This window comes from Nannobrachium achirus, assembly GCF_963921795.1.
Source record: "Nannobrachium achirus genome assembly, chromosome: 2".
Classification (NCBI taxonomy): domain Eukaryota; kingdom Metazoa; phylum Chordata; class Actinopteri; order Myctophiformes; family Myctophidae; genus Nannobrachium; species Nannobrachium achirus.
In genome coordinates this window covers 19,090,285-19,162,373 of record NC_137811.1, presented here as the reverse complement: position 1 = coordinate 19,162,373, position 72,089 = coordinate 19,090,285, and the positions used below count along the sequence as shown (strand labels likewise).

General features: G+C 41.8%; 1 protein-coding gene across 1 annotated transcript; it reads right to left on the bottom strand.

The window, feature by feature from the left end:
• Positions 1 to 44,970: 44,970 nt before the first annotated feature.
• Positions 44,971 to 51,083, bottom strand: LOC308296962 (uromodulin-like; the record flags this gene model as incomplete). Its single annotated transcript, XM_080740328.1, has 8 exons — positions 44,971 to 44,990; positions 45,122 to 45,203; positions 45,306 to 45,465; positions 46,622 to 46,864; positions 47,199 to 47,344; positions 47,698 to 47,897; positions 48,633 to 49,190; positions 51,011 to 51,083. The coding sequence occupies 8 exons, from the start codon at positions 51,081 to 51,083 to the stop codon at positions 44,971 to 44,973; spliced, it is 1,482 nt and encodes a 493-aa protein (XP_080596454.1).
• Positions 51,084 to 72,089: the final 21,006 nt, after the last annotated feature.

Sequence of the window (72,089 nt, the reverse complement as noted above, 5' to 3'; positions counted from 1 at the left end):
AGGTCAGTTTACTGTAATGAAATATACCATTTTGATGTGGCAGAAAGCATTGACATTCTCCCATCCGAGCAATTTGAGCTTTCACATCATAATATGGCACTGCATGGCTCTCAAACATTGTGTTGCAGTAGGCCTACTGTATACCCGAATATAGTGATTTTTGAAGCCAAGTACCCCCTTCCCCTGACTACAGCATTTTGCTTATACATTTTACATCAAAAGTCCAGTTCCAATGCCAATATGTTCAAAATAAAACAGCATAATGGCAAATAAACATTGCTTTCTATTCAATTGTAGGCCTACTACTCAAGGTTATTGATGTAATTTAGTTAAACAAATTATAGAAGGTTCACACAAAGACTGTCAATGTTTTGTCATTACCAATAACATTAAAATACATATTCCCATTTTCTCCAGTACCCCCTGCAGTACCCCGCGTACCCCTAGGGTTACACATACCCCATTGGAGAAACACTGATCTATAGTATGAAGTAAAAGATTGCAGTACAGGGTAAAACAAATGAAAGAATTAAAGAAATCTAGGCATAGGAACTGAGAACACTGAAGGCCCTTTTCCCAAACTCAATGTCTGTTCATGTATTAGGAATACCAAGCAGGACACACTAATTGCGACCGTCAGGTCGCACTTACTATCAAAACCTCCACAAACTGTGAGTCAGTCAGTCAGTCCGTCAGTCTGTCTGTCACACCTCACACGTCACACTATTGCCCTGGTCATATCTCCGCAACCGTTGCCCCGATCCATGCCAAATTTTGCACACATACTCCTTGCCTGCCAAATCACAACCTCCAACAATTCACACATGACCCTCTTCTAGCGCCACCCTGAGGCCGATTCTTGCAAAACACATCTTTGGACACAGCTCCTACAATTTTAGCCCTAAAATCACGCAAATCGGTACACAGTATGTCTACACTCATGTCATCAACATGGATCTGTCCCATATAGCGCCACCTTCAGGCCCATTTTTTACAACACATTTTTGGACAATACTCCTACAGATTTTGCCCTAAAATCACGCAAATCGGTACACAGTATGTCTACACTCATGTCATCAACATGGATCTGTCTCATATAGCGCCACCTTCAGGCCGATTTTTTAAAACACATTTTTGGACACTACTCCTACAAATTTTGGCCTAAAATCACGCAAATCGCTACACAGTATGTCTACACTCATCTAATCAACATGGATCTGTCCCATATAGCGCCACCTTCAGGCCCATTTTTTAAAACACATTTTTGGACACTGCTCCTACAGATTTAGCCCTAAAATCACGCAAATCGGTACACAGTATGTCTACACTCATCTCATCAATATGGATGTCCCATATAGCGCCACCATCAGGCCGATTTTTTTAACCACATTTTTGGACACTGCTCCTACACATTTTGCCCTAAAATCACGCTGCGACCTGACGGTCGCTTATCTCCCGTTTCGGGAGTCTTACTGGTATTAATGTTAAGCATTGTATCTATACCAATGAGAGGACATTAGAGGCAGCTTACCTGTTTCCACTAACATTCTGTATGAACTATAATGTAAATGGTGCATTTATATAGCGCTTTTATCCAAGGCGCTTTACATAGATTGTGCATTACATTCACCCATTCACACACACATTCATACACCGGTGGCGGAGGAAACCATGCAAGGCACCAACCTGCTCACCGGGAGCAACTAGGGGTTCAGAGTCTTGCTCAAGGACTCTTCGACATTAACTCAGGGGGAGCCCGGATTCGACCTGGGAACCCTTCGGGCACCCTTCGCGCTCTAAGGCCTAATCTACACCAACACGAATTCCACTTCCCCGGGTTGACCCCCGTGTAGAAAAAAATGTCTGCCCACATGAAAACGCAATTAAATCCCTGTCTGCGCATCACCGAAGCGGGTGGCCTGCTCTCATGCAATCATTGCAGCGCAGCTATTTATATGCTATGCATCGTCCAAGTTTCACAATCTTCACACTTTAACATGCACAATTGCTATTTAAACATTCATTTAATATAAATTTGCGAACTATTTCTAGAGCAGGAGAGGGGAGAGGAATCGAAGCAGTAAACAAGTACCTTTAGGTCGTGCTTCTATTGTGCGCTATTCCTCCATTCCATTCAACTCATTCCATTGCAATCATCGATTGCAATGATATAGCCTATCATTCCAAATCATCAGTAAAATCTATAGGATAGTCATGTCTGTCAAATATAGTTTTAGTTCAAGCCAAGGCAATTAAAAAGCTATACTAAGCAACATCGGTATGGTTCATTTTGGTCACCTCCTCCTATAGCTGCCCACACAATAAAAAGTCATAGGCTACATGCGTTAGTAGACTCAATAAATAAATTGACATTTATCAAGCGAAAATCACACAAGGCGCACTGGCGCGCCATCAAGAAAAGTGGATTCGATGCTTGTGAGCTTCTATGCTTGCAGATCTATTTTCAGACAGCCTAATAAGTATAAAATAGGGCTTAAAGTTGGTTAATGTATGTTTTATAATATTATAATTATGACAACTGCTTGTGCTGATCGTGAAAATAATTTAAAAGGCAGCACATGCCGTGAATAGTGCCTGCATGCGTGCGTATGTCTCCATTATGCTTGAAATAATTTGATATTGGCATTTGATATCCAAAATTTGCCCAAGAGAAGAGGCAGCTAGGCGCGTCGTGTCAGATATGCTCCGTTACTTAACAAGACTAGGGCTGTAACTCGTTATTGATAATGAGCACCTTATCGATCCTGCTTATTGAGCCGGTGGAAAGATACGTGAGACAACAAATTCAGAACATAACTGGTATCTTTTGCGACTGTGAGTTTGTGGCTGACCACCATCTATGAAGATGACAATTGACAAGAGTAACCCAAATATCATTAAAACAATCATTCATTAGGGCTCCATCCCTAAACAAGACAGCTCTCTGAATGCGCTCAAAATATGGATATTCTACAGAGACCACCACGGGATTCTCTCATTGCAAGGAGGAGGAGGCGAAGAGCACAAGGTGACGCAAGCAAAGAACTTCTCCGTTTATGCTGTCCACACAGCAAAAGAAATACGCCCGGGTAACAAAAATGTACTGCAGCCGGAGTTTTGGAAACTATTCGTGTAGTCCTCCGTTTTCATGCGTTTGCATGTGGAATCCCATAATCGTGGCTCTACCTCCCCGGTTAACTAAAATCCGGCGTCGTATGGACGGCCCCTAATAACGGTTTCTCTACCCCTGAGCTATGCCTATGAACAGAACCATCTTATACAGTATATATTTTTCCTTTCGGCTGTTCCCTTCAGGGGTCCCGACAGCGAATCATCTGCCTCCATCTCACCCTATCCTCTGCCTCCTCTTCCTTCACACCGACTAACTTCATGTCCTCTTTCACATCATCCATAAATATCCTCTAGGCCTCCTGCCTGGAAGTTCCAACCTCAGCATCCTTCTACCGATATCCTCACTATCCCTCCTCTGTACATGTCCAAACCATCTCAGTCTGGCCTCTCTGGTTTTATAATTAGACATTAGAGGCAGCTTACCTGGACTGTTTCCACTAACACTCTGTATGAACAGAACCACCAACAGAACAGCTGATGCTCTCCCCATGGTCAGCAGACTACAACACCATGCACAAAGAAGGGGAAAAAATATAGAACATTTACAATTATGTTATTATGCAGAAATCTTTGGGTGCCAGAATTAAGTTATGTGCCTCTCCTCTTACCTTGTAGAGGTTGTGATTTAGGATTCAACCTGGAGGTGAGAATTTATAAGCATCTAGAGCTCAACAACGACTGCCCATTTTTTGTCTCCATTTCCGGAAGTTACGTTGGGAAGATAAAAAAATACATGAAAAACGTCTTAACCCTACAAGGCCCAGCGTTGCTTTTTGGCAACATTTTTTAAATCATTTTAAAAAAAATGTTATAATTAGTTTTTCTGTTCTTTTTTCACATTAACATCACCATTAAATCCTATTGTTTAGTATTACAATGCCATTGGCCACGATATTTACATATAAATACCCCCCACAGAGACTGACATTCACACTCGGCATAGCTCAGGGGTAGAGAAACCGTTATTAGAGCACGAAGGGTTCCCGGAAGGGTTCCCAGTTCGAATCCGGGCTCCCCCTGAGTTAATGTCGAAGGGTCCTTGGGCAAGACTCTGAACCCCACATTGCTCCCGGTGAGCTGGTTGGTGCCTTGCATGGTTTCCTCCGCCACCGGTGTATGAATGTGTGCGTGAATGGGTGAATGTAATGCACAATCTCTGTAAAGCGCTTTGGATAAAAGTGCTATATAAATGCACCATTTACCATTTACACTGACATCCAGCGTCTGGACGAACAACATCTCACTTTTTAACTGAAGCTATTCCTCACTAATACATAAGTAAAATGCCTGTAATTTTCGTGATCATTAGAATGTCTAGAACACGTGCATATGTTAATATTGTGAAAAATATCCCCAAAATGCAAATTAGAGCATGATTTATGGCTATAAAACCTTACAAAAACATTATTAATTTTTTTAAATTACATTTTCCCGTGATTAGGACTCCTGCAACACCATCTGATTTCTTTTAATTTTTTTTGGCCAGTAGAAATTAATTCAGGTCTTGCAGGGTTAAGTTACGCTGTTGATAAGCCGTAGCTTAAAGCTATAAGCAACTAGGAAACCTCAGACCACGCCTTGAAAAGCTCATAAATTCTACACAGTAACAAAGCCGTTGGTGTCATTTAAGTATGTTAGAAATGTCCTTGTCTAATTAAAAACAGGCACAGAGCTGAGTCATATCTACACGTATCTCATTGCAAGGTGTGGGTCACTAAAGGGTGCTATCATCCATGCAGTAGAGCAGTAAAGTTATGTTGAAGCTCATAGCGATGTGACCTACCGGTATACACATTCCACAGAGTCACTGTTCAACATCTCTCCATTTTTGGCTATTACTGTAATTATGATGATGACTTATTCCTTTGTTAAATAACTATTAAGATAGGAATCATTGTTATAGATAGAGTGTTTGTTCAGTAACAGGAGTCTCCCTGTCCATAAACAGAAAATGCATGTTCAGGTCGGGATACCAATTGTATTCAATCAGGAGAGAGGACTCATATGGGATACAGGATAAACAAGTGAAAATTGAAGTGATGACAAAGCAATGAGCAGAAAATAATTGGAACTGGAACACTATAACATTGAAGCTGATAAATGGGCACTCTCTCCTATATGGTTGAAAATGTACAACCCATCTGAAAATGTATTTTCTGTTCATTAAAGAGCTTGAGAGACGGCGAGAGACCCCTGTTACTGAACAAACACCATGATAATGATCATTTACCCTACCTACTACAAGAAGTCAATGTGGGCACAGGGGAGGGTGATCACTGGCACAGCTGGCAGAAGTGTGAAAGAGAGGATTCCTCTTTTTAAATAAAATATTACAAAAAGGGTAGTCAATTAAATTAAGTCTCCTCACATCTGTATGCAAATTACATCCTGCACACAATTCTACATTCATTCAAACTCCTAACTCTGGCTGCAGGGGTGTCACAAGGGGGGGAGTAACTAGGGCCCAAGGTGGAGGGGGCTTTCATTATTTTATACTTTAGCGATTGAAAAATAGCAGATATACAAGCTCACAGCGCTGCATCGAGTGCCGCGCTGCAAGCTTGTAGATCTGCTGTTTTTGAAAAGTCGTGAAAATGTGTGCAAATCTTTGAATAGGCCTATTTTTATTTATTTTTTAAGCGAACATTTGTAACTAAAATTTTGCTTCCGGGGGGTCCCTGGAACTGAATATTTTGAGATGGGGGTCCGTTGCCATACATCATTTTTGGGGTCCTTCACATGAAAATATCTGAGCACCACTGACAGAAACAAAAAACCTTTGTGAGCTTGTATATCTGCTTGTATATCTGTTATTTTTCAATAGTTAAAGCACATGGGGGGCCCGCAGTGAATAGTTGTACCCAGGGCCCAGAATTTGGTGCGACACCCCTGTATGGCTGATGTGGAGGGAGTCTGGGTCTCAGGGAGATGGTGAGGTTATTGCTCTGATTATAATTAGAATGTCCTCCTTATGTGAAAGAACATAATTATTTCAAAAGAAGGAGGAAAAAAATAAGGTTATGTACAGTATATGGGATATCAATCTGTTGGAAATATATTTATTTTGCTGTGGTGTCATAATTTAATGTAATTTGATAAGGCACATTGTATAAAATAAAAACATAGCATTTTATGTCAATATGTTTTGTTTTGACCCCGAAAAATATAATTACCCTACCTTTAATATCAATCACCAACAGAATCAGTAAACTGTTTAAGAAGGCCAGACACATTGTGGGGGTTTCTGAGAGGAGGATGCTGTCCGTGTGCGTGAATCCATCAAGACAATCATTCATTAACCTACAATGACAGCAGTTGGCGAATGTAACTTTGTTTTTCTTGACATCCAATCTTTTCTTCCTCGTGCCATTGCTACTGTAGGTTTGACTTACCGGTATCAATGCCAGGTTCCTTCTCTTTCACATGAGTTTGTGTGTGTGTGTGTGTGTGTGTGTGTGTGTGTGTGTGTGTGTGTGTGTGTGTGTGTGTGTGCGCGCGCGCGCACGACACACATATTTTACGCACACACACATATTTTACGATATACAGTATTATGATATAATAAGTAATCTGACTGATACATCTTGATCACATGACTTCAGAGATAAATTGTATCAGTTTGTGTGAGTTTTGGACAAAAGTTGTAGAATGTGTGTTTTGAAGAATACTAGTCTAGCACAAATGGCTAGACAAACGGACGGAAGGATGGACGGACGGACGGACGGACAGACAGACGGATGGCCGGACGGACACAAGAAAAAATATAGCCTTTGGCCATCTGGCCTGGCAGAGACACACAATACAGATTGATCTGAATACATATACAAGGTTATTGTTCTGAGTCTGATGATCATTTTAATTACAATGTCCTTCTTATGCGAAAGAACATATTTCAAAAGAAGAAGAAAAAGGTTACGTATTATGAGATATCAAAATCAGTTGGAAACATTTTTATTTTGATGTGATGTCATAATTAAATGTAGGCTAATAAGGCACATTGACTATCAAGAAAATAAAAACATGGCATTTTATGTCAAAAAGTATTTTAACCGTTTAACAAAACAAAACAGGAAAAAAAGTTTTGTTTTGACCCCAAAATACCTTTATTATCAATCACCAACAGATTCAGTAAACTGTTAAAGAAGGCCAGACACATTTTGGGGGTGTCTGAGAGGAGGATGCTGTCCGTATGCATGAACCCATCAAGACAAGCGTTCATTATTAACCTACAATGACAGCAACTGGTGAATGTAACTTTGTTTTTCTTGACATCCAATCTTTTCTTCCTCGTGCCATTGCTACTGTAGGTTCAACTTATTTACCAATGTCAGTGTCCTTCTCGTTTACACCAGTTGTATAACCAGTTACCTTGTGCTGTCATTGCTACTGTAAATCACTCTGGATTAAGAGTGTCTGCTAATAACAACATTAATTGATCAGCCCACAATCTCCATTGTTCTATCATGTTTCGGGAGGTTTCTTCCTCATGCCTCCAATGTTTGTTCCCACGAAGGAACAAAGGAGGACTTACAGTATGTTCTGGTGCAAGCTTCCTGGTCTTATTTCACAGGACAACAGCATGTAGTTCAAAAGGTTAGCCATGTCATTGCATTGTAATCCATAATGTGGTTGGCAAGTTCATTTGAGGTTATTTGACAATGGTGTTCAAAGTGTTGTAACTCATTTATATAAACATTTAACTAATGAGGCCTAATCATCATTATAATTAGCATAAATAACTACCGGTAGTTATATTTGGCTGTGAATCAGCTCAGCTACTTGGGTTCTAGATTGGTGCAGCTTGCTTGCTCATGGACAATATAACACTGTGATGCATCACACAATAAATCTACTACAGGGTATTTGTGTGTGTGTGTGTGTGTGTGTGTGTGTGTGTGTGTGTGTGTGTGTGTGTGTGTGTGTGTGTGTGTGTGTGTGTGTGTGTGTGTGTGTGTGTGCCTTTCTGTCTGTTTAGCTTTTGGAGACTAACCTTGCAAACCACTGGACTGATCTCTAGTGCAAGCTGACAGATGTCCAGGTACAGTTACAAGTGCTTAGTTTTACATTGTAATACATTAGAGAACGGCTAGCTACGTAGCAGCAGGTGTAATGATGTTATCAGTGAGCCATGCTGTTCTGTCTCAACCTGGCAGATACACCCATTCCTCCAGCCATGTCTTTTTCCTGTCACTTTTATTTTCTTTTTGGAGGGGTTTATTATTATTATTATGTATTTAGTTATACATTACATTATAGGGGGATGGTGACCCTCCATGCCTCTGGTGCTCAGCCATCCTACCCCCTCATAACCCAGTACGCAAATACCGCCATGTTGGATATGGCGCAATGCATTCCGGGTATTCGCAAAGGTCTCTGGGATTGTTTGGGTCCATGCGCATCCAACTCTAGGGGGCGCATCTCAGAGCCGCTATTGGGTTTGATGATAGTCTTGGAGGATGACGGACGCAGATGACCAATATAGTAATTTAAATGTTCCTCATCTATGCTATTTATTAGACCGTGACATTGTTGTGTCAAATGCATTAAAGAAGGATTTAGTTGCCTGTTGCCGTGCAGCATGTATTTTAAATCTGCAACCACCAAAACAATATGCTACAGATTACAGAAATAGAGGACCAGAGGAGGTCCAAACTAATTTTAGATGGGGGTATAATTTGTCTTCCCGATCCTGATACCCTCCTAAACGGCTGGGAAGACGTCATATTCTATCCACAGTTTTTACAAAGTGCTATAGAAGTAAGTCTAATAGTCCGTTATTGTCTCCAGGTTGGCAGAGGGAGTGTAGCGCCCAGGATTACATTAGATAATATAATTAATTGACACCGAACATGGGTTACAAAATCGTGGGATAAAAACAAACAAACAAATATATATGAAGTCTATTAATAAGAATCAAATCACGTTTGCGGCAATAAATAGGCATATATGCCATTGACTGTTAAAATATTTAATTGGCTTTTAATTATAAAGACCACCGGCTATGTGGCCGCCTGGGAAAATGCTGTTATTAGGCTATTTTATAATTTAAGCCTATTATTAGTGGCCAAGGCCACGAAGTGGCAAATGGCCACTCATTGATATTGGACTTTCCCATTATTGTGGGCTCGCCTGTAAGGCGAGCACACTTTAGATATTGTCATTATTTCTATACTAGGCAGGCAGTCAGTCATATCAAGTTCTCCTCAAAACTTCGGTTCCTTTCAACTCCTACATACTTAGTGAGAAAATGAAAATAAAAACATCAATGTGTTCAGCTTACTGTGGCGACGTGTGCTATTGCTTTTTACAGCAATCGGCCAAATGGTGGCGCTGTAGGAAGCCTTCGAAAGTGCGAACTTTGAACAGGTATAGCTCATGCTCTGTTTTAGGAACAGCCATGAAACCTATATACACGTATGCGTCTCCTCATGCCGAACAACTTTTACGCTCTGACTTTTGACCTCTGACCTTTAGATCCCCCAGAATTTTGAATTATATGAAAAACAGGAAAAATCTATCTCCTCCTGGGATTTTTGCGTTACGCGCACGAAACTTTTTTCACATGAACTGCCGGATTTCTTTTAAAGTGAAATATAATTTTTTAATAATTCAATCAATATTGCGGTTTTATGCAAATTATTCCTTGGCCTCTAAATCATACATGCAAAGTTACACGTTCATGGCATTTGGCAAAGATGTAGAGGGTTAGTCAAAGTATCACTGAAACCAATTTTATTCCAATCGGCCAAAGGGGCGTTTGAAAATTCAAACTTTAAACGGGCATAAGTCATGCCTCGTTTCGTTTGAAGACATGCAACTTGCTTACACGCGTGCTTTGACTCAAGCGGAAGACATCTGTGTCTTTGTTAAGTAAGCTCCGCCCTTAGATTTTCCGCCATTTTGAGCAGTTTGTAAAACGCTTAAACCCGCTTTTATTCTGGAATTTTCGCGTCACGTCCACAAAACTTTTTTTACATGAACTTTGGACCAATATCTAAAGATCTGTCAGATCGGATTTTTTTTTAAATTGAAACATGCTTTTTTAATAATTCAATGAATATTGCAGTTTTATGCAAATTATTCTTCTGCCTCTAAATCATACATGCAAAGTAACATGTTCATGGCATTTGGCAAAGATGTAGAGTGTTAGTCCAAATATCACTAAAACCAATCTTACTCCAATTGGCCATAGGGGGGCGCTATATCATTTTGAGCAGTTTGTGAAACGCTTAAACCCGTTAGGATTTCTTTTAGCAATTTGCATGAAACATTCTACACACAATCTAAGGACCTTTATCTAATATGCCTATGAAGTGCACACACACAAAAAATAAAATTATAATAAATATAGCTGCAGGCAGCGATAAAGTGGCCAAAGCCAAAAACACCTCAAATCATGAACACAGCTTGCAATATGCGTGAAATCTTGCAAGCACATTCCCAATAGGTCAAGGAACAGATACCACCCTTGTTCTGCCCTCGCTATGCGTGTAGCAATCCTTGCAGAGCTAGACAGACAGTTAACATCAGATAGCCAAAAAAGGACCAGGAGGAGACTGATTTCCATTTGAAGGCAAAGTCTTGTTTTGTGTTTTGATTCTTTTCCTTTCCTTCTTTTAATATCTTTTTTAATTGTAGAACTGAAACGACATGAAATACAAACACCATACATTTGTCACAATGTGTACTGAAATGTGTTCTACTGTAAATACTTTTTAACCATGTTTTTAAATACATGAATTAACTTAATATGAACTGCAGCTAAACATTCCCACAGCTGCATTGAAATGAAACTAGCATGTATAAACCACATGAATTGCCCAGCTAAGAGCAGCTTTAAACATGAACTTGTGCATAAGGAATGTAGTTTTTTGCACAGAATACTGTAATTCCGTTTTTTAAGGGGAACATTAACTCCACTATCCTATGGCATGAACAGAAAATTCGAAAATAATTATATGCAAATTATCCCCAATATTCACAAATAAAAGAAATGTCTGAAAGGGGAATTACATCAAGCTGCCTCGTGATTTTACTGTTAGTTCAGAGTAGAATAGCCTAAGCTAACATGGCAGTGGCACACAGTAGGTTACAGCCTAAATGTACACAGGCTAACAGCCTAAGCTAACATGTTAGGCCACATAACTGGAGCTGAGTAGTAACTAACATGACGTTTTTATCAATACACAATTAGGCTCTCAAAAGGGATGTTGGCAATCATGTTTCATCATAGCTGAGACTAAAACACAAGAACAGTACTTACAGACTTATATTCGACCAGACTTTTCAACTAGAAGAGAGAGAGAGCTGTACATAGCCTGCATGCTAAAACAGGAAGTGATTGTGGAAAAATACCAGAGTAAGCATAATATGAAAGACACCTTTAGGGGGCACTGTTTGCAGGTTACTGTTTAGCAGAGCTCAAAGAGCTGCACAACCCTTCTCACATTGGTCTGTTATAGCGCCACCAGCGGGTCAACTTTTGCACAACAAATTTTTGGAACAAAATGGACCAATCTTTGACGTCAGTAACGTCAAAGAGAGCACTGCCTGCGATCTTGACATTGTGTACTTTTATAGCCATTGTTTTCTGGCTTGAAGCGAGCCCACAATTGTTTCGAAGGAACAATATTTTCTAGTGATTATTATTCTTCCGCCACTTTTTCTCTAGCGGCTAGACCGTGCAGTCGCTTTTTACGAAACTCGGCAGTATGGCAGAGGACTATGCCAAATGGCACAACGCGAAGCTCGCAACAATCGGCCAAAGGGTGGCGCTGTAGGAAGCCTTTGAAAAATGACAACTTTGAACAGATAAAGCTCATGCTCTGTTTCAGATCCAGCTATGAAACCTGTATACACTTATGCGTCTCCTCATGCCGAACAACTTTTACGCTCTGACTTTTGACCTCTGACCTTTACTTCTCCCACAATTTTGAATTTTATGAAAAACAGTAAAAATCTATCTCCTCCTGGGATTTTCGCATCACGTGCGCGAAACTTTTTTTACATGAACTTTGGACCAATACGGTCAGATCTGTCTCGGCGGATTTTTTTTTAAAGTGAAACATTATTTTTTAATAATTCACTGTTTATTCTTCTGCCTCTAAATCATACATGCAAAGTGACACGTTCATGGCATTTGGCAAATATGTAGAAGGTTAGTCCAAATATCACTGAAAGCAATCTTACTCCAATTGGCCAAAGGGGGGCGCTATACGAAGCGTTTGAAAACTCAAACTTTAAAGGGGCATAAGTCATGCCTCGTTTCGTTTGAAGACATGCAACTTGCTTACACGCATGCCTTGACTCAAGCAGAAGACATCTGTGTCTTTGTTAAGTAAGCTCCGCCCTTTGATTTTCCGCCATTTTGAGCAGTTTGTAAAACGCTTAAACCCGCTTTTATTCCGGAATTTTCGCATCACGTGCATGGAACTTTTTTTACATTAACTTTGGACCAATATCTAAAGATCTGTCAGATCGGATTTAAAAAAAAATTGAAACATGCTTTTTTAATAATTCAATCAATATTGCAAGTTTTATGCAAATTATTCTTCTGCCTCTAAAATATACATGCAAAGTAACATTTTCATGATGAACTACTGTAGAGGGTTAGTTCAAACATCACTGAAACCAATCTTACCCCAATTGGCCAAAGGTGGGCGCTATATCATTTTGAAAGAAGGCGTCAAGTACATTACATGAAACTTTTTTTTTTTTTTAATGACAGTTCCATTATTTGTGACTGCCGTAGTGTAGTGGTCAGCGCCTGTGCCTTATATACGGACGGTTGTGAGTTCAAACCCCACGTCGGGTTGAGTTGATGTTAACATCCTGTATGCCCATGGCATGTGCGTATGTCAAACTCTTTAATGTTGACACGTCTGATCTAACTCCAGATCACGTTCATGTTTAAAATGAGCCCTTCTCTACCGGCCGTTATTTTTCTGTTCTGAGTGAAAGAAAATATGATCACTCGAAAATGTCAGAAATACTCAGATTACATTTACTCAGATTGATTTCACCCCAAGCCTCCAAAATATAAAAAATAAATCAATAAAATCAAGGCACTCAGCCTACATAGAACTTTTTTTTTTAAACAAACATGGTTATCAGATCCTGTGGGTGCCTAGTGTAGTGGTCAGGGCATGTGCCTTTCATGCAGAAGGTCGTTGGATCGAATCCCACCTGGGGTTTATATAAGCATAAAACCATGACATTTGGGTAGACTTTACAGTTTGGTTCCTTGAACAATGTCTGATATGGAGCCTTCCTAAAAATGTCCCCCAACCCCCCTTGATGCGTATTTTAATATCCGCCATTACTAAATAATGTATTTTGCATCATAACTCCTGAAACAAGCATTATAATACAAACTGTCATGTCTACACCTATGTTGTGATTTCCAAGGATTGCAATGATATCATGTACCAGCTCCAGTGGCCTAGTGGTTTGAGTGGCTTCCCTGAGACTAGGAGATCCGGGTTCAAACCTGGGTCGTGTCATACCAAAGATTCTAAAAAATGGGGCCCAGTGCCTCCCTGCTTGAAACTCAGCATCAAGGGTTGGATTGGGGGTAACTCCCTGCGACATACTAGCGTCATGTCCAGGGGGTGTACTTGTACATCAAGCTGCCTTACGCTACAGAAACAGGAGATAGGCTCCTGCCCTATGAGATTCATGGCTCGGCCGATTCATATGGTCTTCATAGCTCAGCAAGGCTTACTATGTACATCATCAAACTGTCCAGGTGCATAGTATCACAGTTTTTTATGTCTGTTGCATATAGGCCTACAGTCTTTTGCATACATGTTGTGTAGAGGCCAATTTGTGCTTTTACCTATAACCACCGATTAGTGTAAAACTTTGTATGCACACTTCCCAGAGGCCAAGGAAAAACCTGTGCCCTGCATTTTTCACATCTGCCATTTATAGCGCCACCAGAAGGCCGACTTACAGTATGTAAAACACATTCTTCGATATTACTCCTTCAGATTTTATCCGAAAATCACACAAATCAGTACACAGTATCTCAACAGTGATGTAATCATGACGGATTTGTCAGATATCATATTCTATCTAATTGGCTAACATTGAATTCCAAGGTTTGCAGGATTGCTCCTTTTTGAACAAAATGTCTCAAACGCAGCCTGCTATGTGTGTGAGATTTTGCACACACATTCCCACTAGGCCAAGGAACAGATGCCACCCTTCTCACATTGGCCTGTTATAGCGCCACCAGCGGGTGGCGCTATAACAGGCCAACACATTTTTGGAACAAAATGCTTCAAATCCCGCATGCAGCGTCCGATTGCCGTGAAAGGCCCAAGAACACGTGGCACCCTTTTCACTTTGGCCTATTATAGAGTCACCACTAGGCCAAAAAAAAAAACTACCTGACCTGCCGGAGTCCTGTTCAGAAGAACACTGCTTCTAGTTTTTCTTTGATATTCTTCTTTGCTTTCCCTTGATGCCTTTTTGCTTTCCTGCTTTTTATGCCTTGGACACTTTATCGCTGCTTGCAGCTATATTTGTTATTATTATTACGATAAAGTAGAATAACCATTAAAAATTCATAATCATTTAAAGTTTGTATCGTGCTCGGACTCTGTCCCTGCTTTGGTTCGTGACAGCTTGCTGCTGCTGCTGTTATAGATCAGCCTATTTGTCGTACGATGGTGTTGCGCGCTGATAATATCAGAGCTACAGGCTCACAACACGTCTCAACTCGCCAGGTTGAGAGCTTGTATATCTGCCATTTAGATATGCAGAAACGCCGTCGTACGGCGAAGGCTCGAATCACATTTTCTCCAGCGTATCAGCGCGGTGTACAGGACTTCTTGGTTCGCTTGGAGTCGGGGGTTTAGGTTTACTGTTATGACAAACAGAACCGGGCGTGATCTGAACCAAGCCGGACCCGGTTGAGGATAATAAAACAGGGACACAAACTTCTATGGGTCGTGGAATCACTTGGATACGAGCAAGAACAGCGCTATAACATAAAACAGTTTAATAATCGGCACGTAGAGAGCAAAGACGCGTACACTCAAAGCATATCCCAAGCAGCTGAGACGCTCATGGACCCATTTACTCCCAGATAGCTTTGCGCCTACCCACAATGCAACGCGAAATATCCAAGATGGCGGTATTTGCGAACTGGGTTATGGAGGGGTGGGAGAGGTTGGGCTTGTCCTGGGTTCAATATATCAAATGTGCTCATCATTGATTATTTATGTGTTTCTAAATAACCATGTATGACATTTCATGATATGGCTTTTAGTGGTTTTAGAGCTAACTAGAGACCGTTTAAAACATGTGCACATTTGACCATGTATTTTACTTTATTCAAACAGTGTTTACAGTATGTGGTTTATTGGATACATGAAGATAGAATTCAAAGTATAGGCCTTGTAGGAGCCATACTGGGTTAAATAGTATTTTGGGCACTTGGTTAATTGATTGATTGATTGAGTTAATTAACTGGCTATTTGGTGGAGGCACCCATTGGCACCTCATGCTGGGGGAGTGTCTCTGAAGGAGGCCTCAAGAGGTTACAAGAGACACCTCTCCCATGCTCACCTTCAAGGCTGGTTTTGGTCCATGGAGGTAGGGTGAGCTGGGGGAGTGAAACTTTTGTTGACCGCACTGGAGCACTTTTCATAGCTAGAAATCACTTTTATTGTTGTAATTTGCTCACTGATTATTTAATTTCATACACAGATTTATTGCATTATTTTGATAACTGTAATGATTGGTGTCACTGAAAATTATGAGTAAAGCATTTTAAACTTATGAGCGACTTTGTGGATGTGAGTGTTTTAAGGTGCGCGTCATACAGTATTTTAACCTCCCATACTTAGCCTACCGGCTCTTTTAACTATTGGGGTTATTAGCAGCCGCAACATAGTCAACAAAAATGTTTCTGAAGCGCTGATCTTGACTTGAACTTGACGTTGAACTCCTGGCTTGTCTCGCTTCAAACAAAGGAAACTGGAATGCGCGTGGCCGCGCACCGCAGCGTAAGGTTGCATTCATTGTTGATCGAAACTTTGATTTATTCTCTCACCGATGCACAGCGTTTGCACTCACACACATACACACACGCGCGCTAATAAGCGCTTGCTTGTTACAGGTCTCCCTATTGTTCCCCGTAGGCAAAGCTGCTTTAGCCTACAGCTTCGGCCGTACGTGCTATTGGTTTGTTATTTTCTGTGCATGGATGGGTTTGGCCCGCATTTCAAAGCCCGGTTGGGTTGGCCCGGGAGTGCCGTCTCTGAAAAGAGATATACGTCGTCCCTCTGCTGAAACCATAGGGTTGTTTGGTAGGTTAGTTTCTTTAGGCAGTTTAGTGGGGAATAATAGGCCTACATACATACATTCGATTTAAGCCTTTTGTCTATTGAATTACATTTAATTGTGCCTTTTCTTTACATTAACATTTACACGCACATACTAGGGCTGAGAACTGCTGTAATTGATTAGGTGCGAACTGCTATTGTTCTTTATTCGTTCTTTGAATGCAAATGGATTCACCAATGCCTGGTTTAATGCTGAACAGAAAAGACAACCAAAGCCCACTCCCAAGGCACTAGCAAATAAAATGGAACATCTTCAAAATGAAAGAAAAGCTAAGGTTAACAAAATCAAAGCAAATGTCAAATTAATTAATGATCTTATGCAAAGTTCTGACAATGCTCAAACCATACAGTCCCATCTTCACAATGTGTCTGCACTGTACGATGAAGCAAGTCAGCTTCATGATTCCGTTATTCCATTGCTTCCTCCGGATGAACAAGAGAAGCAAAACATTTGGTTTTCAGAAATACAAAAGCATAAAGATGACTTCATTGAAAGTACAAATAAATGGCTTTCAGATGCAAATGGCCAGCTTCCAAGTACAGTGCAGTTATTTGAAGATGTTACTCCTGCTTTATCTCAGCCACACCCACCTTCTGTTGAAACACCTGATGCAGTGAATAACGATAACATGATTTGTGTTTCAGAACACCCTGAGCCTGAGGTGGGAACAGCTTTTGTAGATGATGTTACCCCTCTTGATAGCATTTCTAATGTTGCAGTTAAAGCATCAAAGAAAAGGAACACTGCTGGCAGTAAAGCAGGGTCCACTGCCTCTACAACTTTGTCTGCACGCGTCCTTGCAGAAGCAGAAATGGCAGCACTCCTTGCTCGTCAGAAACTACTCGATGAGAAGCACGCTTTGGATGAGGAAGAGGCGCAGTTCCGAAAAAAGAGAGAAAAGTTCAATTTGGAAATGGAGATAGCGGCATCAGCAGCTAAAATAAGTGTCTTAAGGGTCTCCGGCACCTCTCGAGTGTCTGGTGCCGCAGCTAGTAAGACAGATGGGATGAATTCCTACCTTGAGAAACAAAAGGTTCTTCACTCATTGGATGCCGAGGCTGAGCCCTTTGTGCCTGTCCCTGTAAGGCAGCCAGTTGGTCAGCCACCGCAACATTCTTTTAGTGAACAGCAGTCGCGTTCACATTTGATTGATTCTTGGCCTAGGCAGCCAAGTCTTTACTCACTGGATGCTGAGCCCTTTGTGCCTGTGTCTGTAAGGCAGTCAGTCGCTCAGCCATCTCAACGTGCTTCTAGTGAACATCAGTCACGTTCACATTTGCTTGATGCTAAGCCTAAGCAGCCACGTCCTCATCAATTGGATGCTCGGGTTAAGGTGAATCATGTGGGGCTGCCGTCGCAGCCAGGGCCTGATACCGTTAGGGTGCGACAAAGTGGAACGCACAACACTCCAGCATGTCCTGAGCCGCAGTTGCAGTCGAACCAACCTGCCCCAAGGCAAGGCAGCTCTGATCATGGTCAGCTGATAGCCATCTTGGAGAAGCAAAACCAGATAACATCTTTGCTTGCTGAACAGCAGTCGTTGTTCTTCCTTCCTAGGCGTGACATTCAGGTCTTTGATGGTGATCCTTTGGAGTACCAAACCTTCATGAGAGCCTTTGAGCATTGCATCGAGGAGAAGACTCGCAGTGCTAAGGATTGTTTGTACTTTCTCGAGCAGTATACTAAAGGGCAGCCTAGAGACATGGTTCGAAGCTGCCAGTTCATGTCACCTGAAAGTGGTTATGCCAGAGCCAAATCCTTGCTGCAAGAGTACTTTGGGGACCCACTGAAGATCACCTCTGCTTATATGGACAAGGTTTTCTTGTGGCCAACGCTGAAGTCGGAGGACGTTAAGGCTCTTCAGTCATATAGCTTCTTGCTGCGAGCTTGTTGTAACGCTCTGGGAGAGTTCGAGGCCACATATGAGCTGGATGTCCCTGGTAACATGCAAACAGTTGTCAGGAAGTTGCCTTATAAGCTCAGGGAGAAGTGGAGAGAGGTTGCCTACAGTTTGCAGGAAAAGTTCCACCGTAGGGCCACCTTTCGTGATATTGTTGAGTTTGTTGAAGGGCAGGTTAAAATTGCAAGCGACCCACTGTTTGGGGATCTTCAGGAGTCTTACCCTGCAGTATCGAGGAAGGAGGTGAGGCCCTCTAAACCTCAGTACTTTTCTGACGCAAAGGGAAGTAGCTTTGCGACAACTGTCGCTACAGTCGACACAGACGTTGACTCTGGATTGAGAAGAGAATATGGCTAATCTGTTGTTGCCACTTGTTTGCTTTGTGGAGCTGGGCATTCCTTGGACACGTGTCGTCTAATGGAGAGGAAGACGCACGCTGAGAAAATGTCCTTCTTGAGAGAGAAAGGGTTGTGCTTTGGCTGTATGTGCATTGGGCACAGAAGCAGAGACTGTCACAAGCGTCTTGGGTGCGAAGTGTGCAGTATGAGACATCCCACCATGTTGCATGTCTACTAGAGACGAGGAAGATTCAGTGCAAGCTCAAAGAGAAGCAGCAGATGAGAACGCTTTAATCATGGTGCAGTCCAGTGGTCTTACTGGGGCCGGAGAGAGTGACTGCACACTTGCCATACTTCCCATTCGGGTGAAGTCGAAGAAAGGTCAGACAACATTGGTCACATACGCTTTCCTTGATCCTGGGAGCTCAGCTTCATTCTGTACAGAAGGGCTCATGAAACGGCTGAACCTCTCAGGAAGACGATCCAACATTCTCCTAAGGACAATGGGTCAGGAGAAGGTGGTCAGTAGACACATGGTGTTGGATCTGGAGGTAGCTGGCCTGGACACAGATGGTTTCTGTGAGCTACCTGTCATGTTCACCCAGAAGTGCATGCCTGTCCACCAAGGTAACATCCCTTGGCAAGAAGATCTGCGGAGATGGCCGCACCTTGAACACCTCAAGATCACAGGGATCGACTCGGGGGTGGATCTTCTTATCGGGACCAATGTTCCCCAGGCTTTGGAGCCGTGGGAGGTGGTGAGAAGTGTGGGTGGCGGTCCTTATGCGGTAAGGACCATGTTGGGTTGGACCGTGAATGGCCCCCTGAGAGGAGACTGTCATGACATCACCGTCAACCGGATATCTGTCACAAGATCTGACCAGCTGTGGGAGCAGCAGAAGAAGTCTGACGTCCCTGGATGTGTTCAGCCTGAACAGCGTGCGCTGACCCTCAAAGGGAGATTCAACAATGACAAACCTCTGACAAGGAGAGGGAACTTTTCCACCGTGAGCTCCATAAACTCTGCCATGGGATTCCTTGCACCTGTGGTGCCTAAAGCAGAGCCGGTTCTACGTTACCTGTACAGAGGTCAGATGGGCTGGGATGATGCCTTACCAGCCAGCGCTGCCCAGGAGTGGGCAGGAGTCTGGCTGCGGGAACTTCATCAGGCCCACTGTGCTTTTGGGATGGGTAAGGGACCGAAACCAATGGAGTTAACAGCTGCAGTGGTGGAGATGTCCTCCATAGGGGCCAGAGTGGAATCTGTATCGAGGTCTGATACTTGGATGTCAGGAACTACGTTCTTTGAGCCCGAGTTGGAGTGGCCAGCACAGCCTGATTTCTCTGGAGCCGTCTCTCCAGAAGATGTGTCTGGGAATGCAGTTCAGGTAGATGAGCAGGCTTACTTGGACATGCCGTTCGTCAGTCACGTCCCTTCTTTGTTCCAGTTGAGAAAGACAGTTGGGTTGTTTCTCAGGTTCAAGAGGTCGCTGGCTTTAGCTTGGAGCAGGAGGCTTCCTGTAAAGTTGGACCTGTTTGGTGAGAGGCTGCACGAGGACATGCAGACCCCTGTAGCATCAAAAAGAAGAAAGGAGATGCAGAATGCCATGGCTTCAGGAGATGGAGGGGCCTTGAAGTCTCACTTGGAGCACCCATGCTCTACAAATCTTTTTTCGCTTGGAGCTCGTGAGCTCTTTGAACTTTTCTCACTCCCTATCGCTCTCTTTGTTTCCCTTTTTTGCAGACAGAGGGGAGAATATGGATGAAGACAATACTATAGAGGAAGATAGTTGTGCGTACGAATGACCTTGCATTGATTGAATTTCTATTTTCTTGAATTATTGAATCGTAATGGTGCTAAGGTTAATGTCTCCTACATATTAATGTATGTGTAATTAATGCACAGGCTTAATTAGGGGCCGGAATGTAGGAGCCATACTGGGTTAAATGGTATTTTGGGCACTTGGTTAATTGATTGATTGATTGGGTTAATTAACTGGCTATTTGGTGGAGGCACCCATTGGCACCTCATGCTGGGGGAGTGCAGCAAGAGCCGCTGATACAAACGACCTACGGCCTGGTCGCGACTTAGGCCACGACTTGGAGGTCGTAGGTCCCGGTTCTGGAGGTTTTGCGCGATCTCGGTCGTAATTCAGCGACCTGGGAAGTCCGCGATCGAAACTCTACGCTTGCTAAGGGAAGGGACGCGAGTTTAGAAACTCTACGCTTGCTAAGGGAAGGAGCGCCGCGATCGAAACTCTACGCTTGCTAAGGGACGAGTTTAGAAACTCTACGCTTGCTAAGGGAAGGAGCGCCGCGATCGAAACTCTACGCTTGCTAAGGGAAGGGACGCGAGTTTAGAAACTCTACGCTTGCTAAGGGAAGGAGCGCTCGTTTTCAACAGCGTCGGCAGGTTAGCTACTCAGTGTCGGCAGGTTAGGGTTAGGGTTAGGGTTAGGGTTAGGGTTAGGGTTAGAGTTGGGGTTAGGGTTAAGGTTAGGGTTAGAGTTAGAGTTGGGGTTAGGGTTAAGGATAGGTTTTGGTGCACCTCGCGCGGTCCAAGTGACTACAATGGAGCGCTTCCTACCTCCGGTTCAGCCAATCACAAGCTTCAAAAGGTTGAATAGCGCTGCTGCTCTAGAATATTCTGCAAAAAGACCTTTTAAATACGACCGCGGACTTCCCAGGTCGCTGAACAACGGCCCGATCGCGCAACAACGGCCCGGGGACGACCGAGGTGGCGCAACCACGGCCGGGGGTCGCGAAACTAGACCGGCCGCGACCTAACAAGTATGTACCGCGAACTACGACCTCCAGAACCGGGACCTACGACCTCCAGGTCGTGGCCTAGGTCGCGACCAGGCCGTAGGTCGTTCGTATCAGCGGCTGTCTCTCGGGGAGTGTCTCTGAAGGAGGCCTCAAGAGGTTACAAGAGACACCTCTCCCATGCTCACCTTCAAGGCTGGTTTTGGTCCATGGAGGTAGGGTGAGCTGGGGGAGTGAAACTTTTGTTGACCGCACTGGAGCACTTTTCATAGCTAGAAATCACTTTTATTGTTGTAATTTGCTCACTGATTATTTAATTTCATACACAGATTTATTGCATTATTTTGATAACTGTAATGATTGGTGTCACTGAAAATTATGAGTAAAGCATTTTAAACTTATGAGCGACTTTGTGGATGTGAGTGTTTTAAGGTGCGCGTCATACAGTATTTTAACCTCCCATGCTTAGCCTACCGGCTCTTTTAACTATTGGGGTTATTAGCAGCGGCAACAGGCCTACTAGGAAAGTGTGCTCCTCAGAGTGCAGTTCTCTGTCAAAAAAACTAGCACAAATGGCCAGATGGACACAAGCAAGAATATAGTCTTTGGTCATCATCAGTGGTGTAAAGTAACTAAGTAGATTTACTTAATTACTGTACTTAAGTACAATTACTGTACTTAAGTACACCCCCTCGTTCGCCTAAAATGAGGGGGTGATTATCTGCCTCTGGCGCAGGAGAAAGGAGAAGAGAAGAGAGGAGAGAGTAGAACGGAGACAGGGTCTAGGAAAACAAATAGTACACGCGCTCCCTATTTGCGAGACAGTGCGCTCTTCGTATTATATCGCCTCTCTCTGAGTCTGCATGCAGTGCATTTGGCCAGAGAGAGAGAGGGGAAAGGGAGCAGAGCGTTCACCGTTCCTCCTCCGCCCGTGTCCCTGCATACTGGCAGGTCCCCGCAGCAGCTGGTGGAAAGTAACTAAAATTACATTTACTTGAGTAGCCTGTACTTGTAGGCGAGTCCAATTTCCAGTAATTTCCTTCTACTCCACTACACTTCGGATCATTTTGTATTTAATACCCAGCGATTTATTTTAAAACATTTCGCTTTCGCTTTTTCGAAATTCGCGTTTGGTGTGGATGCTTCCATTGACTTTATAAGGTTTTTAAAAAAAGGCGAATTATACGCTAATTCGCTATTCGCCAATTCGCCCTCAGTATGTACGGACCTGTACAGTATGTTCCGGTCCAAGCTTCCTGGTCTTAGTTCACAGGATAACAGCATGTAGTAAGTTTACAATTTTTGATAATTAGCATAAAAATCAAATTGGTCTCAAAATAACTAGTTATATTTGTCTGTGATGCAGCTCATCAGTACTTGGGTTCTAGATTGTGTGTGTGTGTGTGTGTGTGTGTGTGTGTGTGTGTGTGTGTGTGTGTGTGTGTGTGTGTGTGTGTGTGTGTGTGTGTGTGTGTGTGCACGTACGTGCTAACCTTGCAAACCACTGGACTGATCTGCACCACATTTCTAGTGCAAGCTGACAGATGCCCAGGTACAGTTACAACTCTGAGTGCTTATAATTTTACATTGTAATACACTAGTGAACTACTATCTACGTACTGTAGCAGCAGGTGTAATGTTGTTATCAGTGAGCCATGCTGTTCTGTCTCAACCTGGCAGATACACCCACTCCTCCAGCCATGTCTTTTTCCTGTCACTTTTCTTTTCTTTTCTTTTTGGAGGGGATTATTATTATTTATTTATTTTAGCATTATAGGGGCTTTTAGTGGTTTAAGAGCTAACTAGAGACCATTTAAAACAGGTGCATATTTTACCATGTATTTTACTTTATATGATTTTTCAGACAAGTGTATTGGTTTATTGATTACATGAAGATATAATTCAAAGTATACTAGGAAAGTGTGCTCCTCAGAGCACAGGTCTCTGCCAAGCCAGGGCCTGGACATTTTATGATATACAGTATTATGATATATTATGAGTAATCTGACTGATACATCTTGATCACATGACTTCAGAGATAATGTGTATCGGTTTGTGTGAGTTTTGGACAAAAGTTGTAGAATGTGTGTTTTGAAGAATACTAGTCTAGCACAAATGGCTAGACAAACGGACGGAAGGATGGACGGATGGACGGAAGGACGGACGGACGGACGGACAGACGGATGGCCGGACGGACACAAGAAAAAATATAGCCTTTGGCCATCTGGCCTGGCAGAGACACACAATACAGATTGATCTGAATACATATACGAGGTTATTGCTCTGAGTCTGATGATCATTTTAATTACAATGTCCTTCTTATGCGAAAGAACATATTTCAAAAGAAGAAGAAAAAGGTTATGTATTATGAGATATCAAAATCAGTTGGAAACATTTTTATTTTGATGTGATGTCATAATTAAATGTAGGCTAATAAGGCACATTGACTATCAAGAAAATAAAAACATGGCATTTTATGTCAAAAAGTATTTTAACCGTTTAACAAAACAAAACAGGAAAAAAAGTTTTGTTTTGACCCCAAAATACCTTTATTATCAATCACCAACAGATTCAGTAAACTGTTAAAGAAGGCCAGACACATTTTGGGGGTGTCTGAGAGGAGGTTGCTGTCCGTATGCATGAACCCATCAAGACAAGCGTTCATTATTAACCTACAATGACAGCAACTGGTGAATGTAACTTTGTTTTTCTTGACATCCAATCTTTTCTTCCTCGTGCCATTGCTACTGTAGGTTCAACTTATTTACCAATGTCAGTGTCCTTCTCGTTTACACCAGTTGTATAACCAGTTACCTTGTGCTGTCATTGCTACTGTAAATCACTCTGGATTAAGAGTGTCTGCTAATAACAACATTAATTGATCAGCCCACAATCTCCATTGTTCTATCATGTTTCGGGAGGTTTCTTCCTCATGCCTCCAATGTTTGTTCCCACGAAGGAACAAAGGAGGACTTACAGTATGTTCTGATGCAAGCTTCCTGGTCTTATTTCACAGGACAACAGCATGTAGTTCAAAAGGTTAGTCATGTCATTGCATTGTAATCCATAATGTGGTTGGCAAGTTCATTTGAGGTTATTTGACAATGGTGTGTACCTGTAAGTGTTGTAACTCATTTATATAAACATTTAACTAATGAGGCCTAATCATCATTATAATTAGCATAAATAACTACCGGTAGTTATATTTGGCTGTGAATCAGCTCAGCTACTTGGGTTCTAGATTGGTGCAGCTTGCTTGCTCATGGACAATATAACACTGTGATGCATCACACAATAAATCTACTACAGGGTATTTGTGTGTGTGTGTGTGTGTGTGTGTGTGTGTGTGTGTGTGTGTGTGTGTGTGTGTGTGTGTGTGTGTGTGTGTGTGTGTGTGTGTGTGTGTGTGTGCCTTTCTGTCTGTTTAGCTTTTGGAGACTAACCTTGCAAACCACTGGACTGATCTCTAGTGCAAGCTGACAGATGTCCAAGTACAGTTACAAGTGCTTAGTTTTACATTGTAATACATTAGAGAACTGCTAGCTACGTAGCAGCAGGTGTAATGATGTTATCAGTGAGCCATGCTGTTCTGTCTCAACCTGGCAGATACACCCATTCCTCCAGCCATGTCTTTTTCCTGTCACTTTTATTTTCTTTTTGGAGGGGTTTATTATTATTATTATGTATTTATTTATACATTACATTATAGGGGGATGGTGACCCTCCATGCCTCTGGTGCTCAGCCATCCTACCCCCTCATAACCCAGTACGCAAATACCGCCATGTTGGATATGGCGCAATGCATTCCGGGTATTCGCAAAGGTCTCTGGGATTGTTTGGGTCCATGCGCATCCAACTCTAGGGGGCGCATCTCAGAGCCGCTATTGGGTTTGATGATAGTCTTGGAGGATGACGGACGCAGATGACCAATATAGTAATTTAAATGTTCCTCATCTACGCTATTTATTAGACCGTGACATTGTTGCGTCAAATGCATTAAAGAAGGATTTAGTTGCCTGTTGCCGTGCAGCATGTATTTTAAATCTGCAACCACCAAAACAATACGCTACAGATTACAGAAATAGAGGACCAGAGGAGGTCCAAACTAATTTTAGATGGGGGTATAATTTGTCTTCCCGATCCTGATACCCTCCTAAACGGCTGGGAAGACGTCATATTCTATCCACAGTTTTTACAAAGTGCTATAGAAGTAAGTCTAATAGTCCGTTATTGTCTCCAGGTTGGCAGAGGGAGTGTAGCGCCCAGGATTACATTAGATAATATAATTAATTGACACCGAACATGGGTTACAAAATCGTGGGATAAAAACAAACAAACAAATATATATGAAGTCTATTAATAAGAATCAAATCACGTTTGCGGCAATAAATAGGCATATATGCCATTGACTGTTAAAATATTTAATTGGCTCTTAATTATAAAGACCACCGGCTATGTGGCCGCCTGGGAAAATGCTGTTATTAGGCTATTTTATAATTTAAGCCTATTATTAGTGGCCAAGGCCACGAAGTGGCAAATGGCCACTCATTGATATTGGACTTTCCCATTATTGTGGGCTCGCCTGTAAGGCGAGCACACTTTAGATATTGTCATTATTTCTATACTAGGCAGGCAGTCAGTCATATCAAGTTCTCCTCAAAACTTCGGTTCCTTTCAACTCCTACATACTTAGTGAGAAAATGAAAATAAAAACATCAATGTGTTCAGCTTACTGTGGCGACGTGTGCTATTACTTTTTACAGCAATCGGCCAAATGGTGGCGCTGTAGGAAGCCTTCGAAAGTGCGAACTTTGAACAGGTATAGCTCATGCTCTGTTTTAGGAACAGCCATGAAACCTGTATACACGTATGCGTCTCCTCATGCCGAACAACTTTTACGCTCTGACTTTTGACCTCTGACCTTTAGATCCCCAGAATTTTGAATTATATGAAAAACAGTAAAAATCTATCTCCTCCTGGGATTTTTGCGTTACGCGCACGAAACTTTTTTCACATGAACTGCCGGATTTCTTTTAAAGTGAAATATAATTTTTTAATAATTCAATCAATATTGCGGTTTTATGCAAATTATTCTTTGGCCTCTAAATCATACATGCAAAGTTACACGTTCATGGCATTTGGCAAAGATGTAGAGGGTTAGTCAAAGTATCACTGAAACCAATTTTATTCCAATCGGCCAAAGGGGGGCGCTATACGAAGCGTTTGAAAATTCAAACTTTAAACGGGCATAAGTCATGCCTCGTTTCGTTTGAAGACATGCAACTTGCTTACACGCGTGCTTTGACTCAAGCGGAAGACATCTGTGTCTTTGTTAAGTAAGCTCCGCCCTTAGATTTTCCGCCATTTTGAGCAGTTTGTAAAACGCTTAAACCCGCTTTTATTCTGGAATTTTCGCGTTGCGTCCACAAAACTTTTTTTTACATGAACTTTGGACCAATATCTAAAGATCTGTCAGATCGGATTTTTTTTAAATTGAAACATGCTTTTTTAATAATTCAATGAATATTGCAGTTTTATGCAAATTATTCTTCTGCCTCTAAATCATACATGCAAAGTAACATGTTCATGGCATTTGGCAAAGATGTAGAGTGTTAGTCCAAATATCACTAAAACCAATCTTACTCCAATTGGCCATAGGGGGGCGCTATATCATTTTGAGCAGTTTGTGAAACGCTTAAACCCGTTAGGATTTCTTTTAGCAATTTGCATGAAACATTCTACACACAATCTAAGGACCTTTATCTAATATGCCTATGAAGTGCACACACACAAAAAAATAAAATAATAATAAATATAGCTGCAGGCAGCGATAAAGTGGCCAAAGCCAAAAACACCTCAAATCATGAACACAGCTTGCAATATGCGTGAAATCTTGCAAGCACATTCCCAATAGGTCAAGGAACAGATACCACCCTTCTCACATTGGTCTGTTATAGCGCCACCAGCGGGTCAACTTTTGCACAACAAATTTTTGGAACAAAATGGACCAATCTTTGACGTCAGTAACGTCAAAGAGAGCACTGCCTGCGATCTTGACATTGTGTACTTTTATAGCCATTGTTTTCTGGCTTGAAGCGAGCCCACAATTGTTTCGAAGGAACAATATTTTCTAGTGATTATTATTCTTCCGCCACTTTTTCTCTAGCGGCTAGACCGTGCAGTCGCTTTTTACGAAACTCGGCAGTATGGCAGAGGACTATGCCAAATGGCTAAAACGCAAAGCTCGCAACAATCGGCCAAAGGGTGGCGCTGTAGGAAGCCTTTGAAAAATGACAACTTTGAACAGATAAAGCTCATGCTCTGTTTCAGATCCAGCTATGAAACCTGTATACACTTATGCGTCTCCTCATGCCGAACAACTTTTACGCTCTGACTTTTGACCTCTGACCTTTACTTCTCCCACAATTTTGAATTTTATGAAAAACAGTAAAATCTATCTCCTCCTGGGATTTTCGCATCACGTGCGCGAAACTTTTTTTACATGAACTTTGGACCAATACGGTCAGATCTGTCTCGGCGGATTTTTTTTTAAAGTGAAACATTATTTTTTAATAATTCACTGTTTATTCTTCTGCCTCTAAATCATACATGCAAAGTGACACGTTCATGGCATTTGGCAAATATGTAGAAGGTTAGTCCAAATATCACTGAAAGCAATCTTACTCCAATTGGCCAAAGGGGGGCACTATACGAAGCGTTTGAAAACTCAAACTTTAAAGGGGCATAAGTCATGCCTCGTTTCGTTTGAAGACATGCAACTTGCTTACACGCGTGCCTTGACTCAAGCAGAAGACATCTGTGTCTTTGTTAAGTAAGCTCCGCCCTTTGATTTTCCGCCATTTTGAGCAGTTTGTAAAACGCTTAAACCCGCTTTTGTTCCGGAATTTTCGCATCACGTGCATGGAACTTTTTTTACATTAACTTTGGACCAATATCTAAAGATCTGTCAGATCGGATTTAAAAAAAATTGAAACATGCTTTTTTAATAATTCAATCAATATTACAAGTTTTATGCAAATTATTCTTCTGCCTCTAAAACATACATGCAAAGTAACATTTTCATGATGAACTACTGTAGAGGGTTAGTTCAAACATCACTGAAACCAATCTTACCCCAATTGGCCAAAGGAGGGCGCTATATCATTTTGAAAGAAGGCGTCAAGTACATTACATGAAACTTTTTTTTTTTTTTTGATGACAGGTCCATTATGTGTGACTGCCGTAGTGTAGTGGTCAGCGCCTGTGCCTTATATACGGACGGTTGTGAGTTCAAACCCCACGTCGGGTTGAGTTGATGTTAACATCCTGGATGCCCATGGCATGTGCGTATGTCAAACTCTTTAATGTTGACACGCCTGATCTAACTCCAGATCACGTTCATGTTTAAAATGAGCCCTTCTCTACCGGCCGTTATTTTTCTGTTCTGAGTGAAAGAAAATATGATCACTCGAAAATGTCAGAAATACTCAGATTACATTTACTCAGATTGATTTCACCCCAAGCCTCCAAAATATAAAAAATAAATCAATAAAATCAAGGCACTCAGCCTACATAGAACTTTTTTTTTAAACAAACATGGTTATCAGATCCTGTGGGTGCCTAGTGTAGTGGTCAGGGCATGTGCCTTTCATGCAGAAGGTCGTTGGATCGAATCCCACCTGGGGTTTATATAAGCATAAAACCATGACATTTGGGTAGACTTTACAGTTTGGTTCCTTGAACAATGTCTGATATGGAGCCTTCCTAAAAATGTCCCCCAACCCCCCTTGATGCGTATTTTAATATCCGCCATTACTAAATAATGTATTTTGCATCATAACTCCTGAAACAAGCATTATAATACAAACAGTCATGTCTACACCTATGTTGTGATTTCCAAGGATTGCAATGATATCATGTACCAGCTCAGTGGCCTAGTGTTTTGAGTGTCTGCCCTGAGACTGGGAGATTGGGGTTCAAACCCGGATCGCGCCATACCAAAGATTCTAAAAAATGGGACCCAGTGCCTCCCTGCTTCAAACTCAGAATCAAGGGTTGGATTGGGGGTAACTCCCTGCGACATACTAGCGTCATGTCCAGGGGGTGTACTTGTACATCAAGCTGCCTTACGCTACAGAAACAGGAGATAGGCTCCTGCCCTATGAGATTCATGGCTCGGCCGATTCATATGGTCTTCATAGCTCAGCAAGGCTTACTATGTACATCATCAAACTGTCCAGGTGCATAGTATCACAGTTTTTTATGTCTGTTGCATATAGGCCTACAGTCTTTTGCATACATGTTGTGTAGAGGCCAATTTGTGCTTTTACCTATAACCACCGATTAGTGTAAAACTTTGTATGCACACTTCCCAGAGGCCAAGGAAAAACCTGTGCCCTGCATTTTTCACATCTGCCATTTATAGCGCCACCAGAAGGCCGACTTACAGTATGTAAAACACATTCTTCGATATTACTCCTTCAGATTTTATCCGAAAATCACACAAATCAGTACACAGTATCTCTACAGTGATGTAATCATGACGGATTTGTCAGATATCATATTCTATCTAATTGGCTAACATTGAATTCCAAGGTTTGCAGGATTGCTCCTTTTTGAACAAAATGTCTCAAACGCAGCCTGCTATGTGTGTGAGATTTTGCACACACATTCCCACTAGGCCAAGGAACAGATGCCACCCTTCTCACATTGGCCTGTTATAGCGCCACCAGCGGGTGGCGCTATAACAGGCCAACACATTTTTGGAACAAAATGCTTCAAATCCCGCATGCAGCGTCCGATTGCCGTGAAAGGCCCAAGAACACGTGGCACCCTTTTCACTTTGGCCTATTATAGAGTCACCACTAGGCCAAAAAAAAAAACTACCTGACCTGCCGGAGTCCTGTTCAGAAGAACACTGCTTCTAGTTTTTCTTTGATATTCTTCTTTGCTTTCCCTTGATGCCTTTTTGCTTTCCTGCTTTTTATGCCTTGGACACTTTATCGCTGCTTGCAGCTATATTTGTTATTATTATTACGATAAAGTAGAATAACCATTAAAAATTCATAATCATTTAAAGTTTGTATCGTGCTCGGACTCTGTCCCTGCTTTGATTCGTGACAGCTTGCTGCTGCTGCTGTTATAGATCAGCCTATTTGTCGTACGATGGTGTTGCGCGCTGAAAATATCAGAGCTACAGGCTCACAACACGTCTCAACTCGCCAGGTTGAGAGCTTGTATATCTGCCATTTAGATATGCAGAAACACCGTCGTACGGCGAAGGCTCGAATCACATTTTCTCCAGCGTATCAGCGCGGTGTACGGGACTTCTTGGTTCGCTTGAAGTCGGGGGTTTAGGTTTACTGTTATGACAAACAGAACCGGGCGTGATCTGAACCAAGCCGGACCCGGTTGAGGATAATAAAACAGGGACACAAACTTCTATGGGTCATGGAATCACTTGGATACGAGCAAGAACAGCGCTATAACATAAAACAGTTTAATAATCGGCACGTAGAGAGCAAAGACGCGTACACTCAAAGCATATCCCAAGCAGCTGAGACGCTCATGGACCCATTTACTCCCAGATAGCTTTGCGCCTACCCACAATGCAACGCGAAATATCCAAGATGGCGGTATTTGCGAACTGGGTTATGGAGGGGTGGGAGAGGTTGGGCTTGTCCTGGGTTCAATATATCAAATGTGCTCATCATTGATTATTTATGTGTTTCTAAATAACCATGTATGACATTTCATGATATGGCTTTTAGTGGTTTTAGAGCTAACTAGAGACCGTTTAAAACATGTGCACATTTGACCATGTATTTTACTTTATTCAAACAGTGTTTACAGTATGTGGTTTATTGGATACATGAAGATAGAATTCAAAGTATAGGCCTTGTAGGAGCCATACTGGGTTAAATAGTATTTTGGGCACTTGGTTAATTGATTGATTGATTGAGTTAATTAACTGGCTATTTGGTGGAGGCACCCATTGGCACCTCTGAAGGAGGCCTCAAGAGGTTACAAGAGACACCTCTCCCATGCTCACCTTCAAGGCTGGTTTTGGTCCATGGAGGTAGGGTGAGCTGGGGTAGTGAAACTTTTGTTGACCGCACTGGAGCACTTTTCATAGCTAGAAATCACTTTTATTGTTGTAATTTGCTCACTGATTATTTAATTTCATACACAGATTTATTGCATTATGTTGATAACTGTAATGATTGGTGCCACTGAAAATTATGAGTAAAGCATTTTAAACTTATGAGCGACTTTGTGGATGTGAGTGTTTTAAGGTGCGCGTCATACAGTATTTTAACCTCCCATACTTAGCCTACCGGCTCTTTTAACTATTGGGGTTATTAGCAGCCGCAACATAGTCAACAAAAATGTTTCTGAAGTGCTGATCTTGACTTGAACTTGACGTTGAACTCCTGGCTTGTCTCGCTTCAAACAAAGGAAACTGGAATGCGCGTGGCCGCGCACCGCAGCGTAAGGTTGCATTCATTGTTGATCGAAACTTTGATTTATTCTCTCAGCGATGCACAGCGTTTGCACTCACACACATACACACACGCGCGCTAATAAGCGCTTGCTTGTTACAGGTCTCCCTATTGTTCCCCGTAGGCAAAGCTGCTTTAGCCTACAGCTTCGGCCGTACGTGCTATTGGTTTGTTATTTTCTGTGCATGGATGGGTTCGGCCCGCATTTCAAAGCCCGGTTGGGTTGGCCCGGGAGTGCCGTCTCTGAAAAGAGATATACGGGTGCGTAAATACCCATCGTCCCTCTGCTGAAGCCATAGGGTTGTTTGGTAGGTTAGTTTCTTTAGGCAGTTTAGTGGGGAATAATAGGCCTACATACATACATTCGATTTAAGCCTTTTGTCTATTGAATTACATTTAATTGTGCCTTTTCTTTACATTAACATTTACACGCACATACTAGGGCTGAGAACTGCTGTAATTGATTAGGTGCGAACTGCTATTGTTCTTTATTCGTTCTTTGAATGCAAATGGATTCACCAATGCCTGGTTTAATGCTGAACAGAAAAGACAACCAAAGCCCACTCCCAAGGCACTAGCAAATAAAATGGAACATCTTCAAAATGAAAGAAAAGCTAAGGTTAACAAAATCAAAGCAAATGTCAAATTAATTAATGATCTTATGCAAAGTTCTGACAATGCTCAAACCATACAGTCCCATCTTCACAATGTGTCTGCACTGTACGATGAAGCAAGTCAGCTTCATGATTCCGTTATTCCATTGCTTCCTCCGGATGAACAAGAGAAGCAAAACATTTGGTTTTCAGAAATACAAAAGCATAAAGATGACTTCATTGAAAGTACAAATAAATGGCTTTCAGATGCAAATGGCCAGCTTCCAAGTACAGTGCAGTTATTTGAAGATGTTACTCCTGCTTTATCTCAGCCACACCCACCTTCTGTTGAAACACCTGATGCAGTGAATAACGATAACATGATTTGTGTTTCAGAACACCCTGAGCCTGAGGTGGGAACAGCTTTTGTAGATGATGTTACCCCTCTTGATAGCATTTCTAATGTTGCAGTTAAAGCATCAAAGAAAAGGAACACTGCTGGCAGTAAAGCAGGGTCCACTGCCTCTACAACTTTGTCTGCACGCGTCCTTGCAGAAGCAGAAATGGCAGCACTCCTTGCTCGTCAGAAACTACTCGATGAGAAGCACGCTTTGGATGAGGAAGAGGCGCAGTTCCGAAAAAAGAGAGAAAAGTTGAATTTGGAAATGGAGATAGCTGCATCAGCAGTTAAAATAAGTGTCTTAAGGGTCTCCGGCACCTCTCGAGTGTCTGGTGCCGCAGCTAGTAAGACAGATGGGATGAATTCCTACCTTGAGAAACAAAAGGTTCTTCACTCATTGGATGCCGAGGCTGAGCCCTTTGTGCCTGTCCCTGTAAGGCAGCCAGTTGGTCAGCCACCGCAACATTCTTTTAGTGAACAGCAGTCGCGTTCACATTTGATTGATTCTTGGCCTAGGCAGCCAAGTCTTTATTCACTGGATTCTGATGCTGAGCCCTTTGTGCCTGTGTCTGTAAGGCAGTCAGTCGCTCAGCCATCTCAACGTGCTTCTAGTGAACATCAGTCACGTTCACATTTGCTTGATGCTAAGCCTAAGCAGCCACGTCCTCATCAATTGGATGCTCGGGTTAAGGTGAATCATGTGGGGCTGCCGTCGCAGCCAGGGCCTGATACCGTTAGGGTGCGACAAAGTGGAACGCACAACACTCCAGCATGTCCTGAGCCGCAGTTGCAGTCGAACCAACCTGCCCCAAGGCAAGGCAGCTCTGATCATGGTCAGCTGATAGCCATCTTGGAGAAGCAAAACCAGATAACATCTTTGCTTGCTGAACAGCAGTCGTTGTTCTTCCTTCCTAGGCGTGACATTCAGGTCTTTGATGGTGATCCTTTGGAGTACCAAACCTTCATGAGAGCCTTTGAGCATTGCATCGAGGAGAAGACTCGCAGTGCTAAGGATTGTTTGTACTTTCTCGAGCAGTATACTAAAGGGCAGCCTAGAGACATGGTTCGAAGCTGCCAGTTCATGTCACCTGAAAGTGGTTATGCCAGAGCCAAATCCTTGCTGCAAGAGTACTTTGGGGACCCACCGAAGATCACCTCTGCTTATATGGACTTATATGTTGTAACGCTCTGGGAGAGTTCGAGGCCACATATGAGCTGGATGTCCCTGGTAACATGCAAACAGTTGTCAGGAAGTTGCCTTATAAGCTCAGGGAGAAGTGGAGAGAGGTTGCCTACAGTTTGCAGGAAAAGTTCCACCGTAGGGCCACCTTTCGTGATATTGTTGAGTTTGTTGAAGGGCAGGTTAAAATTGCAAGCGACCCACTGTTTGGGGATCTTCAGGAGTCTTCCCCTGCAGTATCGAGGAAGGAGGTGAGGCCCTCTAAACCTCAGTACTTTTCTGACGCAAAGGGAAGTAGCTTTGCGACAACTGTCGCTACAGTCGACACAGACGTTGACTCTGGATTGAGAAGAGAATATGGCTAATCTGTTGTTGCCACTTGTTTGCTTTGTGGAGCTGGGCATTCCTTGGACACGTGTCGTCTAATGGAGAGGAAGACGCACGCTGAGAAAATGTCCTTCTTGAGAGAGAAAGGGTTGTGCTTTGGCTGTATGTGCATTGGGCACAGAAGCAGAGACTGTCACAAGCGTCTTGGGTGCGAAGTGTGCAGTATGAGACATCCCACCATGTTGCATGTCTACTAGAGACGAGGAAGATTCAGTGCAAGCTCAAAGAGAAGCAGCAGATGAGAACGCTTTAATCATGGTGCAGTCCAGTGGTCTTACTGGGGCCGGAGAGAGTGACTGCACACTTGCCATACTTCCCATTCGGGTGAAGTCGAAGAAAGGTCAGACAACATTGGTCACATACGCTTTCCTTGATCCTGGGAGCTCAGCTTCATTCTGTACAGAAGGGCTCATGAAACGGCTGAACCTCTCAGGAAGACGATCCAACATTCTCCTAAGGACAATGGGTCAGGAGAAGGTGGTCAGTAGACACATGGTGTTGGATCTGGAGGTAGCTGGCCTGGACACAGATGGTTTCTGTGAGCTACCTGTCATGTTCACCAAGAAGTGCATGCCTGTCCACCAAGGTAACATCCCTTGGCAAGAAGATCTGCGGAGATGGCCGCACCTTGAACACCTCAAGATCACAGGGATCGACTCGGGGGTGGATCTTCTTATCGGGACCAATGTTCCCCAGGCTTTGGAGCCGTGGGAGGTGGTGAGAAGTGTGGGTGGCGGTCCTTATGCGGTAAGGACCATGTTGGGTTGGACCGTGAATGGCCCCCTGAGAGGAGACTGTCATGACATCACCGTCAACCGGATATCCGTCACAAGATCTGACCAGCTGTGGGAGCAGCAGAAGAAGTCTGACGTCCCTGGATGTGTTCAGCCTGAACAGCGTGCGCTGACCCTCAAAGGGAGATTCAACAATGACAAACCTCTGACAAGGAGAGGGAACTTTTCCACCGTGAGCTCCATAAACTCTGCCATGGGATTCCTTGCACCTGTGGTGCCTAAAGCAGAGCCGGTTCTACGTTACCTGTACAGAGGTCAGATGGGCTGGGATGATGCCTTACCAGCCAGCGCTGCCCAGGAGTGGGCAGGAGTCTGGCTGCGGGAACTTCATCAGGCCCACTGTGCTTTTGGGATGGGTAAGGGACCGAAACCAATGGAGTTAACAGCTGCAGTGGTGGAGATGTCCTCCATAGGGGCCAGAGTGGAATCTGTATCGAGGTCTGATACTTGGATGTCAGGAACTACGTTCTTTGAGCCCGAGTTGGAGTGGCCAGCACAGCCTGATTTCTCTGGAGCCGTCTCTCCAGAAGATGTGTCTGGGAATGCAGTTCAGGTAGATGAGCAGGCTTACTTGGACATGCCGTTCGTCAGTCACGTCCCTTCTTTGTTCCAGTTGAGAAAGACAGTTGGGTTGTTTCTCAGGTTCAAGAGGTCGCTGGCTTTAGCTTGGAGCAGGAGGCTTCCTGTAAAGTTGGACCTGTTTGGTGAGAGGCTGCACGAGGACATGCAGACCCCTGTAGCATCAAAAAGAAGAAAGGAGATGCAGAATGCCATGGCTTCAGGAGATGGAGGGGCCTTGAAGTCTCACTTGGAGCACCCATGCTCTACAAATCTTTTTTTGCTTGGAGCTCGTGAGCTCTTTGAACTTTTCTCACTCCCTATCGCTCTCTTTGTTTCCCTTTTTTGCAGACAGAGGGGAGAATATGGATGAAGACAATACTATAGAGGAAGATAGTTGTGCGTACGAATGACCTTGCATTGATTGAATTTCTATTTTCTTGAATTATTGAATCGTAATGGTGCTAAGGTTAATGTCTCCTACATATTAATACATGTGTAATTAATGCACAGGCTTAATTAGGGGCCGGAATGTAGGAGCCATACTGGGTTAAATGGTATTTTGGGCACTTGGTTAATTGATTGATTGATTGGGTTAATTAACTGGCTATTTGGTGGAGGCACCCATTGGCACCTCATGCTGGGGGAGTGTCTCTGAAGGAGGCCTCAAGAGGTTACAAGAGACACCTCTCCCATGCTCACCTTCAAGGCTGGTTTTGGTCCATGGAGGTAGGGTGAGCTGGGGGAGTGAAACTTTTGTTGACCGCACTGGAGCACTTTTCATAGCTAGAAATCACTTTTATTGTTGTAATTTGCTCACTGATTATTTAATTTCATACACAGATTTATTTTATTATTTTGATAACTGTAATGATTGGTGTCACTGAAAATTATGAGTAAAGCATTTTAAACTTATGAGCGACTTTGTGGATGTGAGTGTTTTAAGGTGCGCGTCATACAGTATTTTAACCTCCCATGCTTAGCCTACCGGCTCTTTTAACTATTGGGGTTATTAGCAGCGGCAACAGGCCTACTAGGAAAGTGTGCTCCTCAGAGTGCAGTTCTCTGTCAAAAAAACTAGCACAAATGGCCAGATGGACACAAGCAAGAATATAGTCTTTGGTCATCATCAGTGGTGTAAAGTAACTAAGTAGATTTACTTAATTACTGTACTTAAGTACAATTACTGTACTTAAGTACACCCCCTCGTTCGCCTAAAACGAGGGGGTGATTATCTGCCTCTGGCGCAGGAGAAAGGAGAAGAGAAGAGAGGAGAGAGTAGAACGGAGACAGGGTCTAGGGAAACAAATAGTACACGCGCTCCCTATTTGCGAGTGCGCTCTTCGTATTATATCGCCTCTCTCTGAGTCTGCATGCAGTGCATTTGGCCAGAGAGAGAGGGGAAAGGGAGCAGAGCGTTCACCGTTCCTCCTCCGCCCGTGTCCCTGCATACTGGCAGGTCCCCGCAGCAGCTGGTGGAAAGTAACTAAAAGTACATTTACTTGAGTAGCCTGTACTTGTAGGCGAGTCCAATTTCCAGTACTTTCCTTCTACTCCACTACACTTCGGATCCTTTTGTATTTAATACCCAGCGATTTATTTTAACACATTAGTCTTTTTGCAGTTATAAATTAGCCTAAAACATACCATGCTTTTACCAGTAATACATTTGTGTACTTTTTCCAAGCGGCCACGCTGCCAGAGAGACACGGAAAAGGAGAAAAACACCGTTCCCCTCGGCCTCAATGCAACGTGAAGGTCCCTCCACCATTCTCTATCTCTCTCTTGAAATAGGGTAGAGTGAGCTTACTTTGATACAGAGAGAGAGAGGAATTGGCCTTTGAACGTTCGCTAAATTCGACACAAGGGCGACTAAAAAACAGACACCTTTTCGCTTTTTCGAAATTCTCGTTTGGTGTGGATGCTTCCATTGACTTTATAAGGTTTTTTAAAAAAGGCGAATTATACGCTAATTCGCCAATTCGCCCTCAGTATGTACGGACCTTTACAGTATGTTCCGGTCCAAGCTTCCTGGTCTTAGTTCACAGGACAACAGCATGTAGTAAGTTTACAATTTTTGATAATTAGCATAAAAATCAAATGGGTCTCAAAATAACTAGTTATATTTGTCTGTGATGCAGCTCATCAGTACTTGGGTTCTAGATTGTGTGTGTGTGTGTGTGTGTGTGTGTGTGTGTGTGTGTGTGTGTGTGTGTGTGTGTGTGTGTGTGTGTGTGTGTGTGTGTGTGTGTGTGCACGTACGTGCTAACCTTGCAAACCACTGGACTGATCTGCACCACATTTCTAGTGCAAGCTGACAGATGTCCAGGTACAGTTACAACTCTGAGTGCTTATAATTTTACATTGTAATACACTAATGAACTACTATCTACATACTGTAGCAGCAGGTGTAATGTTGTTATCAGTGAGCCATGCTGTTCTGTCTCAACCTGGCAGATACACCCATTCCTCCAGCCATGTCTTTTTCCTGTCACTTTTCTTTTCTTTTCTTTTTGGAGGGGATTATTATTATTTATTTGTTTTAGCATTATAGGGGCTTTTAGTGGTTTAAGAGCTAACTAGAGACCATTTAAAACAGGTGCATATTTTTCCATGTATTTTACTTTATATGATTATTCAGACAAATTTATTGGTTTATTGATTACATGAAGATATAATTCAAAGTATACTAGGAAAGTGTGCTCCTCAGAGCACAGTTCTCTGCCAAGCCAGGGCCTGGACATTTTATGATATACAGTATTATTATGATATATTATGAGTAATCTGACTGATACATCTTGATCACATGACTTCAGAGATAATGTGTATCGGTTTGTGTGAGTTTTGGACAAAAGTTGTAGAATGTGTGTTTTGAAGAATACTAGTCTAGCACAAATGGCTAGACAAACGGACGGAAGGATGGACGGATGGACGGACGGACGGACGGACGGACAGACGGATGGCCGGACGGACACAAGAAAAAATATAGCCTTTGGCCATCTGGCCTGGCAGAGACACACAATACAGATTGATCTGAATACATATACGAGGTTATTGTTCTGAGTCTGATGATCATTTTAATTACAATGTCCTTCTTATGCGAAAGAACATATTTCAAAAGAAGAAGAAAAAGGTTATGTATTATGAGATATCAAAATCAGTTGGAAAGATTTTTATTTTGATGTGATATCATAATTAAATGTAGGCTAATAAGGCACATTGACTATCAAGAAAATAAAAACATGGCATTTTATGTCAAAAAGTATTTTAACCGTTTAACAAAACAAAACAAAACAAAACAGGAAAAAAAGTTTTGTTTTGACCCCAAAATACCTTTATTATCAATCACCAACAGATTCAGTAAACTGTTAAAGAAGGCCAGACACATTTTGGGGGTGTCTGAGAGGAGGATGCTGTCCGTATGCATGAACCCATCAAGACAAGCGTTCATTATTAACCTACAATGACAGCAACTGGTGAATGTAACTTTGTTTTTCTTGACATCCAATCTTTTCTTCCTCGTGCCATTGCTACTGTAGGTTCAACTTATTTACCAATGTCAGTGCCCTTCTCGTTTACACCAGTTGTATAACCAGTTACCTTGTGCTGTCATTGCTACTGTAAATCACTCTGGATTAAGAGTGTCTGCTAATAACAACATTAATTGATCAGCCCACAATCTCCATTGTTCTATCATGTTTCGGGAGGTTTCTTCCTCATGCCTCCAATGTTTGTTCCCACGAAGGAACAAAGGAGGACTTACAGTATGTTCTGGTGCAAGCTTCCTGGTCTTATTTCACAGGACAACAGCATGTAGTTCAAAAGGTTAGTCATGTCATTGCATTGTAATCCATAATGTGGTTGGCAAGTTCATTTGAGGTTATTTGACAATGGTGTTCAAAGTGTTGTAACTCATTTATATAAACATTTAACTAATGAGGCCTAATCATCATTATAATTAGCATAAATAACTACCGGTAGTTATATTTGGCTGTGAATCAGCTCAGCTACTTGGGTTCTAGATTGGTGCAGCTTGCTTGCTCATGGACAATATAACACTGTGATGCATCACACAATAAATCTACTACAGGTGTGTGTGTGTGTGTGTGTGTGTGTGTGTGTGTGTGTGTGTGTGTGTGTGTGTGTGTGTGTGTGTGTGTGTGTGTGTGTGTGTGTGTGTGTGTGTGTGTGTGTGTGCCTTTCTGTCTGTTTAGCTTTTGGAGACTAACCTTGCAAACCACTGGACTGATCTCTAGTGCAAGCTGACAGATGTCCAGGTACAGTTACAAGTGCTTAGTTTTACATTGTAATACATTAGAGAACTGCTAGCTACGTAGCAGCAGGTGTAATGCTGTTATCAGTGAGCCATGCTGTTCTGTCTCAACCTGGCAGATACACCCATTCCTCCAGCCATGTCTTTTTCCTGTCACTTTTATTTTCTTTTTGGAGGGGTTTATTATTATTATTATGTATTTAGTTATACATTACATTATAGGGGGATGGTGACCCTCCATGCCTCTGGTGCTCAGCCATCCTACCCCCTCATAACCCAGTACGCAAATACCGCCATGTTGGATATGGCGCAATGCATTCCGGGTATTCGCAAAGGTCTCTGGGATTGTTTGGGTCCATGCGCATCCAACTCTAGGGGGCGCATCTCAGAGCCGCTATTGGGTTTGATGATAGTCTTGGAGGATGACGGACGCAGATGACCAATATAGTAATTTAAATGTTCCTCATCTACGCTATTTATTAGACCGTGACATTGTTGCGTCAAATGCATTAAAGAAGGATTTAGTTGCCTGTTGCCGTGCAGCATGTATTTTAAATCTGCAACCACCAAAACAATACGCTACAGATTACAGAAATAGAGGACCAGAGGAGGTCCAAACTAATTTTAGATGGGGGTATAATTTGTCTTCCCGATCCTGATACCCTCCTAAACGGCTGGGAAGACGTCATATTCTATCCACAGTTTTTACAAAGTGCTATAGAAGTAAGTCTAATAGTCCGTTATTGTCTCCAGGTTGGCAGAGGGAGTGTAGCGCCCAGGATTACATTAGATAATATAATTAATTGACACCGAACATGGGTTACAAAATCGTGGGATAAAAACAAACAAACAAATATATATGAAGTCTATTAATAAGAATCAAATCACGTTTGCGGCAATAAATAGGCATATATGCCATTGACTGTTAAAATATTTAATTGGCTCTTAATTATAAAGACCACCGGCTATGTGGCCGCCTGGGAAAATACTGTTATTAGGCTATTTTATAATTTAAGCCTATTATTAGTGGCTAAGGCCACGAAGTGGCAAATGGCCACTCATTGATATTGGACTTTCCCATTATTGTGGGCTCGCCTGTAAGGCGAGCACACTTTAGATATTGTCATTATTTCTATACTAGGCAGGCAGTCAGTCATATCAAGTTCTCCTCAAAACTTCGGTTCCTTTCAACTCCTACATACTTAGTGAGAAAATGAAAATAAAAACATCAATGTGTTCAGCTTACTGTGGCGACGTGTGCTATTACTTTTTACAGCAATCGGCCAAATGGTGGCACTGTAGGAAGCCTTCGAAAGTGCGAACTTTGAACAGGTATAGCTCATGCTCTGTTTTAGGAACAGCCATGAAACCTGTATACACGTATGCGTCTCCTCATGCCGAACAACCTTTACGCTCTGACTTTTGACCTCTGACCTTTAGATCCCCCAGAATTTTGAATTATATGAAAAACAGTAAAAATCTATCTCCGCCTGGGATTTTTGCGTTACGCGCACAAAACTTTTTTCACATGAACTGCCGGATTTCTTTTAAAGTGAAATATAATTTTTTAATAATTCAATCAATATTGCGGTTTTATGCAAATTATTCTTTGGCCTCTAAATCATACATGCAAAGTTACACGTTCATGGCATTTGGCAAAGATGTAGAGGGTAAGTCAAAGTATCACTGAAACCAATTTTATTCCAATCGGCCAAAGGGGGGCGCTATACGAAGCGTTTGAAAATTCAAACTTTAAACGGGCATAAGTCATGCCTCGTTTCGTTTGAAGACATGCAACTTGCTTACACGCGTGCTTTGACTCAAGCGGAAGACATCTGTGTCTTTGTTAAGTAAGCTCCGCCCTTAGATTTTCCGCCATTTTGAGCAGTTTGTAAAACGCTTAAACCCGCTTTTATTCTGGAATTTTCGCGTCACGTCCACAAAACTTTTTTTACATGAACTTTGGACCAATATCTAAAGATCTGTCAGATCGGATTTTTTTTTAAATTGAAACATGCTTTTTTAATAATTCAATGAATATTGCAGTTTTATGCAAATTATTCTTCTGCCTCTAAATCATACATGCAAAGTAACATGTTCATGGCATTTGGCAAAGATGTAGAGTGTTAGTCCAAATATCACTAAAACCAATCTTACTCCAATTGGCCATAGGGGGGCGCTATATCATTTTGAGCAGTTTTTGAAACGCTTAAACCCGTTAGGATTTCTTTTAGCAATTTGCATGAAACATTCTACACACAATCTAAGGACCTTTATCTAATATGCCTATGAAGTGCACACACACAAACAAATAAAATAATAATAAATATAGCTGCAGGCAGCGATAAAGTGGCCAAAGCCAAAAACACCTCAAATCATGAACACAGCTTGCAATATGCGTGAAATCTTGCAAGCACATTCCCAATAGGTCAAGGAACAGATACCACCCTTCTCACATTGTCTGTTATAGCGCCACCAGCGGGTCAACTTTTGCACAACACATTTTTGGAACAATATGGACCAATCTTTGACGTCAGTAACGTCAAAGAGAGCACTGCCTGCGATCTTGACATTGTGTACTTTTATAGCCATTGTTTTCTGGCTTGAAGCGAGCCCACAATTGTTTCGAAAGAACACTATTTTCTAGTGATTATTATTCTTCCGCCACTTTTTCTCTAGCGGCTAGACCGTGCAGTCGCTTTTTACGAAACTCAGCAGTATGGCAGAGGACTATGCCAAATGGCTAAAACGCGAAGCTCGCAACAATCGGCCAAAGGGTGGCGCTGTAGGAAGCCTTTGAAAAATGACAACTTTGAACAGATAAAGCTCATGCTCTGTTTCAGATCCAGCTATGAAACCTGTATACACTTATGCGTCTCCTCATGCCGAACAACTTTTACGCTCTTTGACCTCTGACCTTTACTTCTCCCACAATTTTGAATTTTATGAAAAACAGTAAAAATCTATCACCTCCTGGGATTTTCGCATCACGTGCGCGAAACTTTTTTTACATGAACTTTGGACCAATACGGTCAGATCTGTCTCGGCGGATTTTTTTTTTAAAGTGAAACATTATTTTTTAATAATTCACTGTTTATTCTTCTGCCTCTAAATCATACATGCAAAGTGACACGTTCATGGCATTTGGCAAATATGTAGAAGGTTAGTCCAAATATGGTTTCTCACGTTGCATTGAGGCCGAGGGGAACGGTGTTTTTCTCCTTTTCCGTGTCTCTCTGGCAGCGTGGCCGCTTGGAAAAAGTACACGAATGTATTACTGGTAAAAGCATGGTATGTTTTAGGCTAATTTATAACTGCAAAAAGACTAATGTTTTAAAATAAATCGCTGGGTATTAAATACAAAAGGATCCGAAGTGTTGTGGAGTAGAAGGAAAGTACTGGAAATTGGACTCGCCTACAAGTACAGGCTACTCAAGTAAATGTACTTTTAGTTACTTTCCACCAGCTGCTGCGGGGACCTGCCAGTATGCAGGGACACGGGCGGAGGAGGAACGGTGAATGCTCTGCTCCCTTTCCCCTCTCTCTCTCTGGCCAAATGCACTGCATGCAGACTCAGAGAGAGGTGATATAATACGAAGAGCGCACTGTCTCGCAAATAGGGAGCGCGTGTACTATTTGTTTCCCTAGACCCTGTCTCCGTTCTACTCTCTCCTCTCTTCTCTTCTCCTTTCTCCTGCGCCAGAGGCAGATAATCACCCCCTCGTTTTAGGCGAACGAGGGGGTGTACTTAAGTACAGTAATTGTACTTAAGTACAGTAATTAAGTAAATCTACTTAGTTACTTTACACCACTGATGATGACCAAAGACTATATTCTTGCTTGTGTCCATCTGGCCATTTGTGCTAGTTTTTTTGACAGAGAACTGCACTCTGAGGAGCACACTTTCCTAGTAGGCCTGTTGCCGCTGCTAATAACCCCAATAGTTAAAAGAGCCGGTAGGCTAAGCATGGGAGGTTAAAATACTGTATGACGCGCACCTTAAAACACTCACATCCACAAAGTCGCTCATAAGTTTAAAATGCTTTACTCATAATTTTCAGTGACACCAATCATTACAGTTATCAAAATAATGCAATAAATCTGTGTATGAAATTAAATAATCAGTGAGCAAATTACAACAATAAAAGTGATTTCTAGAATTTTCCTGCTGTCAGAACATGGCCCCATTGGGCCATGTTATGGCCCAATCATATCATATTCATCCTACTGAGGATAATTATATTGTGTGCATTGTGAATATACTGTTGTGTAATCAGGGAAAATTAACGTAGTTGATGATGTTTAAATAGAAGTGATTATCAGTATCACCTTTTTAGCAATATTGAGTTAAATTAGTTATGACACACCTGATGTCAAGGAGGATACAAAAAAAAAACAGTTAAATAATCAGTGTGTTTTCCTACAATAACTTAAATATTGAGGTTATACAGTACTTACATTTTATTTTTGTTCGAATATACTTCATCATTGATCATTCACATGTTTTTACATAAACTAAATAATTATATGTTATGGGATTTGGATCTTGAAGAAGCAGACACAGATTTGCCTTTTCAAAGCGATTTATTGAATTAATCAAATCAACATTTAACTGTTGTCATTTTTATTGATTTGCGAGAAAATACAGAGAAATACAATAATTGTTAATGATTAGTTATAGAATAGATTCATCATAGGATAGTATATTTCTGAAACCTACACAAGAAACCCCTCACGAAATCATGATTTGAAAATGGAATATATTGGAGTCATTTAAAGTTGTCCACTGGCTCACTCAGCTAGCTTGTCCCCTGAAGATACAAAACAAAGAGAAAAAAACAACAACAAAATGTAATCCACTTCAATGATATTGAGATGTCATGGCATGTCAGATCTGCATATTTAATAAAATATAGTATTTCTTATTGTTGTTCATACTCACAGGTGATTGGTCCAATGGTGATGGGTTTGAAGCGTACAGCTGTGGAAACGGAGCGACGGCGCCTCCCTGTCCCTGAGCAAACCTGTGAACGGTGAAGGAATAGCAGTAAGCACACAGTTTGCTACTGACTTAACTGTCTGGTGTGAAACAACAGCAGAGTGTGGAAAGAAAGTGTGAAACGTACAGGAGAACATGAGGAGGTTCTCTGGTCACACAGGTGGAGGCTGCAGTGAAGGTAGATATCTCTGTTGTCTCCATTGAACAGGAAGAGCCGAGCAAAGAAAAGAGCCTGGAGGGAAGAGCCGCTCTCAACCACTGTCACCTGACGACGGTTGGTAGAACACCTGGAGAAAAGAAATGTCACGTTGTAGGCTCATGACTAATTTTAAGGATTGTACTGCAATCCTACAATAAATACAATAAATGCATACTCACATTCATAATCTAGCAATAAACAAATAATTACATTCATAATCTAACAATAAAAGAACAATAAATTGAGACATTTTTTTTTACTTTATACCAGGGAAGGATTATCCATTGACTGCATAGGGCAAGTGCCCTCGTGTACCATGGTCAAGGAGGGGCAGCAAAATGATTAAGACAAATAGGCTTTCTAAAATATGTGTCATCATTTTCTATTTACCAAAAGAGATGCAAACAGGTACAAATCTATGTAAAAACTAACCACTAATAATATATGAATTCAGAGTCGCTGTTGAAGTATTGCTCAACTCGCACTACATAAATGGAAACTGAAATGGGTAGGGTTAATAGGACAGGGAACTGGTTAACGCTAATAATTACTTTTTCTTCCATTTACAGAATAGAGCAGGACCTGTGATTGGTGAATGGTGAAACAAAAAAAGATTGATTGAGGCTTCACACGTCATTGGTGAGTTTCAAAGTATCGAAAATCACTTTGTAGATTCATATTGCTGTGGCTTCCATTGAAAAGGACTTTTAACCTGTTGCTTTGTTGCTGCTACAGTAGTGTGAACTAGGGGCCCTAGGGCATTCACATAGTGATTTTTAGTATAATTATTCGACCTCAAAGTATTCGAATAGTCGAATATTCGACAGGACTGGCCAAACTGTCAAATATTAAGTAAGCAAGAGGCGAACATTGTGAAAATAGCCGATCTAGCATGTAGATCTGCTATTTTCACAATATCTATCTGCGGAAACCGAGTCACATTAATTGTAATACCTACAATTCTTGTGCTTGTCAGGGTGGGGGTCCCCAGTTCAAATATGTTTATTTTGGGGGTCACGGCCTAAAAATGTTTGAGAACCCCTGGTATAGTGTCACGATTGGCGAAGGCAGGAGGTTTAGGACCCAAATGCAGACAGGCAGGCGGAGGCAGAAAGGCTCAAATGCAACAGAGTTGCCATATTCGAAAATGTGGTGAATGCCCTAGTGTGAACGTACGCAGCATAATTGGAGCTATCAGACCTGTACAACACACTAACACTGCACCGTGCATTGAAAAAACCTACTTGTTCTGAATGAGGAAGTGACCCATGGGGTCATCAGGGCTGGAAGAGTGAGTGGTGTAGCAGTCGTCCAGAACGACCGCAAACGTTGGATCCGTTACCCCTACAGATACTCCTACATACAGGGCAGAGCCCACTGGCAGGGTGACTGGGCCTGCTGGGTAAGGCTCTGTGTAGTTGGAGTTTTGGAACAAGGACATGGAGGCGTTGGTTGGTGAACCCACACCTGACATGGCACCTTTAAGCCTGTCAAGGAAACATACTGTAATTAACTGTAAACAAGCCTTTGATTTTTAAAGAAATTCTGATCATTGTCCTGTAAACACAATGTTTGTATATCATTTTTTTGTATATACATTTTCAGTCATATAAAATGTGTTATAAACCGTATATACCTACAGTATAGGATATAAAGTTAGCCTTGACCCAATCTAGACAGATAAGAGAGAACGTCTTGTATGGTCTATAACTAACTATAACTATACAATAATACCAAACATTTTTCATTCAACCTTTGAATGTAGGTATATTAACTGTGTTCTCACTAGTAACTTTAAATAAGACATTACACATTACTTACTGAAGGTTTGGTCTGATGGCCACATCCAGGCTGGCCACCGTGTCCAGAGGATAGACACAGGAGAAGTGGAAACTCACAGGTGTTGAGCCATTATTTGCAGAGTAGACAAATATACTGTTGGAGTAGATGGCATGGGTGTTGTTGGTCTGAAAGACAGAGGTTAAATGAATGGTCAGTGGACTGGAGTAAATCATGTATCCAGCTGCAAACAATGAAATAAACAAGTTAATACAATAATAAATAAAAAAAGCATGATTGTATGAGCTAAGTCCTGTAACATCTAATATACTGTGGCCAACATGTCTGTGAAAGCCACCTGACCTGAACGATAATCATACATAATTATTGTAATAATATGAGAAGAGAAGAGAAGAGAAGAGAAGAGAAGAGACTTTTTTTTTGTTTTGTTTTGTTTTGTTTCTTGCAGTGAGAAAATGAGGCTACTGCAAGAAACAGAACTACCATAACAACAGCAACAAGTTATCAGACAGATCCTCACCGTCAATGTGTTCCCACAGGTGTCAGCATGACGTTCCACTTGGTACCACACTGCTCCATCACGCTCTTTGAAAGATGAGCACCGTGGGTCGGCCAGGTGACCAGAGGATCCATTCAAACCAAAGGATTGTAGATCGGTCAGTTGCAGGCCAATCTGGATTAGACTCTGACCACAAATAAGTGAACCTGGATGATAAGTGGCTAAAAAGGAGAAAGATAGGAAGGTAAAAGCAAGGTGGGAGAACTCTTTGAACACATTTTCAAACTTGAACAACAAGCACTCAAGCCTTCTCGATGCATTTCACTCAAGCCGCCAAATAAGCTTTATTGTAATCTAATATTATAATACCACTATAGCTGCATAATAGGCTAATTGACAACTGATTGCAGTTACAAGCTTAGACATTTTACAGTTCTTGACATGAATGGGATGTGTGACAAACTTGCAACCAGACAAGGCCAATCAGTCTTGGGGAAATTTGGATTTGACTAACAAATAAGTTCATAAACTGAAGGCTGAAGCTGAGGGGGGTTGACCAACAGAAACTTAAAGGCTTTAAGTGACAGAAGCTGAAGTGGTTTGAGGATAATTTGAGGAGAACATAGGTCTGAGAATTATTACAGCTCATCTTTTAGAAACTCAGCGTCACCAAACAATCTTTGTGATAATATTATAGATTAATAGTTATATGAACAATTTTACAACACGCTATTTACCTGCACAATAGGCTATGTTACAGCCGTTTGTCTTTTCAAGCTTGTAGACATAGTAGTTATGATGACAGTTCTTGACATGGATGGAAGGTTGGGGATGACTACAACAGGAACTAGAATAGCTACCACAGACGCTGCACTTTACAATCATATCTGACACTGCTGGATGAGGCTGCTTCATCCATACAGCAACCTGTGTTCCACACATGTTTTTTTTCACACATGTCTCTGGTATCTGGGCACTGCTTTGCCCCAGGAACAGGCGATACCACCGTTTCCCATCAAAAGCGCTGTTGTCACAGTGTGAGCCCTGACTATAAGGGTAATCTGTTGCTCTCCAGTCGTCTCTCAGTGCTGTGTAGTGATCACAGGGATCTACACAGCCAGAGTTGATACAGTCCTGACCTGATGGACAAGCCTTGTTGCCACAGGAGAACTGAACAGCAGATCTTTTGGCCCTGGAGAGATGCACTCTGCACTCAAAGGAGCCAGGTGTGTTCACACAGACCTGAGAGCCATGGGTGCAGGGTGCCTCAGGGAGGGAGCACTCATCAATATCCACACAGCCTTTCTCTGGTGACCATCTGTAACCTTGGTGACAACAAGAGGAATCACTGCAGAGCTTTACATGGTAACAGGTGAGGCCATCACCGACGAAGCCGTCGTTACACACACAGGACACTGATTGGCTGAGGAAGGCGTTGTCTCTCTCTGTTTTGTCGGGTGACTCCAGGCATTTAGCCTGATCATGACATGATTCACAGCTGAGGATGGTTGTACCTGTGAAAGGAATTAGTTATTCAAAACTAATACATAAGGCTATTCATTTAGCCAGTTGTGAATATAATACTAATAATAATAATAATAATTATTATTATAATATTTAAAATAGGTAATTTAGGTGAAACAAGCAAAAGATTTGTTCAACATGCACGCACGCACACACGCACGCACATACTCACACACACACACACACACACACACACACACACACACACACACACACACACACACACACACACACACACACACACACACACACACACACAGAAAGGGACACAAAGTACACAAGTCACTCTAGTCTAAAGCATCAATGTTCTCTCATCTTTAACACAATGCCTGCCAAGGGTTAAAAAAAAATCTATCTTAGTACTGCCCGGCTTTTTACAAAAAATTAAAATGAAAATAAAAAAAAAATTAAACATTTTTTGAAAAAAAATAAGCTCTCAGAAGATGTCCATTGCCCCCTTGCAGTTGGCAGAAAAATATAATCAACCCCAAGAAAAATCTATTTTTAGATTAACACACACAAACAATTACAGCATGTGGATGGTGGCCATTTTGGCAGCCATCTTGAAGAAGGTGTGCAGAAAGCTGATTACATGAATAACATTTTTATAATTTTTTATCAGCATCACAGGCTGCCCAAAGAGCTGTGAACACATTGCTGTCTCATATATTAGTGAACAGTGCCCCCCAGTGGCCAAAAACGGTAGAACGTACAGTAACGTGTAAGGCGGTAGATAGCTGGGCAAAATAGAACGTTTATAAACGTGTAAGGCGGCAGATGTGTTAAAGGAGTAGTTCACCCCCAAAATGACTTTTTTTCTATTGATTAGTCACACCATGGAGACTTGAGTTAAATAATATTTTTTTGTATTTGTCGCACCCCCCCCCCCGACCCAAATGCATTTGGGTCAGAATCAGAAAGGTACATTTAGGGTCAAGGGTCAAGTAAATGAGTCTCACACAAATGCATTTGGGTCCCCATCCAGGGCCTTGTATTTGGGTCCCCATCCAGGGCCTTGTATTTGGGTCCCCATCCAGGGCCTTGTATTTGGGTCCCCATCCAGGGCCTTGTATTTGGGTCCCCATCCAGGGCCTTGTATTTGGGTCCCCATCCAGGGCCTTGTATTTGGGTCCCCATCCAGGGCCTTGTATTTGGGTCCCCATCCAGGGCCTTGTATTTGGGTCCCCATCCAGAATCAATGGGGTTAAATTTACTATAATACTGTACATTTGTTTTGTCTTAAGAATGCGACAAATACAAAAGAAATCACACCCGTGTGAACTGAGCGGTGGTTCCCCCCCCCCCCCCCCCCCCCCGTGTGTGTGTGTGTGTGTGTGTGTGTGTGTGTGTGTGTGTGTGTGTGTGTGTGTGTGTGTGTTTGTGTGTGTGTGTGTGTGGCCTGGCCTGAACAACAGCGCCCCTCCCTTAACATGTGTGGTCAGAAAAGGTACTACACCACAGGCTTGAGGCTACAAACAGACCCACATACAAACCCACATACAAACAAACAAACATACCTACACACACGGCCACGCTATGGAGACGGTGTGACCACCGCTCAAAAAAAAAAGAAATCAATACTCAAGTCTCCATGGTGTGACTAATCAATAGAAGAAGAAAAAAAACATTTTGGGGGTGAACTACTCCTTTAACCCTTAACACGCAAATACTTTGTGCTTTAAAATCATCTATGGTTGTAAAAGCATATTAATGTAATATCATGTAAAAGGACTACCAAGCAGGACACTCATCTAATATGAATATTAAACATCACATCCATCCCAATAAGAGGACATTAGAGGCAGTTTACCTGGACCGTTTCCTGTAACATTCTGTATGAACAGAACTAACAGAACAGCCAACACTCTCACCAGGGTCCACATCCTGGACATCTGACACAAACCTGTTGACAATGTATTAAACAACACCACAAAGAAAATAACCAGATAAAATGTAAATGTAGAACATTGACAAGATATGTTACACGCAGTAATCTAGATGCCAATATATTTGCCCATCCGCCTACCTTGCAGAGGTTGTTTTAGGAATCAACCTGCAAATTCACAAAATATGTTATTTTGCAGAAATCTTTGGGTGCCAATATATATGTATTTGCCCATCCTCTTACCTTGCACTTTGCAGAGGTCGTGCTTTAAGATTCAACCTGGAGGTGAGAATTTATAAGACACGGTGACTGCCCACTTTTTGAACATGTCCTTCCCCGGAAGTGACCTTCCATCATAGATGGTCATAGGAAGGTGACATAGAAAGATGACTTGAAAAACTGGCGTCATACCTTGTTGATTACCTAAGATTGTCACATATCATCCATGACAGGTGTCATACACCCAGATGCTTACCAGGAACAACTAGAGGATTCAATGCTTTGCTCAAGGAAACTTTGAGCAAACAAGTACTTTTAGGCCCCCCCACCGCCACGCCACAAAGACCCCATGCTACCCAGTATGTGAAGTCTGCAGTGGTGAAAAAAGTACTCAAATGTTTTAAAAGTATCAATTTAGTTTTAGTCCACTCCACACTTTTGAGTTCACTCTCCTGAACTTGAACAGTGAGGACGCTCTGTCAGACGCTCTGTCGCATAGACGCTATATCAGCCTTTTTAACATATTTCTGCTCATTTGTTTTTAACCAAACTTATGGAGCCTAGCCCGGTGACATACACAATCGTACTACACATGCGATTTTAGTGATCGGCAATGTGGATTATTTTATATCTCTAACTTTTGCCGCTGCTAGCTGGCTGTGGCTAGCCCTCAGCCTAGACGCCAGCCTAGTAGCGAGGTAGCTGTGGCTCGTTTTTAGCCAAGAAGCTGCTAACCCCCTCCACCCTGTTTTAAACGTTTTGGGGTAAAGGTTGCCTGATCTGTCTGCTACATATACAGTGGACCTTTTGATCATCGGATGCTTTGATCACCCGGGATCATTGCAATCTGGCCGCTACTACTGCCGCCGCTGTCAACAGCCTGGAGGGAAACAGAGGACCCCCGATGTGTACAACCATGCCATCGCTTACCTCTACTCTGGGCTGCGAACGCTGTCTCCACCAGGAACAGAGGATCAAAGATCTGGAGGCTCGTATCTCGATCCTGCATAACATCCAGAAGGACGAGGAGCTTCTCGACTCGCTTGCTGCGACCGCCGCAGGCTTCGCGTCTGCTGTATTGGAGGACCCCGTCCCCGTGCCTCGCTCTCAACCGCCGGGCCTGATGAAGGAGCCTCCAGCCATGGACCCAGCGCTCAGCGATGTCACCACGGAGGTGGATTTTCCTATGCTGGGTGCCAAACCCAAACGGCCCAGGGCCAGCGCCACTGTCGCCTCGGATCCCTGGACCGCAGTCCGTCGCTCCGGCCATAAGTGGGGTAGGAATTCACGTGCTACCTCTCCCCCTATCCTTCTTAGCAATAACTTTGAAGTACTTGGTTCACTCCTGGAAGAACATCAGTCCAGCCCCAGGAGAAAGAGGGTGAAGAGCTGGGGAACTGCCATGGATCGGGTTGTTGACCCCTCGCCTCCCCAGAGGAGCGAGGTGGTAGACTCTGTCCATTGCATGCGCCCGGCGACTGCTCGTGCAAATGTTGCCCACTTCACCCCCATGCCGAGACCATCGCTATGTCCTCCTCCACTTCCACTACAATGGCCCGCTGTGGTGTCTCATTCCGCTTCAGCGAGCTCCACTAGGGCTAAGCAGCGCCCCTCCAAAGCCTCACTGCCGACCAACAAGACCTCCGGTCGCGGTTTGCGACCCAGTCCTCTACGTAGTCGGCCCTCACCTCCCACGGTACTAATAATTGGGGATAGTATGGTCAGAGGCATTCGGATCTCAAATGCCTTGGTCTATTGTTATCCAGGCGCAAATACTACTTTTATCCTAGATCGACTCCCCACTATCCTAGTCTCTCTCCCATCCTCCATCAAGAAAATCGTCCTTCATATAGGTGTCAACGACCGACAATCTGTTGACACTAGAAGGAATTTCAAAGACATCCTAGATCTCCTTCTTGGGTGCCGTAAACAAGTTTTCGTCTCGGGTCCTATCCCACTGCTGCGCCGTGGAGAAAGCCGATTTGGAAAGTTGCTTGACCTGCACCACTGGCTGCAATCCGTTTGCTCATCTTGCAACATAATCTACATCCATAATTTCCATTTGTTTTGGGCTCGTCCAGCCTTTTACAGTCCAGATGGCCTACATCCGAGCATAATAGGGAATGAATCATTATCATTCCACTTGCAGCGCACACTGGACTCCCACGCCTGACTGTTTACGTCCGCTATAAATTCGTCCGGCCAAAACAAGGACACTGCCGGTCACTATCAGTTCCGTTCCACCTCAGTTTCCCATACCTGCAATACATCTGCCCCCTGGTGGCCAGATTGTCAAAATGTGCATGTTTCATCACCCGTTATACAACAAATACAGGTCTTGATAACTGCTAGAACTTATCATACTCATTGTTTAAAACGTGATGTACGCCTTTCACATCTATCTACGGTCCCCCTATTGCCAAACACCACTATTTATTCTATGTACCAGTCTGATTCTGACCGATCGCCAGAGTTTAATGTACAACATTTTAAAAATAGAAAAGGACTGGGCTTAATTCACTGGAATATTAGAAGTTTGGTTAAAGAAGGAAAATTAGACCATCTTAAAATTTTTATTGCTCAAACAGATCCAGATATTTTGATTATGACTGAATCTTGGTTAAAGAACAAGCACAGTGATTCTGAGGTATTTTTAAATGATTACAATTTATTTAGAATAGATAGAATTTCAAGTGGAGGTGGTGGAGTGGCCATTTATGCCAAAACTTGTTTTTCTGTTACTGTTCTTAAGGCTGTTGCTGTGGAAAAATGTTTTGAATTCTTGGCTCTAAGAGTCAACTTGGGGCCTACAAATACACTTATTGTGATTGGTATATACAGGCTTCCATCCGCTAAGCCCGAAGCCTTAGAGAAATTGGCTAGGTTAATTTCTCTCTATAAAAATTCAGAAATTATTATTATGGGTGACGTAAATTTAAATTGGGCAACTAATGTATCGGATAAATGGAAAGAAATCTGTAGTAATCTTAACCTCACCCAATTGATCACAGAACCAACCAGGCCCAATTTTAACAACATAGAAAGATCAAGCTTGTTAGATCTTATTCTATGTAATAAGAGTGATAAAATTACTGCCTCTGGTGTCTTTGAACTTGATGTAAGTGACCATTGTCCCATTGCCTGCATAAGAGACACTAGGGTAAAGAAAGCACAGCCACAAGTTATTGTAAAGCGTAATTTTAAGCATTTCAATGAGCAGATCTTTTTTGATGATTTTCATCACATGGATATTTTAAGCACATCAACCATTTTAGAACCTGAAAGAGCATTAAATCACTTTATTAAGAACTTCAATTTACTGGTTAATAAACATGCTCCGCTAAAAAATCAGAGAATAAAAAATCGGTCAAGTCCATGGTTCACCCAGGATCTAACCGTATTGCTTAGATCAAAGAATAAGGCATGGATCTTAGCTAGAAAGCATGGAGATTATTCCTACTGGACTGCCTTCAGACAAATTAGAAATAAATTCACTGCAGCGGTGAGGAAAGCTAAATCAATTTATTACTTAAATCATTTCTCAATCTGTTATTCAAATCCAGCAAAATTTTGGAAATTAGTAAATTCAACAACTAAAAATAACAATATTATAACCATGCCCACCCATATAAAGCATGGTCAAAGCGTAATTTCTGGCGAAATGGAAATATGCACAACATTTAATAATCATTTCATCACAGCTGGGCATATTTTCAATAATACCCACTCTGATATCTCCACGAGGAACCTGGTATTAAATGGGTCTACCTTAGTTAATGCTGATGAAGTCCCTCAGTTTTCCCTCAAACCTCTTACATCTGAGGAAGTGGGTAGGGCGCTCTCATCTATTGATCCCAAAAAAGCAACTGGCGAAGATGGCTTAGATCCTTATTTCCTCCAGCTCTCTGCCTCATTAATTTCTGAGCCCATTGCACATATTTTTAATCAATCAATTTTAACAGGTATCATCCCAAAAGTGTGGAAGATAGCTCACGTTGTTCCTTTACACAAAGGAGGAGATAAAACAGACCTCAATAATTATAGGCCCATTTCTAAGTTGTCGTGTTTATCAAAAACACTTGAATCATTAATATGCGGACAACTCAAGGAGTTTTTATCAAGGCACTCTTTGTTGAGTTCCTGCCAATCTGGGTTCAGGGCAAACCACAGTACCATCTCTGCTGCATCCTTGGTTCTAAATGATATTGTGTCCGCAGTGGATGATAAAATGCAATTTGCGGCCCTGTTTATAGATTTATCCAAGGCATTTGATACTGTAGACCATTCACTGCTCTTATCTAGGTTACAGAACATTGGCTGTGACTCAAACAGTCTTAAATGGTTTCATAATTACCTATCTGACAGACAACAATGTGTAAAAGCTGGAAAAGTGCACTCTGCACTTTTACCTATAACAAAAGGAGTCCCACAAGGCTCGATTCTAGGACCTGTCTTTTTCACTATCTATATAAATGATATAGCTGAGAAAGTGAAGGATTGCAATATTCATTTATATGCTGACGATACAATCTTATACTGTTGGGCTGATTCCATGCAATTGGCTTTTAATAACCTTCAACTTGCTTTTAATGTTTTACAAAGGGCTCTTTTTAATCTTAAACTTGTTTTAAATGCAGAAAAAACTAAATGCATGGTCTTCACCAGAGCAAAATCCATCGATATTACAAACCTGAAAATTTGCACTTTAGCTGGTACTCCTCTCGAAAGAGTCCAACAATATAAATACCTGGGTATATGGATAGATGAAAAATTTTCCTTCAAATTCCATATTGAGAACCTGATCAAAACACTACGAGCAAAACTAGGTCTACTCTACAGACATAAATCCTGTTTTCCCTTATTCTGTAGAAAGAGAATTGTAGAGGCTGTCCTACTCTCTGTTTTTGATTATGGGGACATCATATACAGACATTCTGCTAACTCCACCCTTAAGCCCCTAGATGCCATTTACCACTCTGCTCTCAGATTTATCACAGGGGACCCATACGATACTCATCATTGCACCCTGTATACAACAGTTGGTTGGCCCTCTCTCTCTATGAGGCGAGACCACCACTGGTACATCTACATCTATAAAGCTTTATTAAAAAAATCACCATCTTACATCTCCTCCTTATTAATTCCAAAACTTTCCATTCACCACACACGTTCCCAAAACTACATTCCACTATTGGTCCCCACAGCCCACACAGACCTAGGCAAAACTGCCTTTGGTTTTAGCGCCCCCCATAGCTGGAATGAGTTACAATGCACTTTAAAACTTGAATCTATGGTTTCATTGGAAAAATTTAAAAATTTGCTGTCTAATCATGTTGTTTTAAATTGTCATTGCTTTCATTAAGATGTGCTATTGTTTATTACTGCTCTTACTGCTTCTTTAATTTACTCATTATATTGTGCTTGTTTTTACAAATCATACTATGTCTTATCTTGCTGTTCTTATCTTGTTATTATTATTGTTGTAGTTGTTTGTAATCTCGGCATCGTTGAAAATGAGGGCTTGCCCTCAATTGTATCCCCGAGAAATTAAATAAAGGTTGAATGAATGAATGAATCCTGCGATATAGAAATACGCCCCCTGCCCCCTGCTACACATGAAGCACACATACACACATACATGCACACGCGCAGTCGCACGGACACACACACACACACACACACACACACACACACACACACACACACACACACACACACACACACACACACAGTCACACAGTCACACAGCACACAGCACACACACTCCTCAGGTGGCTGCTAGCTGCTCGATAGCTCTGCATGCATGAACGTCTCTGGCAAAAAAAAACGCTTTCTGTCAGAGTTCACTCTGTTGTACTGCTGCTGCAGTCGTGGAATGGAGTGCTTGTATCGGAGCGTTCTATCGGACATGTTAGCTGGATTACGATATGATCCGATATACGTTTTTTGGCTCATATCGTGCCGATATGCGATATATAAATCGCATATATATAATATGTTTATGTTGATGTGCTGTCATTATTAAATGTAATAAGGCACATTGACTATCAAGAAAATAAAAACATGGCATTTTATGTCAAAAAGTATTTTAACCTTTTAACAAAACAAAACAGGAAAAAAAGTTTTGTTTTGACCCCAAAATAACTTTATTATCAATCACCAACAGAATCAGTAAACTGTTAAAGAAGGCCAGACAAATTGTGGGGGTACCTGAGAGGAGGATGCTGTCCGTATGCATGAACCCATCAAGACAAGTGTTCATTATTAACCTACGAATGACTGGCGAATGTAACTTTGTTTTTCTTTACATCCAATCTTTTCTTCCTCGTGCCATTGCTACTGTAGGTTTGATTTATCAATGTCAGTTTCCTTCTCGTTTACCAGTTGTATAACCAGTTACCTTGTGCTGTCATTGCTACTGTAAATCACTCTGGATTAAAAGTGTCTGCTAACAACAGCATTAATTGATCAGCCCACAATGACAGCATGACAGCATTGGCAAATCTAACTTTTTCTTGACATCCAATCTTCACCATTGTTCTATCATGTTTCGGGAGGTTTCTTCCTCATGCCTCCAATGTTTATTCCCACGAAGGAACAAAGGAGGACTCAAGCTCTGTCCAGACCGGCGAATTAGCGAAAGCGACGTGAATAAGTGAACCAAAAATGCGAAGAATTCGCAATTCGCCTTTTTCCATACACACCAAAAAGCGCCGCGAATATGCGTATAATATTCGCTTAATTCACCTAAAACGAGGGGGTGATTATCTGCCTCTGGCGCAGGAGAAAGGAGAAGAGAAGAGAGGAGAGAGTAGAACGGAGACAGGGTCCAGGGAAACAAATAGTACACACGCTCCCTATTTGCGAGACAGTGCGCTCTTCGTATTATATCGCCTCTCTCTGAGTCTGCATGCAGTGCATTTGGCCAGAGAGAGAGAGGGGAAAGGGAGCAGAGCGTTCACCGTTCCTCCTCCGCCCGTGTCCCTGCATACTGGCAGGTCCCCGCAGCAGCTGGTGGAAAGTAACTAAAAGTACATTTACTTGAGTAGCCTGTACTTGTAGATGAGTCCAATTTCCAGTACTTTCCTTCTACTCCACTACACTTCGGATCCTTTTGTATTTAACTAGAGGTTCGCGGCCCTTCGGGCCGCTCACATCTAGAGATCGTGATCCACCCTCATCCATCCATCCATCCATCCACATCCATCCATCCACATCCATCCATCCATCCATCCATCCACATCCATCCATCCATCCACATCCACATCCACATCCACATCCACATCCACATCCACATCCACATCCATCCATCCATCCATCCACATCCATCCATCCATCCATCTATCTATCCATGCATCCATCCATCCATCCACATCCATCCATCCACATCCATCCATCCATCCATCCATCCATCCACGCATCCATCCATCCATCCATCCACATACATCCATCCATCCATCCATCCACATCCATCCACATCCACATCCACATCCATCCATCCATCCATCCATCCATCCACATCCATCCATCCATCCATCCATCCATCCATCCATCCATCCATCCATCCATGCATCCATCCATCCATCCATCCATCCATCCATCCACATCCATCCATCCATCCACATCCATCCATGCATCCATCCATCCATCCATCCATCCATCCATCCATCCACATCCATCCATCCATCCATCCACATCCATCCACATCCATCCATCCATCCATCCATCCACATCCATCCATCCACATCCATCCATCCATCCATCCATCCATCCATCCACATCCATCCATCCACATCCATCCATCCATCCACATCCATCCATCCGTCCATCCACATCCATCCATCCATCCATCCACATCCATCCATCCATCCACATCCATCCATCCATCCATCCATCCACATCCATCCATCCACATCCATCCATCCATCCATCCATCCACATCCATCCATCCATCCATCCATCCATCCACATCCATCCATCCATCCATCCATTCACATCCATCCATCCATCCATCCATCCATCCATCCATCCATCCATCCATCCACATCCATCCATCCATCCATCCATCCACATCCATCCACATCCATCCATCCATCCATCCATCCATCCACATCCATCCATCCACATCCATCCATCCATCCATCCATCCATCCATCCACATCCATCCATCCACATCCATCCATCCATCCACATCCATCCATCCGTCCATCCACATCCATCCATCCATCCATCCATCCATCCACATCCATCCATCCATACACATCCATCCATCCACATCCATCCATCCATCCATCCACATCCATCCATCCACATCCATCCATCCATCCATCCACATCCATCCATCCATCCATCCATCCATCCATCCACATCCATCCATCCATCCATCCATCCATCCATCCATTCACATCCATCCATCCATCCATCCATCCATCCATCCATCCATCCATCCATCCATGCATCCATCCATCCATCCATCCATCCACATCCATGCATCCATCCATCCATCCACATCCATCCATCCACATCCATATATCCATCCATGCATCCATCCACATCCATCCATCCATGCATCCATCCACATCCATACATCCATCCATCCATGCATCCATCCACATCCATTTATCCATCCATGCATCCATCCACATCCATCCATCCATCCATCCATCCATCCATCCATCCATCCATCGATCCATCAATCCACATCCATCCATCCATCCATCCATCCATCCATCCACATCCACATCCATCCATCCATCCATCCATCCACTTATTGTACTGTACTGTACTGTACTTTACTGTACTCTACTGTACCTTACTGTACTGTACTTTAATGTACTCTACTGTACCTTACTGTACTGTACTTTAATGTACTCTACTGTACCTTACTGTACTGTACTTTAACACATCTGCCGCCTTACACGTTTATAAACGTTCTATTTTGCCCAGCTATCTACCGCCTTACACGTTACTGTACGTTCTACCGTTTTTGGCCACTGGGGGGCACTGTTCACTAATATATGAGACAGCAATGTGTTCACAGCTCTTTGGGCAGCCTGTGATGCTGATAAAAAATTATAAAAATGTTATTCATGTAATCAGCTTTCTGCACACCTTCTTCAAGATGGCTGCCAAAATGGCCACCATCCACATGCTGTAATTGTTTGTGTGTGTTAATCTAAAAATAGATTTTTCTTGGGGTTGATTATATTTTTCTGCCAACTGCAAGGGGGCAATGGACATCTTCTGAGAGCTTATTTTTTTTCAAAAAATGTTTAATTTTTTATTTATTTTCATTTTAATTTTTTGTAAAAAGCCGGGCAGTACTAAAATAGATTTTTTTTTAACCCTTGGCAGGCATTGTGTTAATGTACTCTACTGTACCTTACTGTACTGTACTTTAATGTACTCTACTGTACCTTACTATACTCTACTGTACCTTACTGTACTGTACTTTAATGTACTCTACTGTACCTTACTATACCTTACTGTACTGTACTTTAATGTACTCTACTGTACCTTACTATACCTTACTGTACTGTACTTTAATGTACTCTACTGTACCTTACTATACCTTACTGTACTGTGCTTTAATGTACTCTACTGTACCTTACTATACCTTACTGTACTGTACTTTAATGTACTCTACTGTACTCTACTTTACCTTACTGTACTTTAATGTAATCTACTGTACTCTACTTTACCTTACTGTACTGTACTTTAATGTACTCAACTGTACTCTACTTTACCTTACTGTACTGTACTTTAATGTACTCAACTGTACTCTACTTTACCTTACTGTACTCAACTGTACTCTACTTTACCTTACTGTACTTTGCTGTACTCTACTGTACCTGACTGTACCGTATTGTACTGTACTTTGCTGTACTCTACTGTACCTGTACTCTACTGTACCTGACTGTACCGTATTGTACTGTACTTTGCTGTACTCTACTGTACCTGACTGTACCGTATTGTACTGTACCTGACTGTACCGTATTGTACTGTACTTTGCTGTACTCTACTGTACCTGACTGTACCGTATTGTACTGTACTTTGCTGTACTCTACTGTACCTGACTGTACCGTATTGTACTGTACCTGACTGTACCGTATTGTACTGTACTTTGCTGTACTCTACTGTACCTGACTGTACCGTATTGTACTGTACTTTGCTGTACTCTACTGTACCTGACTGTACCGTATTGTACTGTACCTGACTGTACCGTATTGTACTGTACTTTGCTGTACTCTACTGTACCTGACTGTACCGTATTGTACTGTACTTTGCTGTACTCTACTGTACCTGACTGTACCGTATTGTACTGTACCTGACTGTACCGTATTGTACTGTACTTTGCTGTACTCTACTGTACCTGACTGTACCGTATTGTACTGTACTTTGCTGTACTCTACTGTACCTGACTGTACCGTATTGTACTGTACTTTGCTGTACTCTACTGTACCTGACTGTACCGTATTGTACTGTACTTTGCTGTACTCTACTGTACCTTGCTGTACCGTATTGTACTGTACTCTGCTGTACTCTACTGTACCTTGCTGTACCGTATTGTACTGTACTCTGCTGTACCTTGCTGTACCGTATTGTACTGTACTCTACTGTACCTTGCTGTACCGTATTGTACTGTACTCTACTGTACTCTACTTTACCTTACTGTACTTTTCTGTACTCTACTGTACCTGACTGTACCGTATTGTACTGTACTTTGCTGTACTCTACTGTACCTGTACTCTACTGTACCTGACTGTACCGTATTGTACTGTACTTTGCTGTATTCTACTGTACCTGACTGTACCGTATTGTACTGTACCTGACTGTACCGTATTGCACTATACTCTACTGTACCTTGCTGTACCGTATTATACTGTACTCTACTGTACCTTGCTGTACCGTATTGTACTGTACTCTACTGTACCGTATTGTACTGTACTCTACTGTACCTTGCTGTACCGTATTGTACTGTACCTTGCTGTACCGTACCGTGCCTCTCTCTCTCTCTCTCTCTCTTTCTCTCTCTCTCTCTCTCTCTCTCTCTCTCTCTCTCTCTCTCTGTGCAGCTGACCCCCCCCCCCCCCTTCCCTCTTGTAACCTGAGACTTTGGTGATGATAATGACACATTGCTCTACAGAGGATTGCGCAATAGGTATTGCGAAATAACCATACAAACACAAACTGTACGGTAAATATGCATTTTGAAAACATGAAATGTTGACAGCGCAAAGCGTCCAGGTTAGTCTGTTCTGGTGGGTATGTTTATGAGAGGTGTTGTCAGATATTGTAGATGTAGATACAGATACAGATTTGTCGGACCATTGGAATGTTGCTTGCTGGAGTGTATGATGCTGATACCCAGCGATTTATTTTAAAACAATTGTCTTTTTGCAGTTATAAATTAGCCTAAAACATACCATGCTTTTACCAGTAATACATTCGTGTACTTTTTCCCAAAAAAAAGGAGAAAAACACCGTTCCCCTCGGCCTCAATGCAACGTGAAGGTCCCTCCACCATTCTCTATCTCTCTCTTGAAATAGGGTAGAGTGAGCTTACTTTGATACAGAGAGAGAGAGAGGAATTGGCCTTTGAACGTTCGCTAAATTTGACACAAGGGCGAATAAAAAACAGACACCTTTTCGCTTTTTCGAAATTCGCGTTTGGTGTGGATGCTTCCATTGACTTTATAAGGTTTTTTAAAAAAGGCGAATTATACGCTAATTCGCTATTCGCCAATTCGCCCTCAGTATGTACGGACCTTTACAGTATGTTCCGGTCCAAGCTTCCTGGTCTTAGTTCACAGGACAACAGCATGTAGTAAGTTTACAATTTTTGATAATTAGCATAAAAATCAAATGGGTCTCAAAATAACTAGTTATATTTGTCTGTGATGCAGCTCATCAGTACTTGGGTTCTAGAGTGTGTGTGTGTGTGTGTGTGTGTGTGTGTGTGTGTGTGTGTGTGTGTGTGTGTGTGTGTGTGTGTGTGCACGTACATGCTAACCTTGCAAACCACTGGACTGATCTGCACCACATTTCTAGTGCAAGCTGACAGATGTCCAGGTACAGTTACAACTCTGAGTGCTTATAATTTTACATTGTAATACACTAGTGAACTACTATCTACGTACTGTAGCAGCAGGTGTAATGTTGTTATCAGTGAGCCATGCTGTTCTGTCTCAACCTGGCAGATACACCCATTCCTCCAGCCATGTCTTTTTCCTGTCACTTTTCTTTTCTTTTCTTTTTGGAGGGGATTATTATTATTTATTTACTTTAGCACTATAGGGGCTTTTAGTGGTTTAAGAGCTAACTAGAGACCATTTAAAACATGTGCATATTTTACCATGTATTTTACTTTATATGATTTTTCAGACAAGTTTATTGGTTTATTGATTACATGAAGATATCATTCAAAGTATACTAGGAAAGTGTGCTCCTCAGAGCACAGGTCTCTGCCAAGCCAGGGCCTGGACATTTTATGATATACAGTATTATGATATATTATGAGTAATCTGACTGATACATCTTGATCACATGACTTCAGAGATAATGTGTATCGGTTTGTGTGAGTTTTGGACAAAAGTTGTAGAATGTGTGTTTTGAAGAATACTAGTCTAGCACAAATGGCTAGACAAACGGACGGAAGGATGGACGGATGGACGGACGGACGGACGGACGGACAGACAGACGGATGGCCGGACAGACACAAGAAAAAATATAGCTGCAAGCAGCGATAAAGTGGCCAAAGCCAAAAACACCTCAAATCATGAACACAGCCTGCAATGTGCGTGAAATCTTGCAAGCACATTCCCAATAGGTCAAGGAACAGATACCACCCTTCTTACATTGGCCTGTTATAGCGCCACCAGCGGTTCAACTTTTGCACAACACATTTTTGGAACAAAATGGACCAATCTTTGACGTCAGTAACGTCAAAGAGAGCACTGCCTGCGATCTTGACGTTTTGTACTTTTATAGCCATTGTTTTCTGGCTTGAAGCGAGCCCACAATTGTTTCGAAGGAACAATATTTTCTAGTTATTGTGGGCTCGCCTATAAGGCGAGCACACTTTAGATGTTGTCATTGTGGGCTCGCCTATAAGGCGAGCACACTTTAGATATTGTCATTATTGTGGGCTCGCCTATAAGGCGAGCACACTTTAGATATTGTCATTGTGGGCTCGCCTATAAGGCGAGCACACTTTAGATATTGTCATTATTGTGGGCTCGCCTATAAGGCGAGCACACTTTAGATGTTGTCATTATTGTGGGCTCGCCTATAAGGCGAGCACACTTTAGATATTGTCATTATTTCTTTATTGTGGGCTCGCCTATAAGGCGAGCACACTTTAGATATTGTCATTATTTATTAGTGTGGTTGCCCTAACAGGGCAACACACTATAGTTCTAGGCAAACTTTATTTTTTCTTTACTAACTAGGGTAACCAAAAGTTTGACGGCTTTCTTCGCCCACAGTTTTTGCGCCACACATTCGCGCCATATGTCAAATCGACCGGCTTCATCGGGAATCGTGTGCTATGATTTTGCTTAGAGAAAAATTGTATAGTTTAATTGATATTAATTTATTAGTGAATTAATTTTCCCCATTGACTTATAATGGGAATCGCAAAAACTCACATTCATGTATTTTTCTCTCGCAAACCATAGGGGCTACAGTTTCAAAACTTGGAGAGGAGATTCATAATAATTGTAAAAATTATTATTTATTTTTTTACATCAGTCGGCCACATGGTGGCGCTATAACACCACACTTTACGTTTTGCCCTATAACTCTTGAACCGTAGGTCGGAAAATTAAAATTCATTTTTCCGTGGATTCCTTGGGTCATGACGCAACTCCCCATATAGGCCACGCCCATTTGCGTCAGGATAGATTTTCCGCCATTTTGAATTTTCTTCAAAACACACTTTTTGCTCCTTTTCCTACATATTTTCTCCAAATGTCACAAAAATCGGTACACATGATCTATGGACCCATGCGATAAACATATTCAAAGGATATTTCGATAGTCCATACCGTTCTTCCGTAACAGGGTTCCAAAGTTAGCGGGAGGAGCCCGTTTTGTAAGAAGTAGCCATAAATCAGAAACGAAACATCCAGTCAACACCAAATTTTAACCACAAGTCAGGGGTGGGATATTCAACAAATCCCCAAAAGCATTTCCAGTTCGACCCATAGGGGGCGGCAGGGCACGCAACCACACTCGCAATTTCCCAAATTGCAAATTTTCTAGTTTATTTATTGTGGGCTCGCCTATAAGGCGAGCACACTCTAGATATTGTCATTGTGGGCTCGCCAGTACCTGGCGAGCACACTTTAGATATTGTCATTATTGTGGGCTCGCCAGTACCTGGCGAGCACACTTTAGATATTGTCATTATTTATTTATTTATTTGTTTATCTAGTAAGTAGACGGGATTTTCGGTTCCTTTCTACTCCTACATACTTAGTGAGAAAATGAAAATAAAAACATCAATGTGTTCAGTTTACAGTGGCGAAGTGTGCTATCATTTTCTATAGCAATCGGCCAAATGGTGGCGCTGTAGGAAGCCTTCGAAAGTGCGATCTTTGAACAGGTATAGCTCATGCTGTGTTTTAGGTACAGCCATGAAACCTGTATACACGTATGCGTCTCCTCATGCCGAACAACTTTTACCCTCTAACTTTTGACCTCTGACCTTTAGGTCTCCCACAATTCGGAATTATATGAAAAACAGTAAAAATCTATCTCCTCCTGGGATTTTCGCGTCAAGTGCACGAAACTTTTTTTCACATGAACTTTGAACCTATATCTACACAGGCTATGTGGTGAGAAGTTTGTACGTTAAATAATGATTTTTTAATAATTCAATATATGTTGCGGTTTTATGCAAATTATTCTTCGGCCTCTAAATCATACATGCAAAGTTACACGTTCATGGCATTTGGCAAAGATGTGGAGGGTTAGTCAAAGTATCACTGAAACCAATTTTATTCCAATTGGCCAAAGGGGGGCGCTATACGAAGCGTCTGAAAATTCAAACTTCAAACAGGCATAAGTCATGACTCGTTTCGTTTGAAGACATGCAACTTGTTACACGCGTGCTTTGACTCAAGCGGAAGACATCTGTGTTGTTGTTAAGTAAGCTCCGCCCTTCGATTTTCCGCCATTTTGAGCAGTTTGTAAAACGCGTAAACCCGCTTTTATTCTGGAATTTTCGCGTCACGTGCACAAAACTTTTTTTACGTGAACTTTGGACCGATATCTAAAGATCTGTCAGATCGGATTTCTTTAACATTGAAACATGCTTTTTTAAATAATTCAAACAATATTGCAGTTTTATGCAAATTATTCTTCTGCCTCTAAAACATACATACAAAGTCACATTTTCATGACAAAATAGTGTAGAGGGTTAGTTCAAATATCACTGAAACCAATCTTACCCCAAATGGCCAAAGGGGGGCGCTATATAATTTTGAGCAGTTTGTAAAACGCTTAAACCCGTTTTTATTCTAGGATTTTTTTTGCAATTTGCATGAAACATTCTACACGCAATCTAAGGACCTTTATCTAACATGCCTATGAAGTGCACACAAAAAAAATATAAAATAATAATAATAAATCTAGCTGCAAGCAGCGATAAAGTGGCCAAAGCCAAAAACACCTCAAATCATGAACACAGCCTGCAATGTGCGTGAAATCTTGCAAGCACATTCCCAATAGGTCAAGGAACAGATACCACCCTTCTCACATTGGCCTGTTATAGCGCCACCAGCGGGTCAACTTTTGCATAACACATTTTTGGAACAAAATGGACCAATCTTTGACGTCAGTAACGTCAAAGTGAGCACTGCCTGCGATCTTGACATTTTGTACTTTTATAGCCATTGTTTTCTGGCTTGAAGCGAGCCCACAATTGTTTCGAAGGAACAATATTTTTCTAGTTTATTTATTTATTTGTTTATCTAGTAAGTAGACGGGATTTTCGGTTCCTTTCTACTCCTACATACTTAGTGAGAAAATGAAAATAAAAACATCAATGTGTTCAGTTTACAGTGGCGAAGTGTGCTATCATTTTCTATAGCAATCGGCCAAATGGTGGCGCTGTAGGAAGCCTTCGAAAGTGCGATCTTTGAACAGGTATAGCTCATGCTGTGTTTTAGGTACAGCCATGAAACCTGTATACACGTATGCGTCTCCTCATGCCGAACAACTTTTACCCTCTAACTTTTGACCTATGACCTTTAGGTCTCCCACAATTCGGAATTATATGAAAAACAGTAAAAATCTATCTCCTCCTGGGATTTTCGCGTCAAGTGCACGAAACTTTTTTTCACATGAACTTTGAACCTATATCTACACAGGCTATGTGGTGAGAAGTTTGTACGTTAAATAATGATTTTTTAATAATTCAATATATGTTGCGGTTTTATGCAAATTATTCTTCGGCCTCTAAATCATACATGCAAAGTTACACGTTCATGGCATTTGGCAAAGATGTGGAGGGTTAGTCAAAGTATCACTGAAACCAATTTTATTCCAATTGGCCAAAGGGGGGCGCTATACGAAGCGTCTGAAAATTCAAACTTCAAACAGGCATAAGTCATGACTCGTTTCGTTTGAAGACATGCAACTTGTTACACACGTGCTTTGACTCAAGCGGAAGACATCTGTGTTGTTGTTAAGTAAGCTCCGCCCTTCGATTTTCCGCCATTTTGAGCAGTTTGTAAAACGCGTAAACCCGCTTTTATTCTGGAATTTTCGCGTCACGTGCACAAAACTTTTTTTACGTGAACTTTGGACCGATATCTAAAGATCTGTCTGATCGGATTTCTTTAACATTGAAACATGCTTTTTTAAATAATTCAAACAATATTGCAGTTTTATGCAAATTATTCTTCTGCCTCTAAAACATACATACAAAGTCACATTTTCATGACAAAATAGTGTAGAGGGTTAGTTCAAATATCACTGAAACCAATCTTACCCCAAATGGCCAAAGGGGGGCGCTATATAATTTTGAGCAGTTTGTAAAACGCTTAAACCCGTTTTTATTCTAGGATTTTTTTAGCAATTTGCATGAAACATTCTACACGCAATCTAAGGACCTTTATCTAACATGCCTATGAAGTGCACACAAAAAAAATATAAAATAATAATAATAAATCTAGCTGCAAGCAGCGATAAAGTGGCCAAAGCCAAAAACACCTCAAATCATGAACACAGCCTGCAATGTGCGTGAAATCTTGCAAGCACATTCCCAATAGGTCAAGGAACAGATACCACCCTTCTCACATTGGCCTGTTATAGCGCCACCAGCGGGTCAACTTTTGCATAACACATTTTTGGAACAAAATGGACCAATCTTTGACGTCAGTAACGTCAAAGTGAGCACTGCCTGCGATCTTGACATTTTGTACTTTTATAGCCATTGTTTTCTGGCTTGAAGCGAGCCCACAATTGTTTCGAAGGAACAATATTTTTCTAGTTATTTATCTATCAGGCAGGCAGTCATACTATATCAAGTATCAAAAAACTTCGGTTCCTTTCTACTCCTACATACTTAGTGAGAAAATGAAAATAAAAACATCAATGTGTTCAGCTTACAGTGGCGAAGTGTGCTATTATTTATTATAGCAATTTGCCAAATGGTGGCGCTGTAGGAAGCCTTCGAAAGTGCGATCTTTGAACAGGTATAGCTCATGCTGTGTTATACATACAGCCATGAAACCTGTATACACTTATGCGTCTCCTCATGCCGAACAACTTTTACCCTCTAACTTTTGACCTCTGACCTTTAGGTCTCACACAATTCGGAATTATATGAAAAACAGTAAAAATCTATCTCCTCCTGGGATTTTCGCGTCAAGTGCACAAAACTTTTTTCACATGAACTTTGGACCAATACCTATACAGTCTATGTGGTGAGAAGTTTGTACGTTAAACCATTAATTTTTAATAATTCAATTCATATTGCGGTTTTATGCAAAGTATTATTCTGCCTCTAAATCAAACATGCAAAGTGTTACGTTCATGGCATTTGGCAAACATGTAGAGGTTTAGTCCAAATATCACTGAAACCAATCTTATTCCAATTGGCCAAAGGGGGGGCGCTATACGAAGCGTTTGAAAATTCAAACTTCAAACGGGCATAAGTCTTGACTCGTTTCGTTTGAAGACATGCAACTTGTTACACACGTGCTTTGACTCAAGCGGAAGACATCTGTGTCGTTGTTAAGTAAGCTCCGCCCTTAGATTTTCCGCCAATTTGAGCAGTTTGTAAAACGCGTAAACCCGCTTTTATTCTGAAATTTTCGCGTCACGTGCACAAAACTTTTTTTACGTGAACTTTGGACCGATATCTAAAGATCTGTCAGATCGGATTTCTTTAAAATTGAAACATGCTTTTTTAAATAATTCAATGAATATTGCATTTTTATGCAAATTATTCTTCTGCCTCTAAATCATAGATACAAAGTAGCATGTTCATGGCATTTGGCAAAGATGTAGAGTGTTATTCCAAATATCACTAAAACCAATCATACCCCAATTGGCCAAAGGGGGGCGCTATATCATTTTGAGCAGTTTGTGAAACGCTTAAAACCGTTTTTATTCTAGGATTTCTTTTTAGCAATTTGCATGAAACATTCTACACGCAATCTAAGGACCTTTATCTAACATGCCTATGAAGTGCATACAATAAAATAATAAAATAATAATAATAAATATAGCTGCAAGCAGCGTTAAAGTGGCCAAAGCCAAAAACACCTCAAATCATGAACACAGCCTGGGATGTGTGTGAAATCTTGCAAGCACATTCCCAATAGGTCAAGGAACAGATACCACCCTTCTATCATTGGCCTGTTATAGCGCCACCAGCGGGTCAACTTTTGCATAACATTTTTGGAAAAAATGGACCAATCTTTGACGTCAGTAACGTCAAAGAGAGCACTGCCTGCGATCTTGACATTTTGTACTTTTATAGCCATTGTTTTCTGGCTAGAAGCGAGCCCACAATTGTTTCGAAGGAACAATATTTTTCTAGTTTATATACTAGTGCAAGTATCAAAAACTTTGGTTCCTTTCTACTCCTACATACTTAGTGAGAAAATGAAAATAAAAACATCAATGTGTTCAGTTTACAGTGGGGAAGTGTGCTATTATTTTCTATAGCAATCGGCCAAATGGTGGCGCTGTAGGAAGCCTTCGAAAGTGCGATCTTTGAACAGGTATAGCTCATGCTGTGTTATACATACAGCCATGAAACCTGTATACACTTATGCGTCTCCTCATGCCGAACAACTTTTACCCTCTAACTTTTGACCTCTGACCTTTAGGTCTCCCACAATTCGGAATTATATGAAAAACAGTAAAAATCTATCTCCTCCTGGGATTTTCGCGTCAAGTGCACAAAACTTTTTTCACATGAACTTTGGACCAATACCTATACAGTCTATGTGGTGAGAAGTTTGTACGTTAAACCATTAATTTTTAATAATTCAATTCATATTGCGGTTTTATGCAAATTATTATTCTGCCTCTAAATCAAACATGCAAAGGGTTACGTTCATGGCATTTGGCAAACATGTAGAGGTTTAGTCCAAATATCACTGAAACCAATCTTATTCCAATTGGCCAAAGGGGGGCGCTATACGAAGCGTTTGAAAATTCAAACTTCAAACGGGCATAAGTCTTGACTCGTTTTGTTTGAAGACATGCAACTTGTTACACGCGTGCTTTGACTCAAGCGGAAGACATCTGTGTCGTTGTTAAGTAAGCTCCGCCCTTAGATTTTCCGCCAATTTGAGCAGTTTGTAAAACGCGTAAATCCGCTTTTATTCTGAAATTTTCGCGTCATGTGCACAAAACTTTTTTTACGTGAACTTTGGACGGATATCTAAAGATCTGTCAGATCGGATTTCTTTAAAATTGAAACATGCTTTTTTAAATAATTCAATGAATATTGCATTTTTATGCAAATTATTCTTCTGCCTCTAAATCATACATACAAAGTAGCATGTTCATGGCATTTGGCAAAGATGTAGAGTGTTATTCCAAATATCACTAAAACCAATCATACCCCAATTGGCCAAAGGGGGGCGCTATATCATTTTGAGCAGTTTGTGAAACGCTGAAAACCGTTTTTATTCTAGGATTTCTTTTTAGCAATTTGCATGAAACATTCTACACGCAATCTAAGGACCTTTATCTAACATGCCTATGAAGTGCATACAATAAAATAATAAAATAATAATAATAAATATAGCTGCAAGCAGCGATAAAGTGGCCAAAGCCAAAAACACCTCAAATCATGAACACAGCCTGGGATGTTCGTGAAATCTTGCAAGCACATTCCCAATAGGTCAAGAAACAGATACCACCCTTCTATCATTGGCCTGTTATAGCGCCACCAGCGGGTCAACTTTTGCATAACATTTTTGGAAAAAATGGACCAATCTTTGACGTCAGTAACGTCAAAGAGAGCACTGCCTGCGATCTTGACATTTTGTACTTTTATAGCCATTGTTTTCTGGCTAGAAGCGAGCCCACAATTGTTTCGAAGGAACAATATTTTCTAGTTTATATACTAGTGCAAGTATCAAAAACTTTGGTTCCTTTCTACTCCTACATACTTAGTGAGAAAATGAAAATAAAAACATCAATGTGTTCAGTTTACAGTGGGGAAGTGTGCTATTATTTTCTATAGCAATCGGCCAAATGGTGGCGCTGTAGGAAGCCTTCGAAAGTGCGATCTTTGAACAGGTATAGCTCA